This window comes from Sarcophilus harrisii, chromosome 1 (assembly GCF_902635505.1).
Source record: "Sarcophilus harrisii chromosome 1, mSarHar1.11, whole genome shotgun sequence".
Lineage (NCBI taxonomy): Eukaryota > Metazoa > Chordata > Mammalia > Dasyuromorphia > Dasyuridae > Sarcophilus > Sarcophilus harrisii.
Genome location: NC_045426.1, coordinates 714189834 through 714261922, shown reverse-complemented (window position 1 = coordinate 714261922; position 72089 = coordinate 714189834). Strand labels below are relative to the sequence as shown.

General features: G+C 38.7%; 4 protein-coding genes and 1 pseudogene across 7 annotated transcripts; 2 read left to right on the top strand and 3 right to left on the bottom strand.

The window, feature by feature from the left end:
• Positions 1 to 4611: 4611 nt before the first annotated feature.
• Positions 4612 to 7080, bottom strand: LOC100919928 (zinc finger protein OZF). The gene is made up of 2 exons (XM_031949076.1): positions 5725 to 7080; positions 4612 to 5671 (listed from the first exon to the last, which is right to left on the bottom strand). Exons 1-2 carry the CDS (start codon positions 6345 to 6347, stop codon positions 5167 to 5169), a joined length of 1128 nt encoding a protein of 375 aa, XP_031804936.1. The 5' UTR covers positions 6348 to 7080; the 3' UTR covers positions 4612 to 5166.
• Positions 7081 to 18567: 11487 nt separating this feature from the next.
• LOC105749761 (endothelial zinc finger protein induced by tumor necrosis factor alpha-like) lies at positions 18568 to 19769 on the top strand (the record flags this gene model as incomplete). The annotated part of the gene is made up of 1 exon (XM_023498776.2): positions 18568 to 19769. A coding segment is annotated over one exon (894 nt), but the record flags the coding sequence as incomplete, so codon positions are not given.
• Positions 19770 to 27269: 7500 nt separating this feature from the next.
• Positions 27270 to 53580, top strand: LOC100934768 (zinc finger protein OZF). Of its 4 annotated transcripts, none has more exons than XM_031949072.1 (8): positions 27270 to 27361; positions 27709 to 27781; positions 32216 to 32289; positions 33367 to 33447; positions 43188 to 43237; positions 47567 to 47693; positions 48848 to 48937; positions 49835 to 53580. In XM_031949072.1, the coding sequence occupies exons 5-8, from the start codon at positions 43208 to 43210 to the stop codon at positions 51199 to 51201; spliced, it is 1614 nt and encodes a 537-aa protein (XP_031804932.1). In that variant the 5' UTR covers positions 27270 to 27361; positions 27709 to 27781; positions 32216 to 32289; positions 33367 to 33447; positions 43188 to 43207; the 3' UTR covers positions 51202 to 53580. The 4 variants fall into 4 exon arrangements, with proteins under 4 accessions (XP_031804932.1, XP_031804931.1, XP_031804935.1 ...); XM_031949071.1 differs by having other exon boundaries at positions 32216 to 32448; XM_031949075.1 differs by lacking the exon at positions 32216 to 32289.
• An 11812-nt stretch (positions 53581 to 65392) lies between these two features.
• LOC111719589 (zinc finger protein 583-like) lies at positions 65393 to 65980 on the bottom strand (the record flags this gene model as incomplete). Its single annotated transcript, XM_023498699.2, has 1 exon — positions 65393 to 65980. A coding segment is annotated over one exon (531 nt), but the record flags the coding sequence as incomplete, so codon positions are not given.
• A 12-nt stretch (positions 65981 to 65992) lies between these two features.
• LOC116420920 lies at positions 65993 to 67303 on the bottom strand (annotated as a pseudogene).
• Positions 67304 to 72089: the final 4786 nt, after the last annotated feature.

The window sequence follows — 72089 nt, the reverse complement described above, 5'->3', positions numbered from 1 at the left end:
GTTATCAATTCAGCCATGAAAAGAATTCTCAAGGTAAAGGAAGGATTGGTTAACTCTTTCCGGTTTTAAAGAAAAGATGTTTGAATGAAACATCTAAGGTGATTTTAGGGAAATTTCACAAACTAAAGTACCGGGTTAATTTAAAAATAACTTTAAATTGGGTGTGTTTAAATTGGAAAAAAGAAACTGCAGATATTGGAAGGGAGGAATAAAAATAGAGTAAAGGTAAATATTGAACACAGGGATTAAATTTATTTGGACCCAAGGGAAAAAATGGCAAAATTCTAAAGAAAAAAATTTTTCCAAGAAGAAAAAAATCAATTAGTAATTTTTTTGGAATTAAGAACAGAAAGTTTTAAGACTAAACTGGGTAATTGTTTGTCTAATATTTGATTAGGAGTTTTTGGAAATTTACTATATTTTTAAAAGGTACTATAATTTTGAAATTGAAATAAAATTAAATTTGGGAAATAATTTTATTTGTTAGATTTATTCTAGTGTAAAATCTTAAAATTTTGAATTGGCCTTTACAACTGAAAGAAAAACTTTTCTTTTTTTATTATTTAGTTGGACCTTTAAATTGAAATATAGGTTATTAAACAAAATGCCATTGGCTTACCCTTAGGGAGGCCTGTTTTTTATCTCCCTACTTAAATGGTATGTTGCTTTTTAAAAGTATTTTGTAAATTTGTAATTTGTAATTTGTAAACTATATTATGAGTTTTATGAAATTTGGTTCAAAATTAATTGTGAATCTTGAAGTTTAAAAACTTTTTTTAAAAAGGTGATTTAAAGACAAGGGAAAAAAGATTTAAAAGCAATTTGTTTAAATAGAGCATCTAGTCAAAGTATTTCAGAGAACTTTGAGCAAGTAGGCATTGGGAGGAGACAGAAATGGGAGAAAAGAAGATGATTTAAGAAAGGACTGATTAAGTAAACAAATGGGATTTAAAAGAATCAAGTGGAAAAAAAGGAACTGGTTGGAAAGTAAACAGAAGAGACGGTTGGAAGACTGATGTTTTTGTGGGGAGAGAAAGAAAAAGCAGTGGAAAACCACAACTGCTTGGTTCCTTTGGCTGAAGAAAACAAACGTTTGTAAAAGGGTTAAGTTTCTTACAAGATGTTAATTGATTGAATATTTGTTTTTTAGATACATAATGGTTTGAATATTGGAAGAATATGATTCAGAAATGTGACTATAGTTTTGGGATTTTCCAAAAAGCAATTGATGTTTTTAAAACTTTTAGATTCTTTTTATGTGAAAATAGAAAGTTTTTTAATTAACTGTATTGATCCATATTCGAAAGGGACTCCAAGGATAATAGTTTTTGCCTTCTTCCTTTTGGAAAATGTTTTTGTTGTGAGCAATATGTAGTTTTGGATTTTTCTTTATTTGGGTTTTAAAAGCAAAAATTGGTTAATATTCAATTTATTCAAGATCAAAATCTACTTGGGTATGTAAGAATAAGGTGGATTTTCTGGGATAAATTTCTTACCTTTCCTGATATAAGGTCATGGTAAAAACTGTTTGGTTTATCTTTGAAAACTTTAGAGATAAAATTCTTTGGGCTTATAATTAATGCTATTTGGAAGTTTTAAAGCCTTGCCTCTGATTGCTGAAGATTGAGTTTTAACTGCTTATATTATAATAGTTTAATGTTCTTGCATTTTTTTTTTCCTTTATTTAATTTCTATATCAGAACAATAGTTAATAAGAACTGTTAATGCAACCAAATATGCATACCCTTGCTGTTTCCAATTTGGGTTATATATGTTAATCAATTATATCCCAAATACTTAGGCAAATAAGCATTTTAGTCTGGTCATCTGTCTGTTACTGGATATTTGTGTTTGGGATATTCAAGGGTTTTTTTTTAATTTTCTAAATAATAAAGGACAATTAACAATGGTTGTAAAACTCTATTTATTGGGACTATAGCCACCTGTTTGTCCTGTGAAGCAAACTTTTCCCTTCACATAGGAACCAAGGGCCAATCTATACTGCCTCCCCCACATGTTGTTGCAGCTCCAGACTGTTCCTAACCTTTTTAGATTTGGCTTTTTTTTCTAGATTTTGGCCAAATTACAAATTATTAATCTCTTCTGAGACATGGATCGGCCCATCTGAAGCTTAGAGTGACACTACCCCCACACCCCCACATGGATTGAGAGCCGTCTCACCCATTTCTCAACCCAAAGCAGCTAAGATCGAGACCATCATCAGTGCTCCTGATGTAATTTGGACTGACATGAGGAAAGTGGGAAAGTGGTTGATGAATTATTGTTAAAATTACAACTCTATTACTAGAGTTAGAAAAAATGCAAATATTACTGTGTGTTTAAGATTTGGGATGGAAATTGTTAAAATTGGTAACTGTTGCTGTTAAGGAAGTTATAATATGTTTATAATGTTTATAATATGTTTATAATAACCAATAATGGGAGAAATGTGCAAATAATAAAAAATGTTATATTATGGTAAATATATAGGAGAGGTCTAGAGTAATATACAATATAGTGGCAAGGTGGGGCTTCATGGAGAAAGTTGTACCCAAGTTAGAACTTGAAGGAGGGAGAGGAGTTCAACGTGCAGAACTATGGGATGTCTGTCTGGCCACTGTGGAAATTTGTTAAAAAGGGAAAATGATCTTTCTCCTTGACAAAGCTCCCACTTGGATTCAAACCTCGTATTTAAGGCTGGGACAAACCAACCTGCTGGTAAATTTCACATCGGGACAGTCTAACCAATTTCAGCTATCAGTTCAGGAAACAAGTCTGACCATGCCCTTAGTCCAACCCCCCAGGGCTTCCCATTACCTAAAGCTCCAGTGTAAAAATTCATTTGTCTTTTAAAGGCTACTTAACATTGTCTCCCTTCCATTCCTTTCTTTTATAACAAACCAAATCCCAGCAATTGACCCAATTTGCAGTTCCCAGTACAGGAACCCATTTTAAATTCATTTGGCTGTTTCCATTGGTTTGTCTGTTATGCCTGAAAAATCCTTCCACCTCATCTCCCCATCCCGGCCTTTCAAGTCTCAGCCGTTCCCATCTTCTGCTAGAATCCTTTCTCATTCAAGCTAGAGCCTTCCCTCTGGGGATAATCTCCAAAGTATGCTGTCTATAGCGTGTGTGTGTGTGTGTGTGTGTGTGTGTGTGTGTGTGCAGTTTAATTTCTCCCTCATATTGCATATTATCTATGAGCAATATGAAAGTACAGATTGTCTTTTGCCTTTCTCTGCATTCCCTATCACTTAGCCCAATACATAGCACTTAACAAATGGCCTTTAGTTGATTGACTTAAAAGAGATAATTACACCCAACTTTCGGAACTTCAAGGAAAACAATTAGGCTGCCAAGGAGGTTGGAGGAGACAGTACTGTACCAAGGCCGTGGGGGACAAAGCAGGGAAAAGGAAAGTCAATATTAAGGAAATGTTTTGGAGCTTTGGGAGAAGTGATATAAACAATTCAACTGAATCAACATGTATTAAGCAGCTCTGTTAGGCAATTATATTTTTGAATGAGACTTTGGGGATTTAGATCTACCATTCCAACAAGTCCCAGTCATTCACTTTGCCATTAAGTTTTTCTGCTTGAGGTAAATTAAAAGGAAAAAAGAAAAAGAAAAGAAAGAAAAAAGCAAGCAAGCAAGAAAAGAAAAACTAAAGAAAACTAACTCAAGTGACCTGATTTCTGAGCCACAAGTAACTTTATTCAACAAGACATTTCTTTATTCTGAGCTTCAGTTTTGCCATCTATAAAATGGAAGATAATAATCCACCCCAACCCCTAACTTAAAGGTGTTTGAATCTCAAATGTGCATTTCAAACTATCTTTGGTTCCACTGAAATTGACAGGAGGAGAGCAAGTGAGTGTGGGGAGAATAAGGGAGTCAGTGCAGATAAATAGAGAGGGAATTCTGATATCTGTTAGTGGAGCAATTGTCTGATCTCTGCAACTTTAAATAATATAGTTAAAACATCTGCTAACCTATTCAAAAGTGGTCTGATGTGTCTCTATTGTTCTGTGGTACATTCAGAGCAACAGAAACAGAAGGAATATTTTAACACCAGATCATACTTTTGTGATTCTTTATACCTCACATAACTTTGCTCTACAGATAAATTAAGAAAATAATACCTTCAAGGAGGAGGTTCATAAGAACCAAATGGGTCTGAGTTGCTACTACTAGAAACTAAAAATATCAAAACCAGGTCCTTCTACCCTTGACCACCTTTTGAAGACAATACAAACTCATATCTGTTGCTGCTGTGACACTAAATGTCCATCTTCTCTTCTGCCATTCCTATTCTCCTTTGCCCCTCAATCTCTCCCAGTATCAGTTCTTTTCTAATGAGTTCTTTCTTTTTATTGGCCAAAATATATGAAATTCAATTTCAGTTTTTGTCCTTCCAATGAGTAATTTTACGTGTTTAGTCAAGAATTGACTGATTTGATTTCCTTGCTGTCCAAGGAATTTCCTTTTTTTTTTTTTTTAAGGAAATTTAAATGTATATATCAGAAATGCTAATCCCTTCCTTCACAGATGATAATATAAATTAAATAATAATCATTTCAGACAGCACTGAAAAAGTTTTAAATGAAAACTGAAATAGTGAAATGTTAAATATGTCACTCAAAGGACAGATTGTGGAAACAGGAACAGCTTCAAAGACAATGGTAAAAGTGAGTCAATATTCCAAAATTCCTGGCATACAGCTAAAGCAGGCACCAAAAGGATAATTTATTGCTCAAAAGTCATATAATAATAAAATACAAAAAATGAATAGAATATCATTTATTAAATATATCAATACATTAGATACATCAATTGCATTTTTGAAATACACCAATATATTAAAAATCAGATTTAAAAAGTTATAAAAACCAAATCAAATTCTGAGAAAAGACAATGTTACTTCATCCCCTCTTCTTTATAAGCATAGTGGACTCAGTGTGAAACAATACATACAATGTCAGTTTTTTCAGGGGCTGCATTTGGAGGGGATAAAAAAGGCCCAGGTTGAGAAGTACAGTTGGCATGTTAACCAAAAAGAGCCACAATGAAATATTTTAAAAAGGATAGATGTTTCTCCTATTGAGTTGCTGGAATCATATGAATTCTCTGGTGACAGTGAAGGGGTGGTTCCTGTCTGAAATCTCTCTATTTCAACAAATTCTGTTTCTCTCCAGTATGAATTTTCTGATGAGTAATAAGGCTAGACCTCCTACTAAAGTCTTTCCTCCACTCATTACATGCAAAGGGTTTCTCTCCAGTGTGAGTTCTGTGATGTACAGTAAGGTATCCTTGACAGCTGAAGGATTTTCCACACTCATTACATACAAAGGGTTTCTCTCCAGTATGAATTCTCTGATGAATAGTGAGACTGTTCCTCTGACTAAAACCTTTCCCACATTCCTTACATACAAATGGTTTCTCTCCAGTGTGAGTTCTCTGATGTACAATAAGGCCTCCTTGATGGTTGAAGGCTTTTCCACACTCATTACATGCAAAGGGTTTCTCTCCAGTGTGAGTTCTCTGATGTACAGTAAGGTTTCCTCGACGGCTAAAGGCTTTCCCACACTCATTACATTCAAAGGGTTTCTCTCCCGTGTGAGTTCTCTGATGTACAGTAAGGTTTCCTCGACGGTAAGGCTTTCCCACATTCCTTCATCAAAATGGTTTCTCCCCAGTATGAGTGCTCTGATGTACAGTGGGAACCTCGATGATTGGGCTTTTCCCCCATTAAATTCAAAGGGTTTCTCTCCAGTGTGAGTTCTCTGATGTACAATAAGGCCTCCTTGATGGCTGAAGGCTTTCCCACACTCATTACATTCAAAGGGTTTCTCTCCCGTGTGAGTTCTCTGATGTACAGTAAGGTTTCCTCGACGGCTGAAGGCTTTCCCACATTCCTTACATGCAAATGGTTTCTCCCCAGTATGAGTGCTCTGATGTACAGTAAGGGATCCTCGATGATTGAAGGCTTTTCCACACTCATTAAATTCAATGGGTTTCTCTCCAGTGTGAGTTCTTTGATGTATGGTAAGTGAATCTTGAGGAGACCCACTGCAGTCTCTGCTCTTGGAACTCGAGGCTCTTTCTTGCTTCTCCAATAGAGAGATCAGATCCAGTCTGGAAACAGGAATCCCCACAGAGAGCAGGTTCTGGTAGTTCTCCAGCATCACGTTCCTGTGCAGGGCCCTCTGGGCAGGCTCCAGGACCCTCCACTCTTCACAAGTGAAATCCACAGCCACGTCCCAGAAGGTCACTGGTTCCTGAATGGGAGCCATGAGAAAGCCAGAAGTCACATTCTCCTTGGGCTCCATCTGCTGCCATCTGCTCATGAGCTGCTCAAGAGCAGAGTCTTCCCAGGTCTTGGGGACTTCTCCACTGAGCTCAACAATCCTGTCAGTTGAGCTGCTGAGAATAGGGCTTAACGCCCAGAACCCCACCTCTAAGGCCTCACTTGGGTGCCAAACACAGTGTGCTTTTTTGAGCCCCCAAATTGGGGTGACAAAATATACTACACTTTCTAGAGGCCTACGTTGGGTGCCAAAAGGTAGTGTCCGGACTAGCTCTCTGGAGGATATTGAGACTAACCTTGGTCTTAGTGGAGGAGTGAAGGAAGCAGGAGAGCCACTGGGATGGTCCAAGATGAAGTGTCTTTCCAGTCTTCCCAGCCCTTAAATATCTCAGCATGATTACATCATCCCAGCACACTGAGCAAGTGTTAACTATGGTAGCAGGCCATCCCACAGCACACTGTGTTAACACCTGTGGTAAGTATAAGCATCCTGCTGTTGATGTGTAAATAGAACACAGGTGGTCACTCCCTCCTTGACTTCTCAGTAAGGTGAGAACACCAGAGGGAGGTGGGAAGCCAAAGCAGACCTTGTCAGCAGGTTCCCTCTGGGCTTACCCAGAGTTCCCCTACTACCTGAGGCCCTCTACCAATGAACAGAAATCTAAGTAGATGAAATGTCTGTTGACATCCAGCTTAGGGCTGGCTCCAGTGATTGGAACCATCCACCTGGGATGAATCAAGTTCGAAGACCCCAAGTGTTTTGAGAAAACATATCCTTCTCTTTCACAATACTCAATAACAGCAAGCTCCCCAGGGAGCCAGGCAAGTCAAACTACTGCCCTGAACTTGGGCCACAAATCATCCCACCAGTATCCCTTGAGGAGTGGGGGGTCTCAAAGCACTGCCAGGGCTACCACTGGCAACAAATGCCAACTACCTGAACTCACACTGGGAAACTCTGAGCCCAGCACAAACAGCATCCCCAGGACCCCTGGCTCCTTGCTGCCCAAACCTCCACAGTGACCAGCAGGGGAGTGGTCTATGGGGAGGAATACAGACTCCCCACAAATGTGGAAAGGCTTTTACAAAAAGGGAAGTTCTTACTGTCCATCAAAGAATCCACACTGGAGAGAAGCCTGATAAATATAACCAATATGGATAGGATTATAGAGAAAAGAGAGCTCTTATTGTTCATCAGAGAATCCATGCTGGAGAAAAACCTTGTAAAATAATTACTGTGGAAAGGCTTTTACATGGAAGAGTAACTTGATTAGACATCAGATAATGCACACTGGAGAGAAATCTCGTGAATTTAACCAGTATGGCAAGGATTTTATATAAAAACCTGGTTATTGCTAGATTTGTGATGAAATAGAAAGTCATTGCAATAAGGAGAAAAATGAATTAGGGAGAAAACATTGAGAGAAAATGATATGCTGCTAATATCTTCCATACTTAGCCTTTTCTTGCTATAACCCTATAGGGAAGGTGAGGAAGGGAAAATTAAAGATACCTACAGATATCAGTCAGGTTCTTGGGCATATTGGATTCTTCTTTTCCGTCTGGTCACCTACTTGAAAGGTATCCTGGTGGAATGGAAAGATCACTATATTTGGAGTCAAGAGGACATGGGTTGAAATTCTGGTTCTGTACCTCTATGGCCTTGGAAAATTAATTTTAATGGTGTATTCAGGCTAGGGTATGGGTCTCTTTCAGCTCTAAATTCTTTGAGAAGGCAAAGAGATCTTTGAAGATGAATCCTACCTTACAATGACACATATTCCTTGGACCTCAGCTTCAGATTAGGGCTAAAAATTCAGGTGACTTCACTAACCTTTATTGTATTATTGGCAGTTTGTCTTCTCAGCAAGATATATGAAATTTTTAAGCTAGATCTTTGTTGAATTGGGAAACTTGTACATCATTCCTAAATCAATGGCTCATTTTCTGCAGCCAGTGGAATAGATTTTGTGTCATAATTGTTTACACAGAAAATGTTTCTTTAAAATGCTTTTTTAAATGACTTTAGTCTTAAGTTTCAGCTTGCATTCATCAAATTGACAGTAATTACCCCAAAAGTTGGAAATAGTGTGTGTGTGGGGGGGGGGCTAGCCACCTGGATTAATAGTAAATAGGATAAATGGCTTTCCCATGAAGTTAAAGACTGGAGGATGAAAAGACGCCCTGGTCCCCATTTTAAGGTTACTACAAAAAAATGCAAGTTGGTGGGCAGGAAAAACAATATAAATGATCATAGGACTGAGACGATCCTTGGGACAGAGACACCATGCAGTGACAAAGGGCAAGAACAGAATTGGTCTAACCTTGTACATCATGTTACTTACCAGTGACTGTGTCTCTCAATAAAGAAGGGACAGGATTTAATATCCTACAAAGGCAGAAAAAATTGCAGATCTTATGGTTTTTCCTGCTCTGAGAATGAGGATAATTATTGGGATCTTCACCTTAAACCCTCATTTGTCTCCTTCAGATGCTGAGTAGTGTAAGAAGTGTTCAGAGGATGAATATCCAAATGAGCAGAGAGATGGCTGCCTCCCCAAGACTGTGACCTTCCTGGATGTGAAAAAAAACTTGGGGGAGGGCATTGACCTTTGTGGCTATTTCTTTGTCATTATTGACAGTCCTAGTGTTGTGGGACTTTGTGAAGTTCCAAGAAACACCCATAGTCAAAGCCAATAATCAGAACCTCAGCTACATGCTCCTCACCTCTCTTACCTTCTGTTTCCTCTGGTCCTTGCTCTCCTTGATTATTATTATTATTATTTTTTATTTAATAGCCTTTTATTTACAGGTTATATGCATGGGTAACTTTACAGCATTAACAATTGCCAAACCTCTTGTTCCAATTTTTCACCTCTTACCCCACCCCTCCCTAGATGGCAGGATGACAGTAGATGTTAAATACATTAAAATATGAATTAGATACACAATAAGTATACATGACCAAAACGTTATTTTGCTGTGCAAAAGAATCAGACTCTGAAATATTGTACAATTAGCTTGTGAAGGAAATAAAAATGCAGGTGGGCATAAATATAGGGATTAGAATTCAATACAATGGTTTTTAGTCATCTCCCAGAGTTCTTTCTCTGGTGTAGCTAGTTCAGTTCATCACTGCTCCATTGAAAATGATTTGGTTGATCTTGTTGCTGAGGATGGCCAGGTCCATCAGAACTGGTCATCATATGTATTGTTGTTGAAGTATAGGAATGATCCTGGTCCTGCTCATTTACTCAGCATCAGTTCGTGTAAGTCTCTCAGGCCTTTCTTGAAATCATCCTGTTGGTCATTTCTTACAGAACAGTAATATTCCATAATATTCATATACCACAATTTATTCAGCCATTCTCCAACTGATGGACATCCATTCAGTTTCTAGCCACTACAAAAAGGGCTGCCACAAACATCTTTGCACATGTGGGTCCTTTTCCTTTTTTAATATCTCTTTGGGATATAAGCCCAACAGCAACACTGCTGGATCAAAGGGTATGCACAGTTTGATAACTTTTTGAGAATAGTTCCAAACTACTCTCCAGAATGGTTGGATTCGTTCACAACTCCACCAACAATGCATCAATATCCCAGTTTTCCCACATCCCTCCAACAATCATCATTATTTTTCCTGTCATCTTAGCCAATCTGACAGGTGTGTAGTGTATCTTAGAGTTGTCTTTAATTTGCATTTCTCTGATTAATAATGACTTGGAGCATTTTTTCATATGACTAGAAATAGTTTCAATTTCTTCATCTGAGAATTGTCTGTTCATATCCTTTGACCATTTTCAATTGGAGAATGGCTGATTTTATAAATTAGAGTTAATTCTCTATATATTTTGGAAATGAGGCCTTTATCAGAATCTTTGACTGTAAAAATATTTTCCCAGTTTATTGCTTCCTTCTAATCTTGTCTGCATTAGTTTTGTCTGTACAAAAACTTTTCAGTTTGGTATAATCGAAATTTTCTATTTTGTGATCAGTAATGATCTCTAGTTCTGCTTTGGTCATAAAGTCCTTCTCCTTCCACAGGTCTGAGAGGTAAACTACCTGTGTTCCTCTAATTTATTAATAATTTCATTCTTTATGCCTAGGTCATGAACCCATTTTGACCTCATCTGGGTGTACGGTGTTAAATGTGGATCAATGCCTAGTTTCTCACATAATTAGTTTCCAATTTTTCCCAGCAATTTTTATCAAACAGTAAGTTCTTATCCTAAAAGCTGGGGTCTTTGGGTTTGTCAAAGACTAGGTTGCTATATTTGTTGACTGTTTGATCCCTTGAACCTAACCTATTCCACTGATCAATTAATCTATTCCTTAGCCCATACCAAATGGTTTTGGTAACTGCTGTTCTATAATATAATTTTAGATCTGGTACAGCTAAGTCACCTTCATTTGATTTTTTTTTTTCATTAATTCCCTTGAAATTCTTGACCTTTGTTTTTCCATATGAATTTTGTTGTTATTTTTTTTTAGGTCATTAAAATAGTTTTTTGGGAGTCTGATTGGTATAGCACTAAATAAATAGATTAGTTTAGGTAATATTGTCATCTTTATTATATTTGCTCGCCCTATCCAAGAGCATTTAATATTTTTCCAATTGGTTAGATCAGACTTAATTTGTGTGAAAAGTGGTCTGTAATTTTGCTCATAAGTTTCTGATTTTCCCTTGGCAGATAGATTCCTAAATATTTTATATTATCAGTAGTTACTTAATGGAATTTCTCTTTGTAACTCTGACTGTTGGATTTTGTTAATGATATATAAGAATGCTGATGACTTATGTGGGTTTATTTTATAACCAGCAACTTTAGCTAAAGTTGTGGATTATTTCTAATAACTTTTAGTAGACTCTCTGGGGTTCTCTAAATATACCATCATGTCATCGGCAAAGAGTGATAATTTGGTTTCCTCATTGCCTATTCTTATTCCTTTAACCTCTTTCTCAGCTCTTATTGCCAAAGCTAGCATTTCTAATACAATATTAAATAGTAACAGTGATAGTGGGCAACCTTGTTTCACTCCAGATCTTATTGGGAATGGTTGCAGTTTGTCTCCATTACATATGATGCTTACTGATGGTTTTAAATAGATGCTGCTGATTATTTTAAGGAAAAGTCCATTTATTCCTATACTCTCAAATGTTTTAATAGGAATGGATGTTTGATTTTGTCAAATACTTTTTCTGCATCTATTTAGATGATCATATGGTTTTGTTAATTTGGTTATTAATATGGCCAATTATATTGATAGTTTTCCTAATATTGAACCAGCCCTGAATTCCGGGTATAAATCCTACTTGATCATAGTGTATTATCCTGGAGATGATTTTCTGTAGTCTTTTTGCTAATGTCTTATTTAAGATTTTAGCATCAATATTCATTAGGGAGATTGGTCTATAATTTTCTTTCTCTGTTTTCAACCTACCTGGTTTAGGTATCAGTACCATGTCTGTGTCATAGAAGGAATTTGGTAGGACCTTCATTCCTATTTTATCAAATAATTTATATAGCATTGGGGCTAATTGTTCTTTAAATGTTTGGTAAAATTCACTGTAAATCCATCTGGTCCTGGGATTTTTCATAGGAGTTGTTTAATTGCCTGTTCTATTTCTTTTCCTGAAATGGGACTATTCAAGCAATTTACTTCTCCTCTGTAGTCTGGGAAGTCTATATTTTTGGAGGTAGTCATCCATTTCACTTAGGTTATCAAATTTATTGGCATAAAATTGAGCAAAATAACTCCTTATTTTCTAATTTCCTCTTCATTGGTGGAAAGTTCTCCTTTTCATTTTAAGACTATTAATTTCATTTTCCTCCCTCCTTTTTCTAATCAGATTTACCAAAGGCTTATCCATTTTATTGGCTTTTTCATAGAACCAACTTTTAGTTTTATTAATTAGTTCAATAGTTTTTTTACTTTCAATATTTTTAATTTCTCCTTTTAATTTTAGAATTTCAAATTTAGTATTTGATTGGGGGCTTTTAATATGGTCTTTTTTTTGTTTTTTTAGTTGCAAGCCCAATTCATTAATCTTTTCTTTCTCTGTTTTATTTAAGTAAGCCTCTAAGGATATAAAATTCTCTTATTACCACTTTGGCTGCATCCCACAAATTTTGGTATGACGTAGCATCATTGTCATTATCTTGGGTGAAATTATTAATTGTATCTATAATTTACTGCTTCACCCAATCATTCTTTAAGATGAGATTGTTTAATTTCCAATTACTTTTTGGTCTATTTCCCCCTAACTTTTTGTTGAATGTAGTTTTTACTGCATCATGATCTGAAAAGAAAGCATTTACTATTTCTGCTTTCTTGCATTTAATTTGAGGTCTTTATGTCCTAATATATGGTCTATTTTTGAATAGGTTCCATGAACTGCTGAGAAGAAAGTATTCCTTTCTATCTCCATTCAATTTTCTCCAAAGATCTAACATATTTAATTTTTCTAATATTCTATTTACTTCTTTAATTTCTTTCTTATTTGTTTTGTGGTTTGATTTGTCTAATTCTGAGAGTGCAAGGTTGAGATCTGCTATTACAGTTTTTTGTCTATTTCTTCTTGCAACTCTTAACTTCCTTTAGGAAGTTGGATGCCATACCACTTGGTGCATATATGTTTAATATTGATATTGCTTCATTGTTTATGCTGCCCTTCAGCAGGATGCAGTTACCTTCCTTATCTCTTTTAATTAGATAATTTTGCTTTTTGCTTGATCTGAGATAAGGATGCTACCTACTTTTTACTTCACCTGAAGCATAATAGATTTTGCTCCAGCCTTTTACCTTTACTCTATATGTATCTCCCTGCTTTAAATGTGTTCTTGTAAACAACATATTGTAGGGTTCTGACTTTTGATCCAGTCTGCTATCTGCCTCCTCTTTATGGGGGAGTTCATCCATTCACATTTACGGTTAGAATTACTAAATCTGTATTTCCTGCCATCCTAATAACCCCAGATTATACTTTACTTTTTCTTGCCTCCCCAACCCTCTTTCCCTTTTTGAACTTATGTACCCACTTGTATCATGATGCTTACCTCTTTATAATCCTCCCCTTTGAATCTTTTCCCTTCCTTCCTTATTATTCTTTTTCTTTTCCCTTTTCCTCTCCCCATTTTAATGAGGCGAGAGAGATTTTCTAAAACAAATGTCAATTATTTTTCTTTGAGCTAACTCGATGAGAGTAAGATTCACAATGTTCCTCCCTCTCTAAATTCCCTCAGATATGATAAGTTTCCTTTTGCCTCTTGTGGTATGTGTTTCTCTTTATCCCTCCTTCCCACCTTATTCTGCCATCATCCTTTTCCATATCTACTTCCTTTTTATGTTATATCAGTAAAATCAAATTATACATGTATTCTTTTGTATATCCACAACAGAAATACAATTCTCAAGAGTTATTTTTACCTTTTCTGCATCTCTTGAGTTCTATGGTTGGAGATAAAATTTTTTTGTTTAGTTCTGGGTTTTTCCTTAGAAACAAATGGAATTCATTTGTTTTATTTAATGTCCATCTTCTTCCTGGAAGAAAATGCTCAGCTTAGCTGGGTAGTTTATTCTTGCTCATCCAGTTTTGTGCCTTTCGGACTATCAGATTCCAGGCCCTTCGCTCCTTTAATGTGGAGGCAGCCAGATTTTTGGTGATCCTTATTGTGGCACCTCGGTATTTAATTTTTTTTTTTTTTTTTTGGCTGCTTGTAAAATTTTTTCTTTAATCTGATAGTTCTGAAATTCGGCCACAATATTCCTTGGGGTTTTTATTTTAGGGTTTCTTTCAGAAGGTGTTTGATGAATTCTTTCAATGCCTATTTTACTTTCTGATTCTATTACATCTGGGCAGTTCTCTTTGATGATTTCTTTTAAATAGTATCTAGGCTCTTTTTTTCATCATAGTTTTCGGAAAGTCCAATAATCCTCAGATTATCTCTCCTAGATCTATTTTCCAAGTCTGTCGTTTTTGCAAGTAGATAATTCATGGTTTTTTCCAGTTTGTCATTTTTTTGTTTTTGCTTGACTGATTCTTGCTGTCTCAATGAATCATTAGTTTCTATTTGTTCAGTTCTAATTTTTAAAGAATTATTTTCTTCATTAGCTTTTTTTACTTCTTTCTGTATATGTCCAATTGAGTTTTTAAATGTATTGTTTTGGTCTGTGGAATTTTTTCCATTTCACTAATTTTTTTTTTTATGAATTATTTTCTTTTTCCAATTCACAGATCCTACTTCTTGCGAGTTCTTTTGTCTTTTCCAATTGACAAATCCTACTTTCTAGTGAATTCTTTATTTTTTCCAATTCACAATTTTACTTTCCTGAGATTTTTTTATTTTTCCAGTTCACAAATTTTGTTTCCTGCACTCCTGGGAATTTTTTATCTTTTCCAATTCGTATTTCAGGAAGTTGTTGCTCTCTTGTAAGGCTTATCTTTCCTTTCCCATTTATCTTCTAACTCTCTTTTGAGACTTTTAATGGTCTCTTCTATGAAAGCATCATGTAAAGGAGGACAGTCTGGTGCATTTTTGCTATTTGCTGTCTCTTCCGGTTTGCTGACCTGTCTTTTTCTGCATAGAAGCTGTGGATTGTTCTTTTCATCTTTTTATCCATGTTTTAAAGCCTTTAGGGTATGTCTCCTAGGCAAGGGGGTTACAGCTTCCTCTGCAGAACAGCAGAGTTGTAAACTGATTTCGCCGAGGTATGGAGTGCTCTGAGTGAGGTTTTCCCTTCCCCCAACAGGAGGTAGATTCAGCACTGGCCGAGCTATCAAGTGCCCAGTTGGGCTGTGGGTTAGCGATTGCCCTAGGCTAGAGACTAAGGGGTGAAAGTGTCACTGCCCCAGGCCAGAGCCTCTTGTGGGACTGTGAGTATTAGCAGCTGACCGCAGACCACTGATTCTACCCAACTCTGCCCCAACTCTGCCCCAGCGTCTCTGCCCGACAAATCAACCCTGGGAAAGCTCTATGGCCCCAAGCCGAGCCCCCCACTGTGCAGATTGGAGGCTAACCCGAGCTGTGTCCTCCTGCCTTGCAGGATCACAACTGCCCCGAGGAAAAGCCCCGTACTGCATGTTGGGGCTGCGAACTTGTGCTGAGATCTGTGCTTTCACTTTCGGTTTGAGGCTCTCCTCGGAACCTAATTTCTCTCCAGTCTATGCTGATCTCCCCCCTGGCCCCGGAACAAACCTTTTTTGGCAAGACTGCAGATTTTCTTCGGCTGGTGAGTTGTTATAATTCTTAACTTTACGAATTGTAGCAGTCAAGACTATTTTTGAGGCTCAATATAATATTGATAGAGGGGGTAAGAGAAGAGCTTAGAAAGTCGAGTGTGCCTTCTCCACCATCTTGGCTCTGCCCCTCCTTGATTATTATTTAACTTATATTATCATCTATGAAGTAAGGAATTAGCATTTCTTCTGACACACACACACACACATATGTGTGTGTATATATATATATATATATATATATATATATATATATATATATATATTTGCTTTGAAAAAAAAAAGGAAATTCCTTGGACAGCAAGGAGATCAGATTAGTCAATTCTTGAATAAATACATCAAATAACTTGTTGGAAGGACAAAAACTGAAATTGAATCTCATATATTTTAGGCAATGAAAATTTATTTTCTCAATAAACCTTCTGTTCTTCAGGCTATTGGACACAATCCAACATATCCATGTCCTAGGTATTGACACACCTTTAAAAATGTATATCAAGACAAGGTCAAAATGGATTTGTGATCTGGGCATAAAGAATAATATTATAAATAAATTAGAAGGACATAGGATAGTTTAACTCTCAGATTTGTGGAGGAGGAAGGAATTAGTTACCAAAGAAGAACTAGAGATCATTATTGATCACAAAATAGATAATTTTGATTATATTAAGTTAAGGTTTTGTACAAACAAAACTAATGCAGTCAAGATTGCAAAGGAAGGAATAAATTGGGAAAACATTTTTACATTAAAAGTTCTGATAAAGACCTGATTTCCAAAATATATAGAGAATTGACTCAAATTTATAAGAAATCAAGCCATTTTCCAACTGATAAATGGCCAAGGATATGAACAGACAATTTTCAGATTAAGGAATTGAAATATTTCTAGTCTTATGAAAAGGTGCTCACAATCAATATTGACTGAGAAATGCAACTAAGACAATTTGAGACCACTGACACCCGTCATATTTGGCCAAGATGACAGGAAAAGAAAATGACAAATGTTGAGGGGCTGGAAAACTGGGACACTGATATATGAGCGGTGAAACTTCGTGAATGATCCAACCATTCTAGAGAGCAATTTGGAATATGCCCAAAAAGTTATCAACACAAATTGTGCATACCCCACCCAGCAGTATTACTACTATGTTTATATCCCAAAGAGGTCTTAAAGGGAATAAAGGGACTACATTTGCAAAAAATATTTGTGGAGCTCTTTTCTATAGTGGCAAGAAACTGAAACTGAATGGATGCCCATCTATTGAGAATGGATGAACAAATTGGGTGTATCTGAATGTTATGAATATTATTGTTCTGTAATATGGTTAATACTGGAGAGACTTACATAAACTGGCTGAGTGAAATGAGCAGTCCAGTATATCACCATACACTTCAACAATACTATAAGTGAGGATGTACTGGATGGAAATGGATATCTTTAACAAAGAGAAGATCTAATTCTGTTCCAATTGATCAATGATGGAGAGAATCTACTACACCCAGAGAAGGAACACTGGGAAATGAGTGTAAACTGTTTACATTTTTGTTTTTCTTCTCAGGTTATTTTTACCTTCTGAATCCAATTTTTCCTCTCAACAAGAGAACTGTTCGGTTCTGCACACACATATTGTATCTAGGATATATTATAACATATTTAACATGTATAAGACTGCCTGCCATCTAGGTGAGGGGGTGGAGGGAGGGAAGGGAAAAGCCAGAACAGAAGTGAGTACAAGGGATAATGTTGTAAAAAATTACCCATGCATATGTACTGTCAACAAAAAGTTATTTTAAAAAAGAGAGAAGGATCTGTTCCCTCAAAACACTTGGGGTCTTCAAACTTGATTTATCCCAGGTAGATGGTTCCAAGTACTGGAGCCAGCCCTAAGCTGGATGCCAACAGTCATCTCATCTACTTATATTTGTGTTCATTTGTAGAAGGCCTCAGGTAGTGGGGGAACTCTGGGTAAGGTATGAGACACTTTAACCCAGAGGGAACCTGCTGACTATGTCTGATTTGGCTTCTCACCTCTCTTTGGTGTTGGCACCTTTTCTGAAAGGTCAAAGAGGGCATGACTACTTCCTTTTGGTGTTCTCACCTTTCCTGAGAAGTCAAGGGAGGAGTGATCACCTGTGCTTTATTTACACATCAACAGCAGGATGTTTATACTTACCACAGGTGTTAACACAGTGTGCTGTGGGATGTCCTGCTACCAGAGTTAACACTTACTCAGTGTGCTGGGCTGATGTAATCATGCTGAGGTATTTAAGGGCTGGGCAGACTGGAAAGAGACACTTCATCTTGGACCACCCTGGTGGCTCTCCTGCCTCTCACCTCTCCACTTGTACTTGCCATCCCGAGATCTTCTTCAGAGTAATCCAGGAAACTACATTTTGGCACCCGACGTGGGCCTCTACAAGGCATAGTATATTTCGTCACCCCAATTTGGGGGCTTTAGAGTTAGGAATACTCATATTCCAGCCCATGATGCCCTAGAAGTGAGGCCTGACGTGAAGTGATACCTTGTAGCTCAACTGACAGGATTGGCAAATTCAGTGAGCAGTCCCAAGATCTCGGTGAGGGACTCTGCTCATCCCAGCAGCAGATGGAGCCCAAGAGAATGTGACTCTGGCTTTCTCATGGCCCCAAATTCAGGAACCATGAAGTGACCTCCAGGCGGGCTGTGGACTTCAACTGGAGGAGTGAGGTCCTGGGAGCCCAGTGCCCTGCATGCAGGAACGTGATGATGGAAACCACCAGAACCTGCTCCTCTGTGGGGACCTGTTTTAGACTGATCCATTCTGCAGCTTAGAAGGAGCCCGTCCCAAGAAGGAGGTTCAGCAGCCCCAAGATTTATTTACTGTACATCAGAGAACCCACAATAGAAGGAAAGTTCATTTCAAAAAAGAAAACGTGGGTGGTTTGTCGAGGAACAATCCTCTACTATCTGCTGGAGAGTTCATACTCGAGAGAGATTTTGAAAATGCAGCAATGGAAAAGCTTCCAGCCAAACGATAATTTACTGATCATCAGAGAACTCACACTGGAGAGAAACCCTTTGTATGTGAGAAATGTGGGAAAGCCTTCGGCCAGAGAGGATGCCTTAATGTACATCAAAGAACTCACACTGGAGAGAAACCCTTTGTATGTAACCAATGTGGGAAATGTTATAGGCATAGGAACATTCTCACTATTCACCAGAGAGTTCATACGGGAGACAAATCCTTTGTATGCAATGAATGTGGAAAAGACTTCAGCCAGAGACAACACCTCATTTGTCATCAAAAAATTCACACTGGAGAGAAACCATTTGTATGTAAGGAATGTGGAAAAGCCTTCAGCCATCGAGAATGCCTTACTGTACATCAGAGAACTCACACTGGGGAGAAACCATTTGTTTGTAAGGAATGCGGAAAAGCCTTCAACCAGAGACCACACCTCATTCGTCATCAAAGAATTCACACTGGAGAGAAACCATTTGTATGTAAGGAATGTGGGAAAGATTTTAGTCAGAGGACCAATCTTACTATTCATCAGAGAGTTCATACTGAAGGCAAACCCTTTATATGTAAGCAATGTGGGAAAGGTTATAGGCAGAAGAACAATCTCACTATTCATCAGAGAATTCATACTGGAGAGAAACCCTTTGTATGTAATGAGTGTGGGAAAGCCTTCAGCCATCGAGCAGGCCTTACTGTACATCAGAGAACTCACACTGGAGAGAAACCCTTTAAATGTAAACAATGTGGGAAATGTTTTAGTCAGAGGAAGTATCTCACTGTTCATCAGAGAATTCATACTGTAGAGAAACCCTTTCTATGTAATGAGTGTGGAAAAGGCTTTAGTAGGAGTTCTAGCCTTATTACTCATCAGAAACTTCATACTGAAGAGAAACAGAATTTCTTGAAATAGAGAGATTTCAGAAAGGATTTACCCTTTACTGTCACCAGAGAATTCATATGATTCTGGCAACTTGGTAGGAGAAAAATTTCTTCTTCCCAAAATAATTCTTTGTGGCTTTTTTTTGGTTAACATGCCACCTGCACTTCTCAACCTGGGCCTTTTTCATCCCCTCCTAAACCAACACATGAAAAAACTGACATTGGGTTGTTTCACATTGAGTTCAACATACTTGTAAAGAAGAGTGGATGGAGTACCAATTTGATTTGGTTTTTATAACTTCTTTAGTCTTTTTTCTAATGTGTTGTATTTCAAAAATATAATTGATGTATCTAATGTATTGATGCATTTAATAAATGATATTCTTTTCTTTTTTACATGTTATTAGTGCATGGTTTTTGAGCAATAATTTATCTTTTGGGTGCCTGCTTTAGCTGTATGCCATAAATTTTGGAATATTGACTCACTTTTACAATTATCTTTGAAGCTCTTCCTGTTTCTACCGTCTGTCTCTTGACTGACATATTTGACATTTCACTGTTTCATTTTCCATTTAAAACTAACTTTTGCGGTGCTGTCTGAATTAATTATTATTTAACTTGTATTATCATCTGTGAATGAAGGGATTAGCATTTATCATATATATATAATTTTCTTTAAAGAAAAAAAGAAATACCTTGGACAGCAAGGAGATCAAATCAGTCAATTCAGATCTAACCAATTGGAAAAATATTAAATGCTCTTGGATAGGGCGAGCAAATATAATAAAGATGACAATACTACCTAACCTAATCTATTTATTTAGCGCGATACTAATCAGACTCCCAAAAAACTATTTTAATCACCTAGAAAAAATAACAACAAAGTTCATATGGAAAAACAAAAGGTCAAGAATTTCAAGGGAATTAATGAAAAAAAAATCAAATGAAGGTGGCTTAGCTGTACCAGATCTAAAATTACATTATAAAGCAGTGGTTACCAAAACCATTTGGTACTGGCTAAGACATAGACTAGTTGATCAGTGGAATAGGTTAAGTCCAAAGACCATCACCTTTCATTACAAAAGTTAGTCCCTGGCCACAACGACCATACAAATTTCTGGGAGAAGATAGCCTCCACCCTTGAATATTCCTTGATATCCTTGGGGGTTTCAGTTTTCTAATTTGATTCATTTCTTCTATTTAATTCTCATAATTGTGGAAAACAAATGTTCATTGATTTTTCACAATCCCCCGCCCCCTTTTTTTCTTTTCAATCATTTGGTTTCCACATCTTTTTCCAACCTCTCAGATTTGGCTAATTTTTACATCCCATCTCATAAAAGTTTTTTAATCTCTGCACAGATTTCTTTACACAGGATGGATAATCCACGATTTCTCTGCTCTTTCTTCTAATAGGGCTATACGAGGAGTGAAACTACTTCCAATTATAACATATGTTCCTCCTCTTCTTGCCAACAACCGTTCCAAACTCAGGCTGTTTTCCCAAGCCATTCTGCTTAGTGGCATCTGACTATTCTGTCACTCCCTTCACTGCCTCTGCTGTAATTCACCCAATAATATTTACTCACCAGAGTAGGAACGACCCATATCCAGAGCTAGGTTTCTAGCCTTGAATTCACCGGTTACTGCACTGCACTTAGTTCTTCCTGATTCAGTCTTACTTTCTTCATCAAATGCCAGGGTAAAAGGGATAGCCAGTTGGGTACGGTGCACAAGTGCCCATTGAGTTCCCAGCTAAAGCAGGTTGGAGAGAGTGCCCACAATACCAACCTGAGGCTGCTTGGTACACTCATTCCAGAAACTGGCTGAGCTCCCTCAGATGCATTCCAGACTCAGGTGCTGGAGACCGTACCAAGATTTTGGAAACTTTCACCTGCCATGAGAAGTAAGCTGGATTGATCTCCGAGGTAAAGGACTCCTGTAAAGCATTGCACGTCTTCCCAGGAAGATTCCTTTGTAATAGGAATAATTCACTCATGTTCTTCAATAAATAGGGAGGAATTGAATCATCAAGCTATGGGGAAACCTGCATATGAAATGACTGATTGGATGGAGTTTTCCCAGTTTGAGACTGTCACATGATCCCTATTCCCAGAGCAAAAGATACAGGTCTGAACCCTGAGATAGAAACTCACATGAAGTTATGAAGTTACTATCCAATGCAGTGCTTCAGTCTTTTCCTATTTTAACTGGCTGTTCTACTTCCCTAAGGCTTGGCTACATGGGATGGAGAGGATTGGCATGTTCTAGATGTGCTGCGTCCCGCAAGGACTCAATTGAGTTCTTTCTTTGTACCTGAAGATATCTCTCGATTTCACGACTTGAGGAAGGGGCCCAGCACCATCCCCCACACACATAGACACAAGTAGTCACTGCTTATTCGGACTCTTTAAAGGGATTTTACTGTTCTACTCAGGCAGTGTCTATCACTTGCCACTTTTAAGTCCTTAATTTCATTCCAAATCGTCCTAAGAGATTCAAACCTATTTCATGTTGCTTAACTTACTCTTCTTTGATCTGTATTTTCTAAATGGCAAGCCCTTGTCCCAAACCAAACATTATTCCAAAATGGGCAGCGATTCCTAAAGTTCTTGCTTTTCATTGCCTAATGGGATAAAATTTGCCATGTCCTGGGGACTTATTTCTGAATATTCCTCTGATCTTCATCACTCTCATACAATCTGTTATTGAGGTTGTGGTTTTTCTGGATTTTTACATAATGGTACAAGAACAACTTCTTCATGATTTTCTCTATCAGTGGTCATGAGAAGAAAGCCCCCTGCAGAAACTCACCCATCTGACTGGAAATCTCCCCTTCTGGGCATGGGGAGCAGTTGAAGCAACAGGAAGCCTTCCCCTCCAAAGGGGATTCTCCTGAATCCAGCCTGACAACTGTCACTGCAGACTGCAGAGGGAACCTAAGATAGTGATAAGAGAGAGGAATACACATTTTTAAATGAGAACTCCTGACATTTGTAGAAGAAAAAGGAAGCTTATTGTCTATGTAAGCCTTGCTTCTACAGCTATTCTCACAGACAAATAAGTAAGAGTCTAGATAGAATTCTGAGCCTGAGTCAGGAAGACCTGAATTAAAAACTAGCAATTCATAATAGCTATGTGGCCCTACATAACTCACTTTTTCTCTGTATGCATCAGTTTACTAAATTTTAAAATGGGAATGATTATAATGCTTTCCAGAAAAGAAGTACTTACCAATTTGGAGGGTCCAATTTGGAGAATAATATATTTATAAACTACCTTTGGTGTTTAATAAATACCTCTTATGTACTGTACACAAGTAATAGCGATGTTCTGTGATGACCAGCTGTAAATGATTTTGCTGTTTTGCTTTTTTGTTTGTCACACTGCATATCTCCAACTGGATGCCCCATAGACACCTCAAACTGGACCTGTCCAATATGTAGCACATTATTTCCTCACTATCTCAGATTCATTCATTCTCCAAAGTTAAATTTTCTACAAACTTTTTAAAGGCACAACCATTCTTATAGTGTACTGAGTTCAAAACTATTGAATCATTCTCAAATCTTCTCTGGCCTTCTTTGTAGAAAACTTAACTTTGGCGATATGGAGTGGCAACTGATATGCAATTAGAGCTTAGGAGAAAGACACTAGAAATCTCTTCTAGAAGAGTAGAAATATCTCTTTTTGACTGTTAAAAAAAGAAATTGCTAATCATTGCCTTGTGACAAACAAAAGAACACAAAGACTAGGGTGCTGAAGATTGAACAAAGAAAATTTTTAGTGATGATATTGCTTGATTTCATCCACATATTAACATCATTGTCAAAAGAAAACCACATAAACCTTTAAGATCTCAGTTTCTTCAGACTATAAAACATCCACCAAAAAGATTTTTGGGGGGATTTTTGACTTCCAATGGACTCGAAAGTCTTGCCACCTATCAATGGGAATGCAGATCCTGTTTAAATATATTTCTATAGCAAGAAATAAAAATATCTTTAAACTACAGAAATTCCTATCCGGGGATGGAATATCACAATACAGCATTGCATCATGCCAATTAACAAAAGTTAATAAATTTATCTAAGAGGTAGAGATAAACATGCATGATTACCTGGAGCCTCACCTAAATTAATGCCACTGAAAACCTACAAGGAATAACCCATCCTATATTTGTTATTTATATTTGTTATCGAATGTATTCTTCCTTCTTGATGATGAATTAAAGTAAATGTATCAAGTCTTGTAAATTCAATGCCAAATCATGAAAATGAAGTGATTGCAGAAAATGGGGCATGTTGCCTATTAAAAGGACTTGAATGATGGAAGAAGGTGTCGATTTTATTGTGAATCAATGAAACAAATTGTGACATTGTTCCAATTCATTCAAATGCCACAGCATTGCTTCCTGACATGATTCATCCCACTTTGATATTTGCTTTTATTATCAGGAAGTTTTACATTATTGTTGTACCAAAGTTCCTATTTAGTTATTCTGCCCCAGGTTATAACCTTTACTTCTTAATGTTTGATGAGATAAAGGTCTACCTCAGTAGCTCTGCCCCCAAACCCCAGGCTATAATATTCCCTCTTAAATGGTTGATGAGATGAAGCTTTTACATCTTTAGGTTATAGACATTCCTTCTTAATGTTTAACAGGATAAAGGTTTATCCATTTTAGATGTCATTAGAATATCAGTAAGTTTCCTCCATTGTGTCATCCTAGGGGCCTTCCCCCTCCCCCACCATTAGGTTATCCCCACCTAGGTACCTGCCCCATTATGTCACTGTTCTTGTTATCCTATAAAAAAGCTTGCTGTCCCAGTCTGTGGGGCTGGATTCTTTGAGATGATAGTCTTGTCCACCTCTGGGACCAAGATCTATCTGGTCCCAGTATCTCTCTCCATTTAATAAGCTACTGAATTGCAGCTTCAATTGATCAATGATGGACAGAAGCAGCTACACCGAAAGAAAAAACACTGGGAAATGAATGTAAACTGTTTGCATTCTTTTTTTTCTTCCCGGGTTATTTTTACCTTCTGAATCCATTTCTCCCTGTGCAACAAGAGAACTGTTTGGTTCTGCACACATACATTGTATCTAGGATATAATATGACATATTCAACATATATAGGACTGCTTGCCATCTAGGGAAGGGGGTGGAGGGAGGGAGGGAAAAATCGGAACAGAAGTGAGTGCAAGGGATAATGTTGTAAAAAAAAAAAAAATTACCCTGGCATTGGTTCTGTCAATAAAAAGTTATAAAATAAATAAATAAATAAAAGATAAGCTATTGAATTGGTCTCTAACCTCTGTCTTGCTCAGTTTCTTTGGCATTACATTATGAGGAATCAAAGTCTCCCTCTCAGTAATTTCCATCCATAGGTTATGGTTCTTACCTCCTTGGATAAATAAAACAATTGTAATTTCCCTTCCCCATGCTGCCTCTTCTAATGGTGGAAGAGAGCTACCTCTCCTCTTTCTTCTTTTCTATTCTTTCCAATAAATTATCAGCAAATTTGGAATGCATGAGGTAGTTGCCAGTTTTTGACTTAGAAAATCAAATTATGGACAAAATGAGAGCGGAGAAGACAGACAGACAGAGAGAAAGGGAGAGGGAGAGGGAGAGAAAGATTATTACACTGGAATGGGAGGAAAGGGTAAAAATATAGATATATATTCTCTTTGTTGCCTGGCCCATAGGAGATGTTTAATAAATATTCCATGATTCATAGATAAGATTGGATTTCAATCAGAAGTCTGATTTTGTTCAGGTTAATCCATCCCCAGCTCTTAAATTCAAAGTAGCCACAAACTTCTGGATATAATATCCAGAGCGTTATGGGCCAGAACTTGAAACAAGGTACTAAGTGGAATTGAGGAAACAATGGTTAATAGTTTAGCATTGATTTACTCCTACAACAAATAATGGTTTCCTGTTGATATAATGATTGGTGTATACTCAGTGTGCAGCATATAAGCTAGAAGCTCTCAGGGCCAAAAAGACAAGTACACTAGAAGCTCTTGGAGGCTGAGACAGATTCATTTCATCTTCCACCTTTGTGGCGACTGGAGGCTGAAGCACAAACGTTTGGGTTCAGGGCAAATTCAGAGGGCAGAGAAGGAGGCAGTAGCTCAAGCTCTCGGAACCAAGGAGAGAGAGAGGTCTCTAAGAAAGCTAACCGGGCCCCAGGAAAGGAGACAAGACTTTGAAAGAGAACAAAGGATTTGGACTTTAACCCCTGGCTGTACTTGGGGTAATTACACTGAACTGAAACGAAAGCTGCTCGCAGGGACCCCAAGAAACCAAATCAAACAGAACTTTACACAAGAGCCCAACACGATCCAATTCCGCCCATTCACCAGGAACATTCACACTTGGATCTGCTTCCATTCTAAAGAACATCATACTCAGACTCATCCATTAATCAAGAAAAGCCTCACACCTCTCATTCAAATATCAGATACCTAGATTCCCCTCCCGCCGTCTCCTTTGCTCTTCTACGGAGACCAGTGAAGCCTGGAGGTGGGAGGGGATCCGAAGGGCCCGAGAGCAGAGGGAGCTTCAGCTGCTGAGGCCTCTGAAGAGATGGGGGCTCAAATGTCCTTGGGGACCCCGCAGCGAAGGGGCTTCTATGGGGGATTTTCCTCTCTCCTTGTCTTCATCCTTCCATCCTGCCCTCCCTGTCTCCTTCCCTCCTTCCTTGCCGTCAGGAAGATACTGAAGATATTTGAACTCGGCTACCCCGCTTTGTCATTGACGGTGCGGTTGTTTTTCTCCCTCTGCCAAAAGTATTCTTTAAAAAAAGTCACAAATGCAGGTCAACTAATAATTGTTAAGCCCCCGCCGTCTCTCAATGCCCAGCTGCAGCAACAACAGGACGCCCCGTGGGGGAGGGGAGAGAGGGCAAGGGGAGGAGGCAGCGGGGGTCCCGCCGCCATGGGGGAGGGGCGGCTGAAAGGGGCGGTGGCAAAAGCCGGGGAGGCAGCGGGGGCTGCAACGCACGCACAGGCCCCTAACAAGCGCTTGTAGCGGCGCAGACTCAGGAGCTTCTACACATGCCCCGGGCACACACGCGCGTGCGCACTGCCAGCCCTGAGACTTCCCTGCCCTCACTCTGCCTAAAGCTCCTACGGCTGGAGCCGGAGTCGCGCCTGCGCAGTGCCACGACTGAAGCCAGGGGACCCTCCCCTGACCGGGGCCAACAGCGGGAGCCGAGGCCACGCGTGCGCGGTGACACCGACCGCCGGGCTGCGCTCAGTCCCGGGGGTTGGGGAAGGTTTCCTGCAGCCCCACAGTCCCGCGCTCAGCTCCGGCGTTCGCGGTCGCACAGACTGCCGGGAAAGCCTCGGTCGCCCCGACGTTCCTGGGAAAGGTCCCGCCGCTGCTGTTTAGGCGCTGACCCCGCTGACCCCGGCTTCCCTCCCAGGAGCAGCAGCCGCAAACTCCGTGGCCGCCGTCTCCGCCCCCGGGGCCCGGGGCCCGGCGAAGCTACCGCTGACGCGGCTTCCGTTTCTCCTCCCTCCGCCTGCCAAGGTCGTGGCTGTTTGCTTGTCGTTAATGGCGAGCTTGAAGCCACCTCGTACATTCTCTTCCGCCTGCGCCTGGGGCATTATAGGTGTTTAATAAAGGTTCCTTGGCTCGATCGCCCGGAGCTTGGGAGCTCCTCGGGTCGGACAGAACCCGCCTCTGGCTCCCTGCCGCTCACCTCCGCCTGCGGTTCCGGGGAGATCCTGGGAGGCCCCGGAAGCTGTGCTGCCCTTTAAATAAGGCCGGGACTGGGGATGCGGGAAGCCCTGACTGCCTTACGGTCTCGGAACAGGACAAAGGCCGAGTCTGCGACTGTGAGACTGGAGCTCCCTGAGGACCAGAACCGTCCTGCTTGTTTCTGTGACCTTGCACTGAGCACAGTCTCTGGCACATAGTAGGCACTTCATCCATGTTTATTAGCTTAGGTGCTGCCCCGAAGGGAAGCCTGTCCTTATGTCCGCGGTCCTTGGCATTGAGTAGTCCCTTTTCCAGTTGCCGCGCGTGCCTCCTACTTCTGCAAGCTGTTTCCCACCACCCCTTTGTCCCGGTAAATTGTAAGCTCCCTGAGCAGTTTTGAAGCCCAGAATTTTGTAGCTACTTCGTAGATGCGGGTGGATTTGCTTGAGTCGAGTCCTCCTAATGTTTTGTAGCCTCTCGGGTGTGTGAGCAACACAACTGAGCAGTTCGGTTTTTGTTTTTTGGGTCACTTCAGGAAATATATTCTACTTTCCTCTCTTTCAGAGTCGGGAGCAGTGTAACGCTGCAACAAGTAAAAGCAACCGGGTGTCCTTTACCGTGCGCTTTTGGACTTCAGGTATGTGGTCAGTAATTTGAGAATGGCGATAACAGCAACAATAACAATAGGTAACATTTTTATAATATCCAATATCTGCCAAGCGCTTTGAAAGATTGTCTCATTTGATCCTCACAATAAGCTTCAGAGTTGGATCCTCTTCATTCTATCAGTGAGGAGAGTAAATGGTTTGTCCAGAGTCATACAGTTAGGAAGTATCTTGAGTTTGGATTTGAACTCACGTCGAGGCCAGAACTTTACCTGCTGTGCCATTTAGGTGCTTCTAATGGATGAGGGTGAGGATGAGGAGCTAGAGGTGAAGGAGGAAGAGGAGGGGGAGGAGGAGGAGTAAGAAGAGGAGGAGAAAGGAAGAAGAGAAGGAAGAACAGGTGGAGGAAAAGGAGGAGAGGAAGAAGAGGAAGAGAAAAACAAGAGGAGTGTGTGTGTTTAGTATAAGAAAGGAAAAAGGAGGAGAACTCTCTTAGGTGACTAGAAATAGAATTGGGGTGATATTTAATTATCTCCAGTTTATCTTGTCTAAATCTTGTTTTTACAGAGTTGTTTGCAAGTGTTCTTTCCTCTTCTCCATTAGATTATAAATTCAAGAGCAGGGTCTATTTTGGCTTTTCTTCATATTCTTGGTGATTACCACAGCATAGAATGTTTTTAATAAATGCTTATTGACTAACTGTCACATGAATCTGGGTAGGAACTTCTATTGAAGTTACTTATTAAACTTTCATGTAGGCTATGGTTGAGTCAATCAGCATTATTAAGTACTTACTATGTCACACACATTGTTCTAAGCACTTGGGAAAATACCGAAAAACACACACAGTCTTCTCCTCCCCAACCCAAATAATCTTTGCTCTCATAAAACTTATATTCTAAGGAGGAGGAAGGAAAGGGAGCACAACATAGACTATATATAGCTGTATCTAAAGTGTTCCAAAAGTCTTAATTTAGTTTTAAGCTTTAATGAGTCCAGGCATATAAACTTGTATACAGATGACATACAAACTTGTAATAGATGACATTTAAAAGTTTAATTATTTCCTTTCTTTTACATTTATTTAATTTTATAAGTTTTGAATAATAATTTTTAATTTTAGCTCAATTTTTTGGATGATACTTTCTCAAACTAGAGTAGAAGAGGTCTTCATTCTTGCCATCTTGGATACCTGACCTATCTTCTTTGAATTTTGTTGTTGTTGTTGGGGGTCACAGCAAAGTTTGTCAAAAATCCTCTTTGGGGTGGGCTGATCTTGAGGCTAGGATTACATATGAACTCTTTTCAGTCACTGAGCAACAGCTGATGAAAGGTTTTATGAAGTTCGAAAATCTCCTGGAGCAATGAAGTATAGCAAAAGATGGTGATTATCTTGAATTTTAATAAGAAATATTCAGTATTTAAAATTTTTTTAAGAAATCAACCTTTGACATGTTGTTTTTATACTTATTATATTTATTCTTATATTTATATATATATTACATATATGCTATTAAAGCTTAAAACTGAGCTAAAAATATTGGGAAACTATAAAACACATTCAGAGTACACAGAAGATAATCTTGGGGGTAGCTAAGTGGTGCAGCATATAGAACATCAGGCTTACGTCAGGAAGACCTGAGTTCCAATCTGATCTCAAGAAGTGTGACTCTTGACAAGTCCCTTAAACTTGTTTGCCTCAGTTTCCTCATTTGTAAAATGAGATAAAGAAGGAAATGTCAAACTATTCCAGTATCTCTGCCAAGAACCCCCCCCCCAAAAAAAAAAAAAACACCTCATAAAGAGATATGATTCAACAATTGCAACAAGAATAAAAAAATCTCAGGTTCATGAGCAGCTGCAGGGATAGAGAAAGGACTCGGGCAAAATGAGATGAATATATAAAGAAGCCAGAAATTTACAAGTAGATCCTTTATTAACAATAGCTATAAGTCGATAATTTTCTCGCTGAATTTTATCCTCAATGAGTCATTGGAATTCTTACATTATTTTGATGATCTTTGAAGTCCCCTCTATCTGGGAGATTCTAAGAATCTTTTTTTTTTTTTTTTTTTTTTTTGAAGGGGAAAGAGAATTTAGGGTTAGGTCATTTCCTTTTTCTTCTCTGCATTCATGTCTGAACATATAAAGCACAAAGTTAGAATTTGGGGTCAATTCTCCGTCTTTTTTAAGAGTCCAAATTAAAAGAAGATTTCACCTCAGTTTCTTCAGTTGTAGAACAAAGGGGTTGTCCCCTGGACATAGATTCTGGATCTATGTATGTATGATTCTTATAAGTTTTTCTCAGTTCAGGTTTTATGGTCATTAGTGCTGTGGAGAGATTTGCTTGAGAGAATAATGTTCTTTTTTGTCTCTCTTTGAAGAGCATGCAAGTAAATTTTATCTGGGGGCCATCAAATGGTGATTCAGGCATCTTCTAATTTGGTAAAATGTGTATGCATATGTATTTTGACATTCTAAGAATCTTGAAAAATACTATTAGAGGAATTGCTACAAGAAGCTTCTGAGAAAAGATTAAAAAAAAAAAAGATAGAGAAGACCAAAGCATACCGTGTCTATTGCCGTCGTCAAAACCTTCTTCATAATATCTTTCACATCAATTCCTCCCTTTCCATTTCCAAAAAATGCTCTAGATCTTCCCTCATCACTTGTAGGTCATTCAGCATCTCACAGCCTATTGTATTAGCATCCTCACTGGCCTCCTTGGCTGGAGTTAACTTCCCTCTCCTAACATTCCTCCTGCCCTGTCTATTTATAGGTTTTGTCCATTTGTCAATTGGGAAATGATTTGTTCTTATAGATTTGACAAAGTTCTTTATATACTTGAGATATGAGACCTTTATCTGAGAAACTGTCTATATTTTTAACCAATTTTCTGCTTTCTTTCTGAACTTTACTACCCTTTGACCTAGCAGTGTTACTACTGGGCTTATATCCCAAAGAGATTTTAAAGAAGGGAAAGGGGCCTGTATGTGCACGAATGTTTGTGGCAGCCCTTTTTTGTAGTGGCAAATTGGAAAATAAGTTGATTCCCATCAATTGGAGAATGGCTGAATAAATTGTGGTATATGAATATTATGGAATATTATTGTTCGGTAAGAAATGATCAGCAGGATGATTTCAGAAAGGCCTGGAGAGACTGACAGGAACTGATGCTGAGTGAAATGAGCAGGACCAGGAGATCATTATATACTTCAACAACAATACTATATGATGATCAATTCTCATGGCCATGGCAGTTCCAATACAGCAGTAATGAACTGAACCAGCTACACCCAGGGAAAGAATTCTAGGAGATGATTATGAACCACTACATAGGATTTCCAATCCCTCTATTTTTGTTCGACTGCATTTTTGATTTCCTTCACAGGCTAATTGTACACTATTTCAAAGTCCAACTCTTTTTATACAGCAAATTATTTGTTTGGACATGTATACATATATTGTATTTAACTTATACTTTAACATATTTAACATGTATTGGTCAACCTGCCATGTGGGGGAAGGGGTGGGGGGGAAGGAGAGAAAAAGTTGGAACAAAAGGATTTGCAATTGTTAATGCTGAAAAATTACCTATGCATACATCTTGTAAATAAAAAGCTATAACTTAAAAAATAATAATAAGTTGATTGAAGCCAGTTCCAATGATTTTGTGATCATGAGAGCCATCTGCAACCAGAGAAAGGACAGTGGGAACTGAGTGTGGATCACAACATAGTATTTTCACTTTTTTTCTTATTGTTTCCTTGAACTTTATTTTCTTTCTCTTTTTTTTCCCTTTTTGATCCAATTTTTTTTTTTTTGCACAGCATGATAATTGTATAAATATGTATGCCTATATTGGATTTACACATATTTTTAACCACTTTTAACATATATTGGATTGCTTGGTATCTAGGGGAGATTGGGGAGGGGAGAAAGGGAAGGAAATTGGAACACAAGGTTTTGCAATGGTCAGTGGTGAAAAATTATCCATGCATTTGTTTTGAAAATAAAAAGCTTCAATAAAAAACAATAAAAGAGGTGGCCAGGATTCTCATCCTTGCCTCTGCTGTTGCTGGACACCAGGACTTGCTTCACCACATACTGTGAAATCATACATATTAGCTTCTTGGTGGTTTCATTTGGTCTATCCTGTGCAGAGTGTCATGTACTGGCATAGACTATGAAAGCCACATGGAAAAAAGGAGATTGAAAGAAGGCATAATGATGGAACCTCCTCAAGCCAATATTCAGGCTAGATATTAAGTAATAATGACACTCCTGGGTTGTTCCACAAGTAAAAGGAGGTTTACTGAAGTATAGCCTAAAAAGGACCTTTTGTAAGGTCACTAGAATTCTCTCATGAGAGAGCTCTTCTGCTCAGTATACAAAGGCAGAAATCCGTCTTACCTGAATGACCCTGATTTCACAAAGGTAGACTTCTTACTCTTTTAACTTGCCAGGCAGCTGTGCTAGCTTGTCCAGAGCCCCTCAGAATCCTGCTCAGACGGAGGAACGTGGTGCCTTTGCCCACTGTGTAAGTCTGATTCTGTGACCAGTTTTGTCACCTTCCAGGGAAGAAAACAAAACTGACCCAACCATGTGGCAGGGGAGGGACAAAACTCCAAGGGATGGTGGCTCCTTCACCAAAGCTGATAAACTGAGTGGGGAGGGTGCTACCTTTGGCAGTCAGCAGGTAAGTGGTCAATCTAGTGACAAGACTGAATTAAGCACCTTGTCAATGCCTTCCCTGGTCTTAGAGCAAAGTCTAGTGCCAGTATCCCCATCTTATTCTTGCTTATATAATCAGGAAGATCTGGAGCAGAAGATACTGGTTTACTTCATTTTTTAAAATTGAAATTTTGTTTTTTGTTACAAGAAAAATTAAATTTCTCTCCATTCTCTTTCTGCCATGCTGTCTCATTAAGCAAGAAAACTAGCCCCCTATCACAAGAATGTATGCAAACCAAATAAAATTTCTTATTGGTCCTACATAAAGAATATTTTCTATCTGTGCTCATGTCTGAGGAGGCAGACTATATGTCATGAGTCCTCATTGCATTGTTCACAGTTGCTATATCTGTACCAAGTAAGATCCACCTTCTCACTCTCCAACCTGCTTCCACAACCCTCTCTGAGAACACAGTCAAATAAAACCCATTTGTGCACAATGAATAGTCTGAGAAGTCAAAAGGCCCCAGTGCCTTTGTCTTGGAGAATCTTCCTCACTCCACGCCAGTGGCAGGCAGCGTGTTTTGTGATCATTGGTCTTTATGCTAACCTGAATTCAGTGTACCCCTGCTCCTTTACATCCTCTGAGAGGACCAACCTGTGGGGGTGGGCCCAGGTGAAGGGGGAGTCTGGGGCGGAGTTTGGGGGCCTGGGAGGAGTTTAGGGCCAAAGAGGGGATTTTTGTGTGATGGGAGGGGGAGACAGGATTTATGTGGGAGGAGCAGTGAGTCCTTAAGTGATGGCCCTGGGTGTGTTTGGAGGAAAGAGCTCAACCATCCTGGGGGATGGGTGGGGCGGGGCTCTTGGGATTGGGAAGAACCTCCTAGACTGGGTTGGAGGGGACCCGAAAATTTAAGCTCAACTCCATGTGTATTTTGTGTAGCTCAGATCTGTCTCCTGTTTTTCCCTCGGAGCTACGATCGCTTTGTCTTCTGGAGGACACAACTGTGCTTGCAGCTGCCAGGTAGGTTTGAGGCAACATTCCCCCATGTTTCTTGGCTTCTCTTGGCTGCCCTGGCCATTGAGTCCCCTTCTCCTCTGACCTTGTGGTGGGTGACTTCCAGGTGGAGCAAAATCATCCCCTTCTACCAGGCCTTCCTCTTGGATGACCTTGCCACTCCTAATCCTTTTGCAGGCTCATAGGCACTTCCCAAACTTCTGGCTTCCCCTTCCAGATTTACCTCCCAGACTTCAGACTGCCCTTCCCTGAGTCCTGATTTGAGCCTTCTGATCAGACAGCATTTAATAAAAAAGCTGGAGAAATATCTAGAAGCAAAGCAAAGTTTATTATATGATCTCGAGAATTGGGGCGTCCTACCCATCGAGCAGACAGTCGAAGGGAGGAAGCACCATAGGGGGCAGGGTCAACACTTTTTATCCCTAACGCAAATACCCCCTCCCACCACTGACCCTCATCCTTATTGGCTGAGGACCTTACATTCTAAACTCGGCACCTACCCAAGAAATTGAACTTGACCAATAAGTACATAGTTGCCCATATTTGACCTAAACAGAAAGATACTGATGTCATAGGAGGATAACAAGAGGACTTAAGTATGCCCTTAGGGGATAGCAGGGTGTCCTTGACTTGATGCTTAAAGTCCTTCAGGCCTATTCCAACTCTGAAATAGATGAAGCCTTACTCAGTTTTCACAACTGTCTTGAAAGGACTCACCTCATCTCGTTCAGTCCCCCCTCTTATTTGTACACTGAGATCTCTTCAAATTCTGGTAGCCTAACTTCACATTCCCTATCGAATTCCTCATCCTCTTCTGGCTCCTGTTTGGTCCTCTTGGACCATCCCATCCTTTTAACACCATCAATCTAATAGACCCTTCAGCTTTCTCTTCCAACCTAATCATTCTAGATAATGAGTTTTGGACTATTCTGGTTATCAATCGGATCAAACAAGGTATGCAGATAGGGAGTAATAACACTACTAAGAGCTATAAGGCCAAACCAATGGAGCTGCTCCCACCAAGCCAGGACCACCAGGAAGGTGAGGTCCAGGTCTGTACAGGAACATGAGCAAGTTCTTAATGATTTCTTTTACTATACAACAAATATACTAATTTAGTCTCGCACAAACTCCCCCTTACTCAGCCAACAAATAAGCCAACACAAGTCTGTGTTGTAAAACAGCCTCTCTGGTTTGAGGAGCTTAGTCAGCCAAAAGATCTGGTGCCTCAGCCATAATCTCTACAACAGCTTGAAACTTAATTATTCTGTTCAACATATATAATGGGGTTCTATATCCCCAACTTCCATCTTGAGCCCAAGTGACTGGCCCATACTCTATTCTCTTTGGAGGCCAGGCACCACCCCAACATTTGCATCTCCAGTCTGAGTAATAGAGGTATCTAAACCCCATTTCTCTCTTCCCAAATCCTTATTCAACTGAATCCCTAAATATCGGTTTGCCTATTCAGGAAGAAAGAAAAATTTTGGCCTTATTAGTCCAATATAGCAAATCCCTGTCCAATTAAGAGGTAGGTGAGTATCAGCAGTTAGTCCACAGATCTAATAATGACCCATTAGAACAGGTTGTTCCCTCAAAAATAAGTCTGAACTATTCCTTGTAAAAGGTTAATATTGCTGGTCTCTCATCCCTAGGGGATCTTCCCCTACAAAGGTGACATACTGACATCTCCATAAATCCTGCTCCTTCCTCTAGCAACAATTGGCAACTGGCCATTGACCCATTAGGTTAGAGGTTCTCCAAAATGTGGGAAACAGAGTACCATGTTTCCCAGGTGTCCCTGGGATGACATTGTACCAACCCCATTGATGTCTAGCCAGGTAAAAACTTCTCTTTTTCCTTCTGGGTAAAAAAAAAAAAAACTGGGAGAGGGTAGACTAGGGGGAAGTACAGGTATCTAATAACTTTTTAGTAGAATCTCTGGGGTTCTCCAAGTATACCATCATATCATCAGCAAAGAGTGATAATTTGGTTTCCTCATTGCCTATTCTTATTCCTTTAATATCTTTCTCAGCTCTTATTGCCATAGCTAGCATTTCTAATACAATATTAAATAGTAACGGTGATAGTGGCAACCTTGTTTCACTCCTGATCTTATTGGGAATGGTTGCAGTTTGTCCCCATTACATATGATGCTTACTGCTGGTTTTAACTAGATGCTGCTGCTGATTATTTTAAGGAAAAGTTCATTTATTCCTATACCCTCAAGTGTTTTAATAGGAATGGATGTTGGATTTTATCAGATGCTTTTTCTGCATCTATTGAGATGATCATATGGTTTTTGTTAGTTTGGTTATTAATATGGCCAATTATGCTGATAGTTTTCCTAATATTGAACCAGCCCTGCATTCCTGGTATAAATCCTACTTGATCATGATGAATTATCCTGGGGATGATTTTCTGCAATCTTTTTGCTAATATTTTATTTAAGATTTTAGCATCAATATTCATTAGGGAGATTGGTCCATAGTTTTCTTTCTCTGTTTTCAACCTACCTGGTTTAGGTATCATACCATGTCTGTGTCATAGAAGGAATTTGGTAGGACTCCTTCATTTCCCTATTTTATCAAATAATTTATTATAGCATTAGGCAATTGTTCTTTAAATGTTTAGTAGAATTCACATGTAAATCCATCTGGTCCTGGGATTTTTCTTAGGGAGTTGTTTAATTGCCTGTTCTATTTCTTTTCCTGAAATGGACTATTCAAAGCAATTTACTTCCTCCTCTGTTAGTCTGGGAGAGTCTATATTTTGGAGTAGTCATCCATTTCACTTAGGTTATCAAATTTATTGGCATAAAGTTGAGCAAAATAAGTCCTTATTATTTCTCTAATTTCCTCTTCATTGGTGGAAAGTTCTCCCTTTTCATTTTAAGACTACTAATTTCATTTTCCTCCCTCTTTTTTCTAATCAGATTTACCAAAGGTTTATCAATTTTATTGGTTTTTTCATAAAACCAACTCTTAGGCTTATTTATTAATTCAATAGTTTTTTTTAGTTTCAATACTAATAATTTCTCCTTTTAATTTTAGAATTTCAAGTTTAGTAATTGGGGGTTTTTAATTTGGTCTTTTTCTAGCTTTTTAAGTTGCAAGCCCAATTCATTGATCTTCTCTTTCTCTATTTTGTTCAAGTAAGCCTCTAAGGATATAAAGTTTCCCCTTATTACCGCTTTGGCTGCATCCCACACATTTTGGTATGATGTCTCACCGTTGTCATTATCTTGAGTGAAGTTATTAATTGTGACTATAATTTGCTGTTTCACCCAATCATTCTTTAAGATGAGATTATTTAGTTTCCAATTACTTTTTGATTTATTTATACCTAACTTTTTGTTGAATGTAGTTTTATTGCATTGTGATCTGAAAAGCATTTACTATTTCTGCCTTCCTGCATTTAATTTTGAGGGCTTTATGTCCTATATATAGTCAATTTTATGTAGGTTCCATGAGCTGCTGAGAAAGTATACTCCTTTCTATCACCATTCAGTTTTCTCAGAGATCTATCATACCTAGTCTTTCTAATATTCTATTTACCTCTTTAATTTCTTTCTTATTTGTTTGTGATTTGATTTATCTAAATCTGAGTGCAAGATTGAGGTCTCCGCTATTATAGTTTTGCTGTCTATTTCTTCTAAGTAACTCTCACTTCTCCTTTAGGAAGTTAGATGCTATACCACTTAGTGCATATATGTTTAATACTGATATTGCTTCATTGTCTATAGTACCTTTAGCAAGATATAGTTTCCTTCCTTATCTCTTTTAATTAGATCAATTTTGCTTTTGCTTGATATGAGATGAGGATGGCTACCCCTGCTTTTGACTTCACCTGAAGCATAATAGATTCTGCTCAGCCTTTTACCTTTACTCTGTATGTATCTCCCTGTTTTAAATGTGTTTCTTGTAAACAACATATTGTAGGGTTCTGACTTTTGATCCAGTCTGCTATCCGCCTCCTCTTTATGGGGGAGTTCATCCCATTCACATTTATGGTTAAGATTACTAATTCTGTATTTCCTGCCATCCTAATATCCCCAGATTATGCTTTTCTTTTTCTTGCCCTCCTTCCCTACTTCCTTAGTATTAAACTTATTGGTCCCACTTGCGTCACCCAGCTCTCCCTCTTTAGTATCCCTCCCTCCTCCCTTTGAATCCCTTCCCCTTTCTTGTACCCTTCCCTTATTACTCTTTTTCCTTTTCACTTTTCCTCTCTCACTTTTTAATGAGTGTAAACAAATGTGTCAATTATTTCCTTTTTGAGCCAACTCTGATGAGAGTAAGATTCACACAATGTTTCTCCCCCCCTCTAAGTTCCCTCAGATATGATAGGTTTCCTTTGCCTCATCGACGCATGACGTTTCCCTCTTTTATCTCCCTTTCCCTTTTTCTGACACTATCCCTTTCCATTTCTACTTCCTTTTTTATGCTATATCAGTAAAATCAAATTATACATGTGATTTTTATATATATCCACAACAGAAATACAGTTCTCAAAAGTTCCTTTTACCTTTTTCTACTTGTTTTGCTTGTTGTTGGAGATCAAATTTTTTGTTTAAGTCTGGTTTTTTCTTTAAAAACAGATGGAATTACTCATTTCATTAAATGTCCATCTTCTTCCATGGAAAAAATGCTCAGCTTAGCTGGGTAGTTTATTCTTGGCTGCATTCAAGTTCTTTTGCTTTCAGAATATCAAATTCAGGCCCTTCGATCCTTTAATTTTGAGGCAGCCAGATCTTGTGTGACCTTATTGTGGACTTGGTATTTGAACTGTTTTCCTGGATGCTTGTAAATTTTTCTTTAATCTGAAAATTCTGAAGTTTGGCTACAATATTCCTCGGTCTTTATTTTAGGGTCTTTTTCAGAAGGTGTTCAATGGATTCTTTCCACTTCTATTTTACCTTCCGGTTCTATTACTTCTGGGCAGTTCTTTTTAATAATTTCCTGTAAAATAGTATCTAGGCTCTTTTTTTCATCATATTTTTCGGGTAGTCCGATGGTCCTTAGGTTTTCTCTCCATGATCTATTTTCCAGGTCCGTTGTTTTTCAAGTAAATATTTGACATTTTTTTCCAATCTTTCATTTTTGGTTTTGCTTGACTGATTCTTCCTGTCTCAATGGTCAGTCATTTCTATTTTTCAGTTCAGATTTTTAGCGCGTTATTTTTCTTCATTAGCTTTTTACTTCTTTTTGTATATGTCCGATTGAGTTTTAAAGTCATTTTGCTCTATGGAATTTTTCCCATTTCACTAATTTTTTTAGTGAGTTATTTTCTTTCTCAATTCACAAATTCTGTTTCCTGCACTTCTTGGGAGTTTTTACCTTTTCAGTTCACATTTCAGGAGTTGTTTCTTTTCCACTTTGTCAAATTTTTCTTTTAGTGAGTTATATGTCTTTCTGTACTCTCTTGCATAGCTTCTCTTTCCTTTCCCCATTTTCTTCTAGTTCTCTTTTAAGGTTTTTAATAGTTTCTTCTAGGAGAGCCTTTTGTATTGGGGACCAACAATTGTCTGGAGACTGTCTGCTATTAGTCTCTTCAGGGTTGAAAAGCTGTTCTCTTTCTGAGTAGAAACTATCAATTGTCCTTTTGATTTTCTTACTCATTTTGTTAAAGCCTGTAGGATCTGCCTTCAGGGCCAGGAGGTTACCAGCTTCCCCTGCAAAGCAGTGAGAGGTGTATGGACGGGTAGCTGTCCTGCTAGCTGCCTGCAAAAAGCAGTGAGGTACTGGAGTGCTCTGGGAAAGAGTTCCCCACCTGGAAGTAACTCAGGCCTGCAGGGCAGAACTGGGAAAGTGCCTAGCAAAGAACCCCTGCTGTGTGAGATAATGACTGCCCTGGGGCTAGAAGCTGAGCAGTGAGAGTTTCACTAGCCCAAGCCAAATCCCGCCCTGTGGCTGTGGGTCTTAGCAGTTGAGCAGTGAATGGATTTTCAGGGACAGGAAGTGTCTCTGCTCCGGGAAGCACAGTCCTGTTGGGGAAGTTCTATTGCCCCAGGCCGAGCCCCCCACTGTGCTGATTAGAGGCTGCCCAGGCTGTGCCCCCCTGCTGTGTGGGTTTGTAGCTGCCCCCGCAAAAGCCCCGAGCTGCAGGGCTGTGTTTCAGTCTCCTGAGTCAGGTAAGTACAGGTATCAAGGCCATTATATGAGAAATCTCCTGGTCCCCAGCTCCCTTGGCCTCCACATCTGCTAATCTATTTTTCCCTTGCCTCAAGAGACTTTCCCATCTACCACTCTAGAAGATCCAACTATAAACCAATTTACTCCCCAGGCATTGGGGATTCTTGTGAATCCTTTTACTTTCGTTTTAAAATCAATTAACTCTAAACAACAATATTCCTGTGCAAGGGTGGTTCTGTTCCAAGGGACAGGAGGCTAGATTTAGATTCAGCAATGCAACATGGGCAGCTGATCCTATAAGCCCCCTTCCCTTCACCTAGAGTGAATTCCCCTTCATTTCATTTTCTCTGCATATTTAATGGGGAATTGTTTGGATGTCAAAAGTTCTCTTTCAATATAGCCCTCCCACACACTATGATCATGCAAAACATGAAAAACGCATCTAAAGACAATATAGATCTTTGATAAGTAAGTCGGGGCCTAGGATTGGGGTTCCAGAGATAGCCCTGCCTTCCATCCACATACAATGTAAAAGGCTCTAGACCTAAACCTTAGCCTAATCTGGGCATGATGAGATTCCCGGTTTTTTTTTTTTTGTTTTTTTTTTTTGTCAAAAGGCAAGGTGGGAGTGGCCCCAAGTACTTGGGCGAAGTAAACCTTTCTTTATCTAAAGAAACTCTAGCCCCAGGAAGTAAAAAAGTAAAGCAGCAGCCCAAGTTTGGCTGCAAAAAAAAATTGTTTTCACAATTCCACCTTATGACCTATGCAGTCACACGTGAATTCAAAATTCCCAGCAAATATTAGCTGCAGTCCCAAAAGATTTTATCTCCTATAGCAATTATCATTAATCAAGGCTTCAAATGAATCTAGTTCTCAAGAATCACAGTAAAGGGTTCATCCTAAAAAGTTCACAGCTTATACAGCTTAGATAGTTCTAAGTTTAACATTACACAGATCATTTTGCCTTTAAAATACTCAAATACAAAGAAAAAAAAAATTAAATCGCACGTTGTTCATCCCGTTTCCACATAAAAGAAACTTTTAGATCTTTCAGATTCAACATTAATACTCTCTTCATTCAATTTTTGGAAATAACACTATCAAATTATCAGATCAGACTAAAATCCTGCTCTAGATTTTTTTATCATCTTCCTTAAACAAGGAGTCTATCATGCACATAAATAAGCATTAAATAATTTGCTTTAGACAGATGGGATCTTAGTAGAAATAAATCGCTTTCAGATTAATTTACAGTTCCAACAAACTTCTTAGAGCAGCTATAGACTTGAAAAATAAAAATAAAACATTCTGTTATTAATACTATATAAATGTAGGCTGTTCCTTTAAACAGTAGAAGCAATTGATACTGAACCAGCAAGGTGTGGCAGCCGCCATACTTAAGGGGAAGGGGGATTAGATCACCTCACAAGGTCCCTTTCCACGTGGCCACCCTTCCCCCACCCCACCATGCTTCCCAACCCTAACTTATCATAGCTAACTTTTTTAGGGTGCCATTTCCCCAGGATCCAATCCGTCAGCTCAAGACAGGCCCCAACTGCATGAGACATATCTCCTTTTCCCATGGCAAATGGCAGATTCACTAGGGAATTGTGCCTTTTTCTTTCATTTCTGGAGAGCTATTTTCCTCTTTTTCTCTCACATCATCTCTTCCTGTCCCCTCTCTCTCCTTCCAAAGCTTACTTGCTTAAACCTTCTCCAACATGTTAAACACTCCCAAACCAATGCTAGATGTTTCATTTAAACTATTAATTGCTTTTGCAAATCAATCCTTTAAACTTCAAGGTTCTCAAATAACTGAACCAAATGTCATAACTTATACATGCCCAACAGAGATGACAAATTTTTAAGGCATAATCCAGTTACAAATTACCCAATATCTCTTTGAAAACACCATACCTCTAAGTAGGGAGATACAACCCCAACCTCCCCCCAAGGTAAACTACTAGCATTTTGTTTTAATAACCTATATTTTAACTTAAAATACAAAACACGGCTTTAAATTCCCAATAATATAAAACCACTTTTGCCACCATATTTAAAATAATGAATTTCACCAAATAGCCTTTTCTTTCCCTTGGTCCCACGTGGCCCTACTGCAGGTCAGGACACATGGGAGGGAATGGAAAGAAGCCACCATCTTCACACTCTTGATCCCACATACTTCCCCCATGTATAGGGTGATTGTGCTCCCAATTGGGATCTGCTAAAGGTATTTCTGGTGAGCTGAAACTACTCTTGCAGCTGGAGGGTTTCTCTTGTCCCACTCCTTCATAGCTGAACCTCCAATTAGTCCCCTCTCCTCTTATGATAAGAGAGAATTCAAAATAGACACCAAGTTCTCCTCCTGGCCCTGAGGGCCCTTTGGAGGGGAGATGGAATTAAATCCTTTCCTTCTCTTTCAGGTACAAATTCAGTTTTTGGCACACCCAGTCTGCAATAGTGCCTTCACCAATATCTTTTGTCACCCCAGACAAAACAACAATACCTTATCATCTTTTCCTTTTTCCTTGCTTTTCCTTATATATTTTGGCAGTTCGTTCCAATTATTTAATTTATCTCCCAAGGGACTATCTATCAGTATTTTCTGATCATTTCTCTCCGGGAGGGCTGGCTGGGACTGGGCCACACCCATTGAATTTGGACCGAATCTAAATTCCAAAACGCCCAAACACGCCAATCGTCACCAATTGACTCCAGTCACCCTAGAAGGCCTAGCCAAGCCTATCCTGTCCAGAGACCCAGAGTTTAAGACTCCAGGCCTCACAGGGTCAGACCCCTCCAGAGTTTAAGACTCAAAGGTCTCACAGGGGGCTTACCTCTGGGCTGTTGGGCAACAAATTACTTGACTGATATGTCCTCCACCGACCGGTCGGGATTTTTACCGCGGAGTTTCTCCCTTTGCTTTGCTCCAAGTTTCTCCACTTCGGGCCCACTTTACCTTGGGGAGTAAGGAGAAGCCCTGGATGCTAGCGGGCTGCCTAAATTAGGGCAGGGCGCCACCCCGCCAGCACCCAGGGGTTCACCTACTCACCACAAGTAGTGTGATCCCGGACCAGCCCCCAAAACTGTGTGGTTTAGACAGCATTTAATAAAAAAGCTGGAGAAATATCTAGAAGCAAAGCAAAGTTTATTATATGATCTCGAGAATCAGGGCGTCCTACCCATCGAGCAGACAGTCGAAGGGAGGAAGCACCATAGGGGGCAGGGTCAACACTTTTTATCCCTAACGCAAATACCCCCTCCCACCACTGACCCTCATCCTTATTGGCTGAGGACCTTACATTCTAAACTCGGCAACTACCCAAGAAATTGAACTTGACCAATAAGTACATAGTTGCCCATATTTGACCTAAACAGAAAGACACTGATGTCATAGGAGGATAACAAGGGGACTTAAGTATGCCCTTAGGGGATAGCAGGGTGCCCTTGACTTGATGCTTAAAGTCCTTCAGGCCTATTCCAACTTTTGTTTATTTGTGGGCCAGGAAGGGGAGGGGAGGGAACGGCAGCCCAATCCTGACTTAGATTAATTTCTGTGCCAGGAGAACATGACTAAATGGAGTCATTTTGGTTACTTTGCTACCTTCACAGGGAAGCTGGAGTCAGAGGGAATGGGCCCTGGGAACCTCAGACGTCCTCAGGTGAGTGCCGTCCATGCAGTCCTTCCCCAGACCTGACCATTGTAGTCACAACCATTGCCATGGATATGGAGGATGGGCTGTGAAGCTGGCAATGTCTCATGTGTGGATCGATTCTTTGCCAAAATGGGCATGTGGTGCAACACAGTGGGAACAACACTCCTCTGCTCTCCTGTGTTTTAAACAGACTCATTAGGCCCTTGGTATCTTGAACAGTAAGGACCCTCCCCAGCCTAAATTGTCCCCTCCCTATTTGTTTCTAAGTTCCATATCCTTACAGCTGACAGACAGGGGTGACCACTTCCCTCGTTACTCTTAATTACCTAGGGCTCATGTTTGCTCTCTGAATGGTACATAGATACAGACACACACAGAGTTTCTCTTTCTTGTGGTCAGGCTCTCCCTTTGAGTCTTGTCCAGACAGGTCTGGGAGCAGACCCCTGTGTGCTTCCCCAGCTCTTGGCTTTTGCAGCACTGTCACCAGAGCAGGAACTGGCCTCCTGGTGCTGCTCAGGTCACCCAAGCCTTCCCAGGTCTCTCTGAAACTCCCCCCTTTACCTTTTCTTGGGTCGTGTCAACAAGCATTTAGACAGGTCCTAGAAGTCAGCCAAGGAGTTCTGCGATCGAGAATTCTGGCCCATCCTGCTGGTCTGGTGCTTCTAAGCCTGGCCTGACACTAAGATTGATCTCTCTTGGCTGAGATCTACCATGTACCATGGTACTATACAAACTGGCTTCCTGGTGGTATAATTTGGGCTCCACCATCCAGAGACCATGAGAGCAACAGGGAGATAAGGAAGCCTTGGCAGAGCCAGGGTTGTGTGCCATGTACTTCAGACAGTTTCTTCAGTATGTGACTCTGTTGTGGGCTGGAGCAGGTTCTAGCTTTACCTGGAAGAATATAATGGATGGAAATGACTCGAGACAAAATTCAGTTTAGATGATAAGCAAAAATCAGATGTTCCTATGGAATTCCACAAATTAAAGGGGATTTATTTAATTACAGCATCAACAGGGCATTCAGTAAAGATGCCAGTGTTCTTAAGCTTGAGTAGACAAGGCTGACCTTGCTTCTATATAGAAGCTCAACTGGGTGTGGTGATGGACCATCTTGGGAAATTTAGTATACCTGATGGACCCTGATTTCACGAGGGCAGCCTTTTGGCCTTTAGATTGCCAGGCAACCCCACTAATTTGTCTAGAGGCCCTCAGAATACAGCTTGTAGGGAAGCAGTTGGAGCTTTTCCCATTATCTAATTTTTAATATCTTGTCATACATAATTTGGGTTTATTTACTTTTCTAATTTTTTTGAGTAGAGATTTAATTGATCTTTTTTTGTAAATGCTTAATGTGAGACTTTATGCTCTTCCCCAGGACTACTTTCACTGAATCCTAGAATTTTGGGATACTGTTTAATTAGCCTCCTTTTCTTTCACAAGTTTAGCACTTTTGAGAGCTGCTCTCTGACTTGGTCATTATTTCACAAATCACTGATAAATCTCCATTTAAGTTTGTATCTTTTGTTGGTGATCCCTGAACCAGAATCAATTTCCATTCTTATTTCATTAGGGAATGAAGAAACGTATGAATTATTTCTACCTTTTTACAGTTGAGTACAGAATCTCTATCCTAGTGGTTAATTTTTGTAGAACTTCCATATGTGGCAAAGAAATATACAGATTCCTCTGTTGTCCCATTTAGAAGTTTCTTTCAACATTATTTCATTGCTTCTGCTTTCATCTCATTCTACATTTTTCATCCCTCTTTTCTCTTTCAGTTCTCTTGTGATTTCCCTTCCTCTCTTGCCCTTCAGCTAAAGTTCTGTTCATTAGATTTTTAATTTCATCCATTTTTCTTCCCCTTTCCAAGGCGGATTTCACACCTTCCCCTTACTGTCCAAGTTCCCTTTCTGTTTTGCCTAGTTTCTCATTCTCTGATTCATAGCCCTTCTATTCCTCTGGTCTTTCTCTTCCCTGTACACTTCATACAACCAGAAGCCTCAAAGGTATCTGTTCTGAGCTCTGCCCTGTAGATGCTTTCTGCCACTGGCTCTAGACCAACCCCACAGATTACTCTTTCCCATGGTTCCTTCCTTTCAGAATATTGTGTATCACAGCAGATGACAGGAAAAATGGCTCCATAGCTGGGAACATTGACACCTGATATTTACCCTCTCATGTTCCTTGCCTCTCTTCCACATTCTCCTAGAAATTTCATTCCTGGCTTTTCAGGCAGAAAACCCCTAAGCCTAGGTGAAGTCCCTTATCTCCTCTAAGAACATTCATCAGTAGAACCCCCTCCCAGCTCCAAAATCAAGCCTCCTTCCTTTCTGCACCTTTTCAGCCTTTCCATCTTCCTCCCCCCACTCCCCAGGTGTTCTTCTCATTCCAAATCCATGGAGCTCATCTCCTCAATCCCCATTTTTCTTGCCTATGCTCCAGCCTTTCACACTATTGATGACTCTCTCCTCCAGGATTCTCAGTTCTCTAAGTTTTTAGGACATGACCCCTTCTTCTCTGTCTCCTTTATTGGATGTTAGACTACCTTTCACTCTGGAATATTCACTTGTTATCCCTTATTCTTCAGATCCCATATGCAGGATAAATCACCCTGAATTGCATTCTCAGCTCCAGTGCTCTCTGGGACCCATTCTTTTATCACTTTCCCTTAACTACTTGGTTTGCATTAGTCTTCCTCTGTTCTAAACTCAGTCAGTTCCATTGTATGAGAAAGTTATGGCTTATAGGACTTTTTCCTTCTGAATTGAATTGTTACAAATGACCACTGTCCACCTGGCAGTTTGTAGCCTGAGTTTTGTTTTTGGTTTCTGGGTCTGCTTTTCTTGTGTATGATCTGTGGATTCTTTCCATTAAAATTTCATTTTCTCTGTCCAGAATTTCCTTCATGATTGCGTTGTGCCTTTTTGGGAAACCTTTCATCATTAGGATCAAGGGCCATGTGCATGCTGCCCTTTCCTTTCAGTAGTACCCTTTGCTTCAGCAAGGGGCAGATTTTCTTTAAATATAAATTTTTGTTTACTTCGGTTCCTCTAGACTGTCCTTCATTTTTGTAAATTTTCCTTCCCTGCTTGTTCTTTTGTTTTCTTTGGGAAGAGTTTTAATTTTCTATCCCTTTAACTTGTCAATTCACAAAAGAAGACCACAGATCTCAGAAAGTTGGAAAGGAGGATCTCAAATCAAAAACAGAGTGCAGAGCTCAGTCAGAAAAGTCCCAAAGAAGCAGAGCCAGTGATTAATGAGGAGGTGGCTGAGCTTTCTCCTTCAAAGAAGGTTGGGGTTTATTAGCCCCACCTCATACTGGTAAAGGGGGGCTGTGGGGCTTGTGAAGGAAAGAAGTTTAGTAGCTTCTCTTGGGGGAAGGGGAAGTAAGTAACCAGAGGTCAGTTATCCATCTGTAAAAGGGTTGCCTTCCTTTAATCCATATTATGGATGAAGAAGAGATTCAAAGGACTCTATAAAGAAAAGGAATTATGGAGCCATCACTGGGAATTTCAAAAAGTGTAAAAGAGCAATACATTTCTGCCACAGTGTAACCTCAATTATTCAGAAGTGAAAAAAGAGAATAAAGAAAAGGAAAGGTGAAAGGTGGATTATTTATAGACTATGATGTGGACATGGTAGCAATTTTAAATAAAGGCTTGAGCTATGGACAACATCATCCCCAGAGTGATCTTGGGCCTTAGATATAACAACAGATAATTCTACTTGACTTGACTGGAAATTGTTTCCCACCACTTACTGCAGTCCACAGTCTGATGAATATTTCTTCAGAATCCTCTTCATATTTTCATCAGATAAGACTTTATTACAGCTTCTTGAAAAGAAAAATACACCTTTTTTTAAACTTTGGTCTCATTTAATGATTACATAAAACTTTCTCTCCCAGAGTGTTCTGTGCTTGCCAGCTTCTCACAAACTTTGCAGAATTCTCTTTAGCATATTTCACTTCAATCAGTTCTGCTGAGGAGGAAATTTCATATCACTCTCTTGTTCTCCACAGATACATTGACATCACAGATAAAGCACAAACATTCTTCCTGATTCCACATCAAGATGCATTCCATAATAATGGAATTTATTTTCATCCTTTATTCTTTATCCTAACTGATCCTATAAAAAGCTTTTCTCAAAATTCAATAAGACTCTTCCTTACCATGGATTCAGAAGTGAACTCTTGACACTCAAAATTGTATGACCTTTGAGCAAATCTCTTCCATGTGCTTGAGTTTCCTGCTCTAGATTGTAGAAAATTGGAATGTTTAATTTTCAAGTGTCTTTCTGCTCTATATCTCATGACATTTGGTGCTTTAGGTATTGTTGACATTCAAGGATGTGGCTGTGGACTTTACTCAGGAAGAGTGGGGCCTCTTAGAACCTTCTCAGAAGGACTTGTATAAGGAGGTCATGTTGGAGAATGCCTGGAACGTGCTCTCCCTGGGTAAGAACATTTCTCCTGACAACTCTGAATCTATGATCAAAAAGTCATCTTCCTTTCCTAGGGTGCAGGGATTGGCAGAAGTATCAGTTAGAAAGGGGAAAGTACTCATCTGCTGTGTCCATGTAACAGGAAACTCCTGCATGTTTTTGCATTGTTTGATACAAACTCGAGGGTGTCCTTTGTTGCTCCTGCATCTGTCTTTTACCAATTCTAAGTAACTTTAAGTCAGTGATCAAATCAGCATGGAAATATCTCAAAACATTGAACTAATCTTAGAAGTTATTTTGTCTGACCTCTACCTGGACATGGATTTGTCTGTCAAAGCTCTGAAAACTGCTCAGGCAGCTTTTCCTTACAACCTGTTGCTCTTTGGAATGGTTCTAGTATTTAGAATATTCTTCTTTTTACAACCATTAGTTTGTAGCCCCAAGCACCTAGTTGTCCCCAGTACAAGAAGTTTGTCCTTAATCTTCCTTCCTATTGTCCTCAAATTCTAGCAGTGCAATTTGGAATGGGAAAGGAATGGGAAGGAATGAGCATTCCTTTTCATCTTCTCTTTGCCAGGGGATATGTGATGTTCTTGAAGAAGAACTTTCAGAAATTACATTATTTTCACTAGTATATGTACTCACATTAAAAATAGGGGACAAATGAAGAAAAATGCCATTTGCATCTGGGTAAAGTTAAAATATTATTCCACATATTAACCTTCCAAATTAGGTGACAGTTATCCCCCATTGAGAGTTGAGCAAATTGAGGCAGAGTTTAATTTACTTACCTAAGGGGTACACAGCACTCTATGCCTATGACTCTTTCCATTGCACTTCTGACTCCCTTTAATTTCTTGATATTGGAAACTATGGAATGAGTTTCTATATAGAAGGGTATCAAAACTAAGGTTTCCCTTGATCTGACTTGAGGCTTCTTAGGCTCAGTAATCCTTTTTACTCAAGTTTGGGGTTAGAAGTTTCTGCCACAATGGAATCTAACAAGATGGGGGGAAGATCATTCGCCTCTTTCTCAGAACAAGACTCATGTTTGAATGTAATAGGGTGAATCTCAGAATGGAACAGCTTTGGATCCTCCCTCTATTGCCTAAAGAGAACTAAATTTCAAGCTTCTATCCTTAATCCCTAACTGATTTCCATGCCCAGGACTTCCAGTTGCCAGAGAAGATGTGATCTCTTTTTTTGAGGAAGCCCCATGGATACTGGACCACGAAGGTCTGAGGAGCAGCTCTCCAGGTGAGTGTGGTGAAAGCAGGGATATGAGAGTTGTGGTTACAAGATGCTTTTAGGTATTACCATGAAATAAATATTAGGTCTCAATGAGAAAGACAAGCTATGGAATTCTTCAGATTTTTTTTTTTTTTTGCTTCCTGGGCTAGTCACAGAATTTTAGTTTGCCATCTATAAAATCAGTGAGTTGTACTCCATGATCTTGTAAGTGATCAGTTATCCTCCTATGAGAAGTCATTGTTTGGAATTTGAGGCCAAGAATCCTTCTGAAAGTGCCAAAAGGGCACTAATCAGTCAGAAATTTTTGTTAGTTATTATTTAAAAGATTTATTGCATTAAATGGCAAATATATTCAAAGGTCAATTATAAATAATGCTTTAGCTTGGGTCTTTTTAAAAAAAAATGTTTAATATATAAAATAACTTTTAAAATGATAGGATTTCTTCAGGTATTACTTTGTTTTTGCTGCCTCTGGTAAAGTAACAACACTATCACTGAAACTTTACTGAATGACCAACCTATGCATGCCCATTCACAGGGTATGGATTCCAGTCTCAGCCACTGAGATTTGGGCCAAGTCCCTCAACCATTCTTAGTTGATGGCCTGAGCTGTGCACACAGTGAGAATGAAGGTACTTTCTATGTTGCTGCAGGTTTACAGTGAAGGTCCAAAGTAATTGTGCATGAAGCTCATGGGTTATTAAATCATCCTTGGTATGTGAGCTAATGGGATTTTTAAGTGATTGATTCTGCCCATTTAAGAGTTTTCTCTTTGCCTGGGAAAATAAAAAATAACTGTTTCTGTTTTACTTTTGGAGAGAAGGGAAAATAAATATATGTATGTGTTTATGTGGTGTCTGTATTCAATTTATTGTTGTCTTTTTTTTTTTTTTTTTTTTAAAGAACGAGAGATCAGATTTGAAATGAAGGAAAGTACTACAGAGCAAAGCCTTTATGTGGTAGAAACTCACAAGCCAAGATCCATCATTGATGATCCTGTTAACTTCACCTCGAAAAATATCTGTGTCAATGAGAAAATCTACATTGGAGAGAAATCTTATGAGCATAATCAAAGAGGAAATGCTTTCACAAAAAAGGGGGCTCTTATTGTCCATCAGAAAATCCACACTGGAGAGAAACCTTATGAATGTAACCAGTGTGGAAAGACTTTTAGGCAAAAAATAACTCTTAGTGTCCATCATAAAATCCACACTGGAGAGAAACCTTATAAATGTAATCGGTGTGGAAAGACTTTCAGGCTAAAGGGAATTCTTAGTGAACATCAGAAAATCCACACTGGAGAGAAACCTTATAAATGTAGCCTATGTGGAAAGACTTTTAGGCAAAAGGGAACTCTTGCTGTACATCAGAGACTCCATATTGGAGAGAAACCTTATAAATGTAGCCTATGTGGAAAAACTTTTAGGCAAAAGGGAACTCTTAATGTACATCAGAGAATCCACACTGAAGAAAAACTTTATAAATGTAACCAGTGTGGAAAAGCTTATACAGAAAAGAGTACTCTTACTGGACATCAGAGAATCCACACTAGAGAGAAACCTTATGAATGTAACCAATGTGGAAAGGCCTTTACTTATAAGAAGGATCTTACTGGACATCAGAGAATCCACAGTGGAGAGCAACCTTATGAATGTAACCAATGTGGAAAGATCTTTAATTGTAAGAGGGATTATAATAGACATCAGAGAATCCACACTGGGGAGAAACCTTATAAATGTAATCAATGTGGAAAGGCTTTTATGGAAAGGGCCGCTCTTATTGTACATCAGAGAATCCACACTGGAGAGAAGCCTTATAAATGTAACCATTGTGGAAAGAATTATAGACAAATTGGAGCACTTACTGGACATCAGAGAATCCACACTGGAGAGAAACCTTATGAATGTAACCAGTGTGGAAAGGCTTTTACAATTAGTGGAAATCTTAAGAGTCATCAGAGAATCCACACTGGAGAGAAACCTTATAAATGTAACCAATGTGGAAAGGCTTTCACACAAAAGGGAGGTCTTACTGGACATGAGAGAATCCACACTGGAGAGAAACCATATGAATGTAATCAGTGTGGAAAGGCTTTTACACAAAAGGAAAGCCTTATTAAACATCAGAGAATTCACACTGGAGAGAGACCTTATAAATGTAATCAATGTGGAAAGGCTTTCAAACAAAATGGAGCTCTTACTGGACATCTGAGAATCCACATTAGAAAGAAATCTTATGAATACAACCAAGATGGAAGAGGTTTTTCATGAAAATCTGGTTATTGTCAGATCTGTGATGAAATGCAAAGGCATTACAATCAGGAGGAAAATGCCTAGAGATTTAAGACAGCTTCTAAGGCATATTGGATCCTTCCTTTCCACCTGGTCTTCTACTTAAAAAGCTTCCTGGGAGAATGGAAAGATCACTACATTTGGAGTCAAGAGGACATGGGTTGAAATTTTGGTTCTGTACCTCTGTGGTTTTAGGAAAGTAATTAATTTAGCTGGGGCTTTTTGCATTCAGATTAGGGTTCAGATCTCTTCCAGCCATAAATTCTTGCAAAAGCCCAAGAAGAACTTGAAGATAAACCCTAACTTTCAATGGCACTTATTCCTGGGCCCTCGGTTTCAGATTGGGCTAATAAGCTAGATGACTAAGTCTTCTGGGTATGACTGGCAGTTTGGAGACTCTGCAAGATATGGGATATTCTAAAACTAGATCTTTGTTGAATTAGGAAGCTTGCACATCATTCCTAAATGAATAATTCTTTCTGCAGCTAGTGAAATAGATTTTTTGTCATATTTGTTCAGACAGAAAATATTTTAAGATGCTTTAAGAATGAAAGATTTTAATTCTGACATTTCAGGTTATACCCACCAAATTGACAGTAATGGAAAGTGTTGGGGGCACTGTAGAATTAGAGGGACAACAAATATATTGTAGCTCTGAATTGGTCCAAGTTTTCTGAAAAGCCATGTGGTCTTAGGATTCATTAAAAGGGATGAAATGCCCATATTTAGTGATAGAGTACTTGCTGCAAGGCATAAGTGGAAGTAGGCAGAATGGAAGTACGGGGGAAAAAAAGTCTACATATACTAACATATTAGTTGCAGTGGCCTTTTTTTGTTTTAGTTCTTTTGGTAGTAAAATAAAAAATGTGTGAAAAAGAAAAGAAGTTATTGAAGAATGTCTACACAAATTGTAGTGATGGACATATTAGAATAATGTGACATGAAAAACCACAGGTAGGAAGAATTCAGTAAATAATCAGAATATGGAAATGAGGGGAGATGGATTGAAGTGAGCAAAATGGAAACTATATACACAGCGATTCTCTCCAATACTCGGAAAGCCTGACCAATGATCTCTTCAATTTGAAATTCCTTCCAACAATGTAGATGAAGTCTGTATCCATCCCGTGTAATTCTTGCCTATGTTTCACACAAATTCACAGAGGCAACAAAAACAAAGTACACTGAAATTCAAAAACAATTGTTCTCTCATCACCCCCTGCAAATCATTTCACATCAAGGAATTTTTTATGTTCTATACCTTTAACTCTTCAGATTCAGCTCTAGAACATCTCTTGCTCTCTGTATTAGCCAAGATGATGACACTCTTGCAGATATTTTCTCTAGGTATTTTGTACAATTGGAGAAAGTTTGCTATCTGTCAGTTATTTCTGAAGATCCAGATGGAAATTATCCACAATGAAAGGAGGAGCAGCTCAAATTTTAGACTTTTAACCAAGTATGGTATCTCTGTCCCAAGGATGATCTCAGTCCTATAAACATTTATATTGTTTTTCCTGCCCACCAACTTGCATTAACTAACCTTAAAATGGGGACCAGGGTTGTCTTTTCATCCTCCAGTCTTTAGCTCCATGGGAAAGCCATTTATCCTATTTACTATTAATCCAGGTGGAAGGTGAGCCTGGTGTGGTATTTGGAGGCCATTGAGGAGAATAAGGCAGAATTGGGGATCTTTGGGGATGGGTTCAGGGCTTGGGGAGGAAGGCAGTGGCAATTAATGGCACTAGAGGTATCCATTGTTTCAAGTACTTTTGGGAAAAATCCGCCAGTTTCCTGGTTCCTTAACCCCTTTTGTTTTATGGAAGGAATCATCCAAGAGGAAGTAAATGGGCTCCAAGTCCTAAAAGTGAATTAAAGTTCTTACACATAACAGACTAACACAGTAGGGATTTTCTACTCAGGACTTTATTTAAAGATTCCCTCAAACAATTACACGTTCTGAAGGGAGCATTGTGATCAATTAGATAATGCAGATACATATAAGCATGCTTTTCAACAAGTTGCCCAACATTTTTCATCCTAAATCCTAAATACATTGTAATAAGGAATCCAGTCAGAATTTGTAATTATTCATCAATAACTTTCAGTTCCCTTCCCCAAATCAGTGAGGCTCAAAGTCCAATAAGGGCAGGAGCAAAGGTCTCATCTTCTAAAACTGCTTCTTCCTACCAAATTCTTTTTATTACACACATATGGTACTGATAGCTAAACCAGACAGACCAAAAACAGAATTGTAGACCAATCTCTCTAATGAACATTGATGCAAAAATCTTACTTAAATAAAATACTAGCAAAAAGATTACAGGAAATCATGCCCAGGATAACACCATGATCAAATAGGATTGATTTATTTATTTTTTGGATCTACCTGAGGGGTTTATTATTTTTTTTAATAGCTTTTTATTTACAAGTTATATGCATGGGTAATTTTGCAGCATTGACAATTGCCAAACCTTTTGTTCCACTTTTCTCCCTCGTTCCCCCCTCCTCCCCAATGGCAGGTTGACCAATATATGTTAAAGTATAAATTAAATACAATATAAGTATACATGTCTTAGCAGTTATTTTGCTGTACAGAAAGAATCAGACTTTGAAATAATGTACTATTATCCTGTGAAGGAAATCAAAAATGCAGGCGGACAAAAATAGAGGGATTGGGAATTCTATGTAGTGGTTCTTAGTCATCTCCCAGAGTTCTTTCACTGGGTGTAGTTGGTTCAGTTCATTACTGCTCTATTGGAACTGATTTGGTTCATCTCATTATTGAAGAGGGCCACGTCCATCAGAATTGATCATCATATAGTATTGTTGAAGTTTTATTCAGCCATTCTCCAGTCGATGGGCATCCACTCAGTTTCCAGTTTCTGGCCATTACAAAGAGACTTGCCAGAAACATTCGTGCACATATAGGTCCCTTTCCCTTCTTTAAGATTTCTTTGGGATATAAACCCAGTAGTAACACTGCTGGATCAAAGGGTATGCACAGTTTGATAGCTTTTTGAGCATAGTTCCAAATTGCTCTCCAGAATGGCTGGATGTATTCACAATTCCACCAACAATGTATTAGTGTCCCTCTTTTCCCACATCCCCTCCAACATTATCTTTCCCTGTCATTCTAGCCAATCTGACAGGTGTGTGGTGGTATCTCAGAGTTGTCTTAATTGGCATTTCTCTGATTAATAATGACTTGGAGCATCTTTTCATATAGGTAGAAATAGTTTCAATTTCTTCATCTGAGAATTGTCTGTTCATATCCTTTGACCATTTATCACTTGGAGAATGGCTTGATTTCTTATAGAGTCAATTCTCTATATATTTTGGAAATGAGGCCTTTATCAGAACCTTTGACTGTAAAAATGTTTTCCCAGTTTATTGCTTCCCTTGTAATCTTGTCTGTGACCAAATAGGATTTATAGCAGGAATGCAGAGCTGGTTCATATTAGGAAAACTATTAACATAATTAATTATATCAATAAGCAAATTAACAAGAACTATATGATTATCTTAATAGATGCAGAAAAAGCATTTGATAAAATCTAACATTCCTATTAAAAACACTAGAGTATAGGAATAAATGGATTTTTCCTTAAAATAGTAGCATCTATTTAAAACAATCTATAAGTATCATATGTAATGGTGACAAACTGGAAACATTCCCAATAAAATTGGGAGTGAAACAAAGATTCCCGCTATCATCATTACTATTCAATATTGTATTATAAATGGTAGCTATAGCAATAAGAGATGAAAATGAGATTGAAGAAATTAGAGTAGGTAATGAGGAAACCAAATTATCGCTCTTTATAGATGATATGATGGTATACGTAGAGAACCCCAGAGATTCTACTAAAAAGCTATTACAAATAATCCACAACTTTAGCAAAGTTGCAGAATATGAAATAAATCCACATAAATCACCAGCATTTTTGTATATCACTAACAAAATCCCACAGCAAGAGATACAAAGAAATTTCATTTAAAATAACTGTCAGTAGTATAAAGTATTTAAGAATATCTGCCAAAGGAAAGTCAAGAACTATGTGAACAAAACTACAAAACACTTTCCACAGAAATAAAATCAGATCTAAACAATTAGAAAAAATATTAAGTGCTCTTGGATAGGCCGAGTGAATATAATAAAGATCCAATACTACCTAAACTAATGTATTTATTTAGTGCTACACCAATCATACTCCCAAAATACTCTTTTATTGACCTAGAAAAAGTAACTATTTCCATATGAATTTGGAAAAACAAAAGGTCAAGAATTTCAAAGAACTAATGAAAAAAAAATCAGATGAAGATGGCCTAGCTGTACCTGACCTAAAACTATATTATAAAGAAATGGTCACCAAAACCATTTGGTATTGGCTAAGAAATAGCCTAGTTGATCAGTGTAATAGGTTAGGTTCACAGGACAAAATAGTCAATAACTATAGCAACCTAGTGTTTGACAAACCCAAAGACCCCAGCTTTTGGGACAAGAATTCACTATTTGACAAAAACTGCTGGAAAATTGGAAGTTAGTTTAGCAGAAACTAGGCATTGACCCATACTTAACACCGTACACCAAGATAAGATCAAAATGACCTAATGATTTAGGCATTAAGAACGAGATTATAAATTAGAAGAACATAGGATAGTTTACCTCTCAGATTTTTGGGGGAGGAAGGAATTGGTGACCAAAGAAGAACTAGAGATCATTTTTGATCACAAAATAGGAAATTTTGATTATATCATGTTAAAAGGCTTCTGTAAAAACAAAACTAATGCAGACAAAATTAGAAGGGAAGCAATAAACTTAACATTTTTACATACAAAGGTTCTGATAAAGGCCTCATTTCCAAAATATATAGAGAATTAACTATAATAAGAAATCAAGCCATTCTTCAATTGATAAGTGGTCAAAGGATATGAACAGACAATTTTCAGATGATGAAATTGAAAGTATTTCTATTCATATGAAAATGTGTTCCAAATCATCAGAGAAATGTAAATTAAGACAACACTGAGATACCACTACACACCTGTCAGACTGGCTAAGATCACAAGAAAAGATAAATGTTGGAGGGCATTCAGGGCAATTGGAACACTGATGCCTTGTTGGTGGAGCTGTGAACAGATCCAGCCATTCTTGAGAGCAATTTAGGACTATGCTCAAAAAGTTATCAAACTCTGCATACCCTTTGATCCAGCAGTGTTGCTATTGGGCTTATATCCCAAAGAGATATTAAAAAAGGAAAAGGACCCACATGTGCAAAGATGTTTGTGGCAGCCCTTTTTGTAGTGGCTAGAAACTGAAAATTGGGTGGATGCCCATCATTTAGAGATTGGTTGAGTAAATTGTGATAAATGAATATTATCATTTTATAAGAAATGACCAGTAGAATGAATACAAAGAGTCTTGGAGAGACTTACATTTATTGATGCTAAGTGAAATGAACAGAACCAGAAGATCATTGTGCACTTTGACAACAATACTATATTCTGATGGAAGTGGATATCTTCAGCAATGAGAGGATCCAATTCAGTTCCATTTGATCAGTGATGAACAGAACCAGCTAAACCCAGTGAAAGAACACTGGGAAATGAGTGTGGACTTCTAGCATTTTTGTTTTTCTTCCCAGGTTACTTTTACCTTTCTAAATCTGATTTTTCTTGTGCAACAAGAGAACTGTATAAATATGAACACATATATTTAAGATATATTTCAACATATTTAACATGTATGAGACTGTCTCTCTCTCTCTCTCATTCTCCCCCCCACCCCAGAGTAATTGTAGCATTCCCCCTGTATACTTAGTGGGGGATGTTTGGCTGTCAAAAGATCCTTTTCTTTCTGTATAGCTCCATGAGCATGCAAAACATTAAAGGCATATTTGAAGTCAGTCAATTAAATGTTCACTCTAATTCCTTTCAACAATTTTAAAGCCCTGGTAAGTGCAATGAGTTGTCTAACAAACTTGTGTTTCTGGGCAAAGGTCCATGGGGGGTGAGGGTGGGGGTGGAATGGAGCCCATGGCTTAGTTTCTGGGTGCCATAGAGACTCATCAGAGTTACCTGCCTATCTTCTCCTGTTGTCAAGAAAACTGGGCCCATCAGTTTACTGATGGCCAGTAGAGGGCCAGTACTGAGTAAGTCCATGTACAGAAAGAGTCTAGTCCAGGTCTTTCTTGAGATCTGCTTTCTGTAAAGGCTCAAAGTTCAAAGAATTAACTGAGCACCTTCCCTGACAGGGATGAGAGACGAGCTTGAGATGAATTTAAGGTATCTTAGTGGACAATGCATAATGAATATGCTATTTATGATTCCAGAAGCCCATTGTTACTGCTAATTGCCTTCCATTTGTGACTGTTACCACAAGCAGTTTGTTACAACTCTGTTAGAGAAGCAGATTGTTCCTTCTATCTGCCCCAATTTGTGACTATTGCCATAAACAATTTGTTACAACTCTGTTAGAGAAAGTGATTGTTACTGCTAACTGCTGCAGTTTGTGACTGTGCCTCCATAAGCAGTTTGTTACAACTTGTTAGAGAACCAGATTGTTCCTGCTAACTACCCAATTTGTGACTGCTACCACAAGCAGTTTGTTACAATTCTGTTGGAGAAGCAAATTGTTTCTGCTAACTACCCCAATTTGTGACTTTTTTACTATAAGCAGTTTGTTACATCTCTGTTAGAGAAAGTGACTGTTACTGCTAACTGCCCCTATTTGTGACTCTGTTACCATAAGCAGCTTGTTATAACAGTGTGCTACACAAGTTTGTTAGACAAGCAGATTGTTATTCCTAGGTAGTGTTTAATTTTAATGTCAAGCTGGAAAGTTGGAAAGGACTTATACCTGTAACTTTGGAAGGTACACTAAGTAGCCTGAAAATTCTCCCATATTCGTTTCATTTGGTCCACCCTGTGCATAGTGCCATTATCTGGCAGGGAACTTGAGACCAACAGGGAATAAAGGGAGGATTGACTGTCACCTTAGCCATCATGCTTCAGAAAGTTTCGTAGAAATTGTGACTGCTATAGGCTGCAGCAGAGCCTAGGCAAACATATGATGATGGAAGCTCCTCAAGTCAATATTCAGGTTAGATATTAAGCAATAATGACACTCCGGGGTTATTTCACAAGTAAAAGGAGGTTCACTTAAGTATAGCCTAAAAAGGACCTTTTGTAAGGTCACTAGAGTTCCTTAGGTTGAGTACACCAGACTCTTCTTCTTCTCATAGGAGATCTCTTCTGCTCAGTACATCAAAGGTATGGACCATCTTGGGAATTCTGTTCCATCTGAAGGAACCTGGTTTCACAGGGGTAGACTTCTTAGCTTTTTAGTTTGCCAGACAGACATGCTAGTTTGTCCAGAGCCCCTCAGAATACTCTTCAGAGAGGGGCATGTGGATCCTTTAGCCAGTGTGTAAGTCCGATTCCGTAGCCAGCTTTGTCATCTTCCAGGGAAGAAAACAAAACTGACCTAACCATGTATCAGGAGAAGGACAGAACTCCAAGGGATGGTGGCTCTTTCACCAAAGCTGATAAGCTCAACAGGGAGGGTACTACCTTTGGCAGCTAGCAGATGAGTGGTCAATCTAGTGCCGAGACTTAGAACTTCTTCAAGTCAAGAAACATTCAAGTGCTTGCTACATGCCAGGCCTTGGGATAGGCTCCAGAAATAGAAAGAAATGGGAGGGACCTCCCCGCTCTCATGGAGGTCAGAGACTGGAGAACCAAATGTATATAGAGACCCACTATGGACTGGATGAATTAAAAGTAAATTTAGTGCCTCACTAAATCACTAATTAATGAAGATAGTAATGGTTTAAGAAGAAGAGTAAAATTGGAGGGAAATAATGAAGATAAAATATAAGTGATAACTAGCTTTTATATAGCCTGTAATTTGAAATTGATGACCAGGAAAATTTGATATGTTTAGATGTAATGGGCTGAAGCTCGAGTTGATGCATTGAGTTCCCAAGCATGTGAGGCTAAATAGTAATTGGACCATACTCTATTAATATATGCTTGGAGAAAGAATGGCTCCTGCCCACTCTTTGTGCAAGCTCTGATGTAGTGTATAGGAAATGACATAGGGACGATTTTGGTGGGTGGAGAGAGAGGCAGAGAGAGACTGTTGGCCAGGTTCATGTCGCGGCCGTTCACATTCCTATCTCCATCCCCCTTCATCTCCACAAAGAATAAAGATCAAAGATTTTCCCTTAACCTGAATTCCTGACTCCAACTGATTTTAAAATATGTGGTCATCACATTTATAAGTAGGACAGATCATGAAATAATTTGAATACTATCCACCCAATGGTCTTTTATTTGTGAGGAAAGGATTGAAAGTATAGACAATGAAAAGGAAATAGGAAAATTGAGATTGAAGATAATACTGTAGACATAGTGTGCCCGTTCACAGGTCAGGGGTCCTCAAACTACAGCCCGGGGGCCAGATGTGGCAGCTGAGGATGTTTATCCCCCTCACCCAGGGCTATGAAGTTTCTTTATTTAAAGTAGTCTCAACTAGGAGGATATTCAACCCTTTTGAGCTCAATGCTTGAATGTTATATATGATGAGAATTATGTTTACTCTCTCCCCAACCCTTCATATTTCAGGTTTGTTGGGAGGATCTAAGGCAAAGCCCTCACTGTAAATTAAATCATTTTTGAGATGTGAGCTAATGGGAATTTTAAAATATTGGTTTTGATCCTTTAAGAATTTTCTCTTTTATCATAAAGAAGGGAAAGGGACCTGTATGTGCACGAATGTTTGTGGCAGCCCTCTTTGTAGTGGCTAGAAACTGGAAGCTGAGTGGATGCCCATCAGTTGGAGAATGGCTGAATAAATTGTGGTATATGAATATTATGGAATATTATTGTTCTGTAAGAAATGACCAACAGGATGATTTCAGAAAAGCCTGGAGAGACTTACACGAACTGATGCTGAGTGAAATGAGCAGGACCAGGAGATCATTCTATACTTCAACAACGATACTATATGATGACCAGTTCTGATGGACCTGGCCATCCTCAGCAATGAGATCAACCAAATAATTTCCAATGGAGCAGTAATGAACTGAACCAGCTACGCCCAGAGAAAGAACTCTGGGTGATGACTAGAAACCATTACATTGAATTCCTGGGTGATGACTAGAAACCATTACATTGAATTCCCAATCCCTATATTTATGCCCACCTGCATTTTTGATTTCCTTCACAAGCTAATTGTACAATATTTCAGAGTCTGATTCTTTTTGTACAGCAAAATAACAGTTTGGTCATGTATACTTATTGTGTATCTAATTTATATTTTAATATATTTAACATCCTACTGGTCATCCTGCCATCTGGGGGAGGGGGTGGGGGGTAAGAGGTGAAAAATTGGAACAAGAGGTTTGGCAATTGTCAATGCTGTAAAGTTACCCATACATTTAACTTGTAAATAAAAGGCTATTAAATAAAAAAATAAAAATAAAAAAAGAATTTTCTCTTTTCCTGGAGAAATAAAAAGTAAAAGAGTTTCTGTTCTGCTGATGAATGGAAGGATATAAAAATAGGTAGAGCAAGTGTATAATATCTGTATTTGTTTATTGTTTGTTTTTTCAGAAAGAGATCAGATTTGAAATGAAGGAAATGACTTCAGAGCTACACCTTTCTGTGGTAGAAACTCACAAAGATTCATGAGTGATAGATTCTGACATTACTTGTAGAGAAATCTGTGCTATCTATATACATTATACAGAAATTTGATAAAAATAACCAATTTGGAAAGACTTTAAAATATAAAAAGAGTCTTATTCTACATCAGAGAATCCACACTTTAGAGAAACATTATGAATGTTATCAATGGAAAGGTTTTTACATGGAAGGTTAGTTTTATTGCATATCAGAGAATCCACACTGGAGGGAAACCTTAGCATTGTAATCAATATGGAAAGGCTATCAGATACAACAAGTGATCAATGTGGTAAAGCTTTTAGACTAAAGTCAATCCTTTTCCATCAGATAATCCTTCTGCACTAACTCTATAACCATTATTCCTGCTGCAGCTCTAGCCTCCAAGATTACTGAAAAGCTTACTGTGGCTGGTGTTGGTATAACTACTTCTGTTGCTGCTACTGCTGCTACAACTGCTGCTGCTGCTGCTACTACTACTACTACTACTTACTACTTACTACTACTACTACTACTTAGTAGTAAATACAGCCACCACCACTGCCCGAGTAATGAAACTGCCTCCTGTAAATGACTTCCCACCACAAGTGCTGGAGATGGGATAAAGGAACCACTCCCCTACCCACTACACCCCCTCAAAAAAGAGACACCTTTAAAAAACATACTAGACCAAATGGTAAAGGAAGTATAAAAAGCCAGTAAAGAGAAGAATGCATGGAAAAGTAGATGTGGCTAAATGGAAACATAACAACAAAATCTGTTGAATCCAAGTGTGAAAAGTAGAATTGGACACATGGAAAATGAAGTACCAAGGCTCGGCTCATTGAACAAAATAATTTATTTAAAATTAGAATTGAGCAAATGGAAGCTAAAGACTTTATGAGAAGTTAAGAGATAATCAAATAAAACCAAATTGAAAAAATAGAAGACAATATGATGTATCTCACTGGGAAAATGAATGACCTAGAAAATAAATCCCAGAGAAAGCATTTTACAATTATGGTACTACATGAAAGTTAGGGTCCAAAAAAAGAGCCTTGTCACCATCTTCTAACATTTTTCAAGAAAACTACTCTGAACCAGAGGATAAAATAGAAATTGAAAGAATCCAATAATCACTTTTAAAAAGAAATTCCAAAATTAATACTCACAGGAATATTATGGCCCAGTTCCAGAGCTACCAGGTCAGGGAGAAAATATCCAAGCAGCCAGATAGAAATAGATCAAGTGTCATGGAGCAAAGAGTCAGGGTGTTATAAGATTTAGCAGCTTTGGCATCAAAAGGTCAGAGAGTTTGGAATATGATGTTCTGTAGAGCTAAAAAGCTAAGATTACAACCAAATCATGTGACATAAAAAAATCACTGTCAATTACTGCACTGGACCGATTGAATTCAGCAACCAATGTAGCAGAAAATTTTTAATAAAATAAAATAAAAAATATGATTTTTATTTCTTATTCTGACATTTCTAAATAGATCATCCTTCTGAAATTAAGCATATTTTGTTTTCAGCTCTATCCTACCTCTACAAGGTCAAATTTCACAATTATCCTAATACTTACATATCCACTCCCTCATTAATTATTCACTAATCTGAGTTGATTCTCACCTATCAGGAGCACTCCATTTTTGAAAGATATTGAAGTGTTAAGGGTTGTCAGAGGACGACTCATCAAAGATAAATCTTATTCCTGTTGGAATCTTTACAAAGTGATGTCAGTTGCATAATTTAGCATGGTACTTAGCAAATCCTCTAGCTCTCCAATGTTTTTAAGTACTCATTGGAGTTCACGCTTTTGGGAGATTCACAAGTTAGTATTCAGTATGAGATTCACAAATCAGAAACCCATAATCCCGCTCTCAGATCCCATAATCCCACTCTCTCAGAAGAGGAGGCAATCTTTGGCAGATCATATATAAGAAGCTGACAGAGAATCAGTTGGAAGAAGTCACTTCGGAAGATTGAAAGCCATGAGTCGGATTTGGGACAGACACAGAGGCATTCTGGGACAGACACAGACACAGGAGGACTCTGGGAGTAAACCCACAAGCCCACTCTCGGAGGTGGAGTCAGATTCATTCACTTCATCTCACACCATGATGGTGGCTGGCCTCCTGCACTTCCTCCACTGAAACCAAGGCTGGTCTGAAAGGCTCTCCAGAAAGCTGCCCAGCCCCAGGCAAGGAGACAAGAGATTCATTGCATTTTCCACCTTTGTGCTGGCTGGAGGCTGAAGGACAAACCTTTGGATTTGGAGGCATTCGGAGGGAGCTCTTGGAACCAAGCAAAGAGATAGGCCACCAAGAAAACTAACTGGGCTATTTTGGAGGAAGCAATAAAAGGTCTGAACTTTTAACACCTGGCTGCATTTGGAGTGATAATTATTCTGAAATGAAACTAAGGCTGCCTCCAGAAAACCTCCCCAAGAAACCTGCTCCCAGAGAACCATTATATTAAAGAAGAAGAACACCACATATTCCCTTCACTGCTTAGACACAGGGTGGCTCCATTTCAGCACTTCATGGTTTCTTTCTCTCTAGTGAGACTATACAAGCTCAAGAAATAAGCCCATGGCTGGGAAAGTCATATTTTCCTCTCTTTCTTGGCTAAGGAGACCAATATCCTCCTATCTAAAGGTTCAGTGTTAGCTAATAAGTGCTGGTTGAAGAAATGTGTCCAACTAGGCTTCCTCCATTTGAAGTGGCTTCCTGAAGGCCCTTTCAGCATCCTCTGATGCTGGCTGGGATTCTCAGCTCCACTTACAATCTCCCTTGACTATATCCCTTGACAGCTCATTGATGCTTTCTCTACTTTACTTCAATATCTATTAGGTCGATTCTAAGTGTGATTCTCTCAATGTCTCCTCTCCCTAACAGAATTCATTTATTCTCAGCTTTGAAGGCTCATTCTAAAACCTAGTTTTCTAACCTCCCCCTTTCCCTGAACTCCTTTCCCTCAATCCAACTATCTGTTAGACATTCCTACTTCAGTGTTCTGCCAGGAACATGAAGTCAACAATTGGAAAATGAACTACTGAAGTTCATCTAGGAAACACAGTAGATACAGTTCTGAACTTGGAGTCACAAAGAACTGAGTTCAAATTCAACCAGAAATATACCAGGTAGTTCACTAACTCTTTCTCATTAGTAAAATAGCAAATAGTTATTATTATTATCCAGCTTATTCCCTATTTTGCCATCACAAATGCAATTAATGGTCTCACCATTCTGATGACCCATGAGCTTCATCTCTCTTTTCTTTGCTTCTCATTGACAATACTTGGAGGCCTCAAACAGAGGGGGACCCACCATGTCTCAGGATAGCCCATTTCACTTTGGGTCCACTTTAATTGTTACAACCTTTCCTGACATCAGGCCTCGATTACACTCTTTGTAGCTTTCACTCATGGCTGCCAGCTCTACCCTCTGAGGCTGAGCAGGAGAAAAGTCCTCATGTACCCGAGCTCAAGGGTCTTCACACTTCTGGAAATGCATCTTTGTATACCTTAAAACTTATGGAGACCTTCTTAAACCCTGGTACCAAGAATTGAATTCAGCAATTCAGATGATGTCTGACAAGAGCACAGTGAAATCATCCCCTGCCTGTCCCTGCTTCAATTCGTGCAGCCCAAGATGCAAGCCAATAAACTGCTTAACTACTGTAGGCCAGCAGTTATTCATGCTAAGCTTGTGGTCAATCCACTGAAATCTCCAAATCCTTCTTTCAGAACAACTTCCTACCTAGGAATACATTTGTGGAGTTTTTTTTTGTTTGTTTTTTGTTTTTTGTTTTTTTTTTTTGTAAGCTGTTGTGAAGCTTTACAAATGTAAGTTATCCTTTTTTTCTCCCTATACTTATTTTATTTTTATCATTTTTTTCAATTGACAAGAATTTGTAGTCTCTCCCTTACACTTCTCACTCATTGGAAAAAGGAAGACAAATATGCAAAGTTAAATAATAATCAGTTCAGACAGCACTGCAAAAGTTAGTTTTAAATGGAAACTGAAATAGTGAAATGTTAAATATGTCAGTCAAGGGACAGATTGTAGAAACAGGAACAGTTTCAAAGAAAATGGTAAAAGTGAGTCAATATTCCAAAATTTCTGGCATATAGCTAAAGCAGGCACCAAAAGGATAAGTTATTGCTCAAAAGCCATATACTAATAACATGTAAAAAAGAATAGAATATCATTTATTAAATACATCAATACATGCGATACATCAATTACATTTTTGAAATACAATACATTAGAAATTAGACTAAAGAAGTTATAAAAACCAAATCAAATTGGTACTCCATCCACTCTTCTTTACAAGGATGTTGAACTCAATGTGAAACAACCCAGACAGTGTCAGTTTTTTCATGGGTTGGATTTGGAGGGGATGAAAAAGGCCCAGGTTGAGAAGTACAGGTGGCATGTTAACCAAAAAGAGCGACAATTAATTATTTTAGGAAGAATAGATTTTTCTCCTACTGAGTTGCCAGAATCATATGAATTCTCTTGTGACAGTGAAGGGTAGTTCCTCTCTGAAATCTATTTCGACAAATTCTGTTTCTCTCCAGTATGACTTTTCTGATGAGTAATAAGGCTAGACCTATTACTAAACCCTTTTCCACATTCCTCACATACAAATGGTTTCACTCCAGTGTGAATTCTTTGATGACAAATGAGGTGTTTTCTCTGGCTGAAGGCTTTTCCACATTCTTTACATATAAATGGTTTCTCTCCAGTGTGAGTCCTCTGATGTATAGTAAAGCAGTCTCGATGACTGAAAGCTTTTCCACATTCCTTACAAACAAAGGGTTTCTCTCCAGTGTGAGTCCTCTGATGTATAGTAAAGCAGTCTCGATGGCTGAAGGCTTTTCCACATTCCTTACATACAAATGCTTTCTCTCCAGTATGAATTCTTTGATGACGAATTAGGTGTTGTCTCTGGCTGAAGGCTTTTCTGCATTCATTACATACAAAGGGTTTCTCTCCTGTATGAACTCTCTGATGAATAGTGAGACTGTGCCTCTGACTAAAAGCTTTCCCACATTCCTTACATACAAATGGTTTCTCTCCAGTGTGAGTTCTCTGATGTACAGTAAGGCATCCTCTCTGGCCGAAGGCTTTCCCACATTTCTTACACACAAAGGGTTTCTCTCCAGTGTGAATTCTCTGATGATCAGTAAGGTATCGTTTCTGGCTGAAGGCTTTTCCACATTCCTCACATTCAAAGGGTTTTTCTCCTATATGAATTCTCTGATGAATAGTGAGATTGTTTCTCCGACTAAAATGTTTCCCACATTCTTTACACACAAAGGGTTTCTCTCCAGTGTGGGTTCTCTGATGTACAGTAAGTGAATCTTGATGAGACCCACTGGAGTCTCTGTTCTTGGGACTCGAGGCTGCTTCTTGCTTCTCCAATAGAGAGATCAGATCCAGTCTGGAAACAGGAATCCCCACAGACAGCAGGTTCTGGTAGTTCTCCAGCATCACGTTCCTGTGCAGGGCCCTCTGGGCAGGCTCCAAGATCCTCCACTCCTCACAGGTGAAGTCCACAGCCACATCCTGGAAGTTCACTGGTTCCTGAATGGAGGCCATGGGAAAGCCAGAAGTCACACCCTCCTTGGGCTCCATCTGCTGCCTGGGGACGAGCAGAGTCTTCACAGGTCTTGAAGACTTTTCCACTAAGTTCAATAATCCTGTCAGTTGAGCTGCTGAGAATAGGACTTAATGTACAGAGCCTCACTTCTAGGGCCTCACTTGGGTGCCAAAGGCAGGGTGCTTTCTAGAGCCCCCAAATTGGGGTGTCAAAATATACTATGTAGAGGCCCACATCCGGTGCCAAAATGTAATATCGGAATTGGTTCTCTGAAAGATCTTTGGACCAGCCTTGGTCTTAGTGGAGGAGTGAAGGAAGCAGGAGAGCCACCAGGATGATCAAAGATGAAGTGTCTCTTTCTAGTCTTCCCAGCCCTTAAATACCTCAGCATGATTATATCAGCCCAGCACAATGAGCAAATGTTAACTATGGTAGCAGGATATCCCACAGCACACTGTGTTAACACCTGTGGTAAAATATAAGGACCCAGCTGTTGATGTGTAAATAGAACACAGGTTGTCACACCCTCCTTGACTTCTCAGGAAAGGTGACAACACCAAAGAGAGGTGAGGAGCCAAATCAGCCATAGTCAGCAGGTTCCCTCTGGGTTGAAGGGTCTTATACCTTATCCAGAGTTCCCCTACTATCCAAGACCCTCTACAAATCAACACAAATATAAGTAGATGAAATGTCTGTTGGCATCCAGCTTAGGGCTGGCTTCAGCACTTGGAACCATCCACCTGGGATAAATCAAGTTTGAAGACCCCAAGTGTTTTAAGAGAACAGATCCTTCTCTCTTTTTAAAAATAACTTTATATTGACAGTACATATTCATAGGTAATTTTTTACAACATTATCCCTTGCACTCATTTCTGTTCTGGCTTTTCCTTTCTCTTCCCCCCCCCCCTCCCCTAGATGGCAGGAAGTCTTATACATGTTAAATATGTTATAATATATCCTAGATACAATATATGTGTGCAGAACCAAACAGTTCTCTTGCTGCACAGGAAAAACTGGATTCAGAAGGTAAAAATAACCTGGGAAGAAAAACAAAAATGCAAACAGTTTATACTCATTTCCCAGTGTTCTTTCTCTGGGCGTAGTAGATTCTGTCCATCATTGATCAATTGGAACTGAATTAGATCTTCTCTTTGTTGAAGAAATCCACTTCCATTAGAGAACATCCTCATACAGTATTGTTGTTGAAGTGTATAATGATCTCCTGGTTCTGTTCATTTCACTTAGCATCAGTTCATGTAAGTCTCTCCAGGCCTTAACCCATATTACAGAACAATAATATTCCATAACATTCAGATACCAAAATTTGTTCATCTATTCTCCAATAGATGGGCATCCATTCAGTTTCCAGTTTCTTGCCACTATGAAAAGAGCTCCACAAATATTTTTGCAAATGTAGTCCCTTTCCTTCCTTTAAGATCTCTTTGGGATGTAAGCACAGTAATAACACTGCTGAGTCAAAAGGTATGCACAATTTGATAACTTTTGGAGCATAGTTCCAAATTGCTCTCCAGAATGGTTGGATCTGTTCACAGTTCCACCAACAATGTATCAGTGTCCCAGTTTTCCCACATCCCCTCCAATATTTGTCATTTCCTTTTCCTGTCATCTTAGCCAATCTGACAAGTGTCTAGTGGTCTCTCAAAATTATCTTAGTTTGCATTTCTCTGATCAATAGTGATTGTGAGCACCTTTTCATAAGACTAGAAATATTTCAATTTCTTAATCTGAAAATTGTCTGTTCATATCCTTGACCATTTATCATTTGGAGGATGGCTTGATTTCTTATAAATTTGAGTCAATTCTCTATGTATTTTGGAAATGAGATCTTTATCAGAACTTTGAATGTAAAAATGTTCTCCCAATTTATTGTTTCCCTTGTAATCTTGACTGCATTAGTTTTGTTTGTACAAAAGCTTTACTTAATATAATCAAAATTATCTATTTTGTGATCAATAATGATCTCTAGTTCTTCTTTGGTTACTAATTCCTTCCTCTTCCACAAGTCTGAGAGGTAAACTATCCTATGTTCTTCTGACTTATTTATAATATTATTCTTTATGGCTAGATCACAAATGCATTTTGACCTTATCTTGGTATACGGTTTTAAGGGTGGGTTGATACCTAGGACATGGATATGTTGGAATGTGTCCAGTAGCCTGAATTACAGAAGGTTTATTGGGAAAATAAATTTTCATTGGCTAAAATATATGAGATTCAATTTCAGTTTTTGTCCTTCCAACAGGTTATTTGATGTATTTATTCAAGAATTGACTAATTTGATCTCCTTGCTGTCGAAAGGATTTCCTTTTTTTTTTTTTTAAAGGAAATTTATACATATGTCAGAAGAAATGCAAATCCCTTACTTCACAGATGATAATATAAATTAAATAATAATCAAGGAGAGCAAGAAGCAGAGGAAACAGAAGGTAAGGAAGATGAGGAGCATGTAGGTGAGTTCTGATTATTGGCTTTGACTATGGGTGTGTCTTGGAACTTCACAAGGACCCAGAGCACTAGGGATGTCAATAATGACAAAGAAATAGCCACAAAGGTCAATGCCCTCCCCCAAGTTTCTTTCATATCCAGGAAGGTCACAGTCTTGTGGAGGCAGCCATCTCTCTGCTCATTTGGATATTCATCCTCTGGACACTTCTTACACTGCTCAGCATCTGAAGGAGACAAACAAGGGTTTAAGGTGGAGATCCCAATAATTATCCTCATCCTCAGAGTAGGAAAAATCATGAGAGCTGCAATTTTTTCTGCCTCTATTAGATCCTAAATTCTGTTCCTTCTTTACGGAGAGACACAGTCACTGGTAAGTAACATGGTGTACAAGGCTAGACCAATTCTGTTCTTGCCCTTTGTCGCTGCTTGGGCTTGAACCATGTGGATTCACTGGCTTTCCTTTACTTAACTTCCTCTTAATCTAATTTTTTTCATTTAATTTCCTCAATTTTATTACTTAGTACAGGAAGATTTCACAGTGGATTCCTTTAGATCAAATGCCAAGATTACTTCTTTGTGTGGTCTTGTGTAAAAACTCTATTTAAAAATTTACCTGCATTAATCCGTTCTGATTCTGTCCAGCTCCTCATTTACACCTTTTCAGGATCAATTTATTTGGTACATACACAGTGTAAATTATTTTCTCCTCCACTGGAATGGAAACTCCCTGAATGTAGGAATCACTTCCTTTTTATGTTGCTGTCTCCATTATTTATCTTAAAAAGGCCAAGGCCTCCCATGTCACCCAATTTCATCTCCAGTCCTCCTGATCTTTATCTTTTCACTGGACCCAGATGACTCTAGACGGTAAAGTGAGGCAGGTGACCTTGCACAGCTCTCTCTCACTTAAATCCAATTTTGTTGCATGTCATGGTATCACCTCCCTGATATCATGATACACTTTAGGAAGTAAGGAAAACAACAACTGTGTGTAAAGCTGGCCTATAACCTGCAATTAGTTAATTGGAAGGGTCCTTAATTCCTTCTATAGTAAATGAAAGAATTTACCAAGAACTCCACTGAGTCACTAATGAATGCAAGAAAGATTATTTTATATTCTTGCAAGAATGGGTGACTAGGTGAGTAGAAACACCTTTGAAACTCCAAAGGCAGCATTTTATGTCCTATCCTGAAGCAGGAGTCCCTCCCCTGGTTCCCCATTAATTGGATCTTATAGAAGTTACTTGGCCTGTGTCTCCACCCCGCATTACATAGCCAGTCCCTGCTCCCTGGGAGCTTATGTTCTACAAGGGGGAAGATATAAGAGGAAGGTCAAGGGCAAAGAAGAAAAGATTCTTTTCAAATCTTAGATCACCAGCCTGCATTATAAAAATCAGTCCCTGCCCCCAGGGAAATCCCATTCAAAATAACTGTCAATAATAAAATAATATATTTTGGAACCTATCTGCCAAAGGAAAAGTCAGGAATTGTATGAACATAGCTACAAACCAAATTCCACACAAACAAAGTTAGACTTAATCAGTTGGAAAAATATCATGTGTTCATGGGGAGGCCAAGCAAATAGAATAAAAATGACAATACTACCTAAATTAATCTACTTAATTAGTGCCATGCCAATCAAACTCCCAGAAAATTATTTTACTGACTTAGAAAAATTAACAACAAAATTCACCTGGAAGAAAAAAAGGTCAAGAATTTCAAGGGAATTAATGAAAAATAATGCTAATAAAGGTGGCCTATCTGTGCCAGATTTAAAGCTATATTATAAAGAACCATAATCAAAACATTTGGTACTGGCTAAAAAATAGAGTAGTCAATCAGTGGAATAGATTGGGATCACAGGACAAAATAGGCAATAACTATTGCAATCTAATGTCTGACAAATGCAAAGACCCCAGCTTTTGGAGTAAGAACTCACTTTTTGATGAAAACTGCTGGGAAATTTGAAATCTAGTATGGAAGAAATTAGGGCTTAACCCACACCTTACACAGCATACCAAGATAAGATCTAAATGGGTTCATGATTTAGACATAAGGAGTGATATTATAAGCAAGTTAGAGAAACATAGGATAGTTTACCTCTCAGATCTGTGAAGACGGAAGGAATTTGTGTCCCAAGAAGAATGGGAACTCACAATTGAACACCAGATAGATAATTTTGATTATATTAAGTTAACAAGTTTCTGAACAAAAAAAAAAAAAAAAAAAAAAACTAATGCAGAAGAGATCAGAAGAGAAGCAATAAATTGGGAAATCATTTTTAGATTTAAGGGTTCTGATAAAGGCCTTATTTCTAAAATATATAGGGAATTGACTCAAGTTTATAAGAATTCAAGCCATTCTTCAATTAATAAATGGTCAAAAGTTATGACCAATTTCCAATGAGGAAATTAAAACTATTTCTAATCATATGAGAAAATGCTCTAAATCACTATTGATCAGAGAAATGCAAATTAAGACAACTCTGAGAGACGACTACACACCTCTCAGATTGGCTAAGATGACAGGAAAAGACAAAGACAAACAGAAGAGATGTGGGAAAACTGGTGGATTTCTAATACATTGTTGATGGAGTTGTGAACTGATACAGCCATTTTGGAGAGTAATTTGGAACTATGCTCAAAAAGTTATCAATTTCTATTTCCCCTATATCCCAAAGAGAGCTTAAAGGAAGGAAAGTGACTCACATAACCAAAAATGTTTGTGGCAGCCCTTATCATAGTGGCAAGAAACTGGAAACTGAGTAGGTGCCCATCAGTTGCAGAATGACTGAATAAATTATGGTATATGAATCTTAAGGAATATTATTTTTCTGTAAGAAATGATCAGCAGGATGATTTCCGAGAGGCCTGGAGAGACTTACATGAACTGATGCTAAGTGAAAGGGGCAGAACCAAGAGATCATTGTACACTGTAATGGGCCAGAACTCTGAAACAAGGATTCTTACGAGATGTTAACTCATTGGAATCAATAATACAATGGTTATCTAGTTTCGCATGGTGATTAATAGTTTTCTAGTTCAGCATGACTGAATTAGTCTTACAACAAAAAATGGTTCCCTAGTGATGTAATGATTGACTTATACTCAGTATAATGAA

Coding starts and splice junctions, on each gene's coding strand:
- LOC100919928 (XM_031949076.1), bottom strand. CDS start 6,347: ATGAGCAGATGGCAGCAGATGGAGCCCAAGGAGAATGTGACTTCTGGC. Junction 5,672..5,724: donor GGAAAAGCCCAATCATCGAG/GTTCCCACTGTA, acceptor ATTTTGATGAAG/GAATGTGGGAAAGCCTTACC.
- LOC100934768 (XM_031949075.1), top strand. CDS start 43,208: ATGGGCCCTGGGAACCTCAGACGTCCTCAG. Junction 47,694..48,847: donor CTGGAACGTGCTCTCCCTGG/GTAAGAACATTT, acceptor TTCCATGCCCAG/GACTTCCAGTTGCCAGAGAA. Junction 48,938..49,834: donor TCTGAGGAGCAGCTCTCCAG/GTGAGTGTGGTG, acceptor TTTTTTTTAAAG/AACGAGAGATCAGATTTGAA.